This window comes from Rhamphochromis sp. 'chilingali' (genome assembly GCF_963969265.1).
Source record: "Rhamphochromis sp. 'chilingali' genome assembly, chromosome: 11".
NCBI lineage: Eukaryota > Metazoa > Chordata > Actinopteri > Cichliformes > Cichlidae > Rhamphochromis > Rhamphochromis sp. 'chilingali'.
Genome location: NC_137938.1, coordinates 38269342 through 38325087, shown reverse-complemented (window position 1 = coordinate 38325087; position 55746 = coordinate 38269342). Strand labels below are relative to the sequence as shown.

The following is a 55746-nucleotide window of genomic DNA, read 5'->3' as shown; positions in this document are numbered from 1 at the left end:
CAAAGAATTCCAGCAGTATCTTCCCTCTGAAGACAGATTAATGAGAGGATGATGTATCCATACACCAGATATTTGGCTGAAATGCTGCTCAGTAAATCACTGACTCCACGTTGAACTCGGTCATCTACTTTTACAGACCAGTTTCTGATCATCTCGGTCTTTGATGGCAAAGCTGTGTGAGCTTAGCAGCTGCAGGGCACCGACATGTTCATCGGCCTGGATCTCCCTGAGCTGTCCAGCACCATGACCAGCCAGCTTTATTACAAATAAATTACACAACAGTGAAACTAAAGATGTGAAAGTTAGCACCATCCAAACACCATGATGCACAAGCATCGTGGTGTTTACTACTCATGGTATGAGCATCAGTCGTTACCGTAACAGACGGCACAGCTCTTGACCCTCCTCAGGTCAGCAGCCGGCTCCTGTGGCCTCCTCAGCACCGTGAAGATGGAGTTTCCTGTGTGGTCAGCCTGAGAGGAGGCAGCAGCTACCGTTACCGACCGCTTCGCTCGTTCATGACAAACAGAATTCCTCTTCGGTCCATCTGTCTTGTATGTGCTTTATAACTGACAGCCATGAGAGAAGGCTTCAGGCACCGCAGCTGTTTCTTCCTGTTGTACACTAACTTCTGGCTACACACTGTAAACATAACTGGAGCCGCACAGGGAGACTAAGTGCACAATGAGCTGGAACGACTTTGTGCTTGCAGGCCAAACAGGCTGGGAAAAAGGCCCTCACATCATGTGCTGAGAAGAGTTTAAAAAGGGGATGATGACCTTTAATGAAAGATTGATAGAAAGGGTGTGATTAAGGGTGGGTCTAACTTTTGATTAAGAAGTTCCTAGCCAAGGTGTGTGTACCATCCCTCACTTTCTCACTCAGATCCACTCCACACTGATCATGTCAGAGACACTCCTCACTTTTTATCACTAAAACATGGTTTATGATGCTTCGTCTCTTCAGTGACACTTGTGCTTTCTTTTTCTAAATCTCAGATGAAACATTGGAGTTTATCAGCCGCTGTTAAGCCAAACTCTCCTCCATCGCCTGATTAATCGCAGGAACGTTCTAGTTACTGTGAGCTCAGTTCCTTGATCATCGATATGCAAATTGTCATGAACATTGATCAACAACGAATGATCAAAGGCCATGAGTACCATTCACATAGAGTTGGTGAATGGCTGCAATCTGAAGAAGTTGCCTGGATGAGTGATGAAACGTTTCTCCTAGTGTGGAATAAGGGAAATATTTTACTGCTACTCATACTCATCATTATTACCATTGCATTAATCAAATTAATCATTTCAGTAAGACATTTATTGAAGCTGTTGGCATTACATTAACCTTTTTATTACAGGTACAGCTAAGACCATTTTATACACATTGCATTTTGTGCTTATCAAAGAGTTGGAGCTCGGTCAATTAATTGGAGGTTGTGAGCCTCGTTCGGCGCGATGTCCGGACGATCTATTGCGTAAGTGACTTGGACCCTTACGCCATTTACCATTTACCGATGTAAATGGTAAATGGCCTGCATTTGTACAGCGCTTTTCTAGTCCTTAAGGACCCCAAAGCGCTTCACACTACATTCAGTCATTCACCCATTCACACACATCCACACACTGGTGATGGCAGCTACATTGTAGCCACAGCTGCCCTGGGGCGCACTGACAGAGGCGAGGCTGCCGGACACTGGCGCCACCGGGCCCTCTGACCACCACCAGTAGGCAAACATGGTTAGTATCTTGCCCAAGGATATTTGGCATGCAGCCAGGAGGCAGCCTGGGATCGAACCACCGACCTTCTGATTAGTGGCTGACCTGCTCTGCCACCTGAGCTACAGCCAACCTTGGGAGGAGGTTTTCTGGACTTTGAACAAGGCTACAGGCCTGAAACAGGCCTGATGTCATGTCATGTCTCAGTCTGGAAAAGATCCACCATATCTATTTATGAAAAACAGAGAACCGATCCAACTCTCCGGGAGGTTATTCACCAGTTGGAGTCAGGAGAAAAGGTTCCCCCAACAGCCATGGAAGAGCTTCCTGAAATTCTCCGTAGAGAACTGAATAAATTGGAGCTGATTGATGGTATTCTCTATAGGAAGAGCTCAGTGGCCAGTGGATCTAAGAGCAGACCACAGCAACCTCCAGGTCCAAACTACTTGAAGGACTGTTTTGAGTTGACTGATATTTGTTGGATAAATGTTTTGAAGTTGTACAATCTGTATATTGCAGTTGAACTGTTTGTTAAATCCTAATTGGTTAAATATGTTGTTTTTTTATTTATAAGTTGTGTACACAGGAACAAGAATAACTTGTATTTAGCTTACCTGGCATTAACATTTTAATATTATTTTTGTGATTTCTTGTTGACCCTGTTTATTTAATACAGGCCAGGTGACCCTTTTGGGTTTAAAAAGGATGGCGAGCCGGACTCGTTTTGATACAGATGTGTGTTATTTATGGGGAACATTTTTTGATTTGAGAACCTATATTGCTTAATATAAGCTACAGGATTATTTAGTTGTGTTTGTGCACCCCAACTGGCTTTTTCTTTGTTTTGTTGAAATACATGATACCTGCAAAAGCTTTTGTGTTGTATTTATTAATTATTGACAATCAACTCCAGTAGCCGTTCTTACATCTTCTGATTAATAATAGCCCGATATTTAGCTTAATACCTGATATGCATTCATTCATTAGCGCTTTGTTAGTGTTACATGAGCATACCGTCACGATAGGACTCACCTGTGGCCCAGCAGCACCTGGGAGGTTCTCGGGTTCCTCTCTCACCAGGTGAGTCAGATATCTGTGCACAGTAACAGACCTTCTCACCACCGGGAGCTCTTCTTCCATTACGACCCTGCACAAGAAAGAAAAACATGAATCAAATGTATTTATTAACAGCGTTGTAAACCAGAGCGACCCTGTGCGTCACAAAAAAGGTCTTATAAAATCTTTAAAGTTGTATCTGTGCGATTAAGGCAACAGATTAAAATGTGACTGAAGACTTTCAGCTTCGGTTTATCAAAGGTTTTATTAACTGTTCAGGGATGTCAGACATTTTCATGCACAGCCTCCAATTTTCAAAAGCTTTAAAAGCAATTGGAAAAAAAACACAATTCAATATAATTAAATAATATATTTATATTAATATAAATATAAGTTTTTAAACTTGGATGAAAATCCAATGACTGCCTGATGTACTGTAGAGACATCCAGGGACAAAACCCAAAAAACTTTAATTGTTAGTGCTTTTAATTGACAGGATTGTGTGCTGGGATTATGTGATCAATATGTTTTAGTCTGCACTTAAAATGAGCATTTGAATTAAAGTTGACAGCCTGTTCATTATTTACAGTCTTGCTGTTGTTGGGGGTGGGGAGGAGTGAGCAGGGTGAGTAGAGGAGGTGTCAGAGGTGGAGCAGCAGCAGTGGGGGTGGGTGAGGGTTGGAGACCGCCTCATGATGAATCAAACCTGTTGAAGTAATGATTCAGTTCGTTTGCCCACCTCGAGATGGCTCTGAGGCCCCTCCAGACCTCACCAACGTTGTTCTCTCGAAGCTGGTTGTCCATCTTCTGCCTGTAGCTGTCCTTCCCTTTCCTTATCAGTCCCCTCAGCTCTCTCTGCACCCTTTCCAGCTCCTCCTTGTCTCTAGATTTGAAGGCCCTCCTCTTCTGCTTGAGGACGGCTTTAATTTCTGGGGTAATCCAAGGTTTGTGAAATGTATTTATGTATTTATTCAAACTGGTATAATGTATACTGTGGTGGAAGGTTGGGATTTAAGAATTTACCTGAAAGTGGAATAATGGTTTAGTCTGTGACAGCTGAACATATTTAAGGCTGTCATTAGAGGGTTGATGTGCTGTGAAGAAGCTCGACAAGTGAATTGTTTGTAAGGAGCTGTAAGGCAAATAAATACTTATTGTTCCACTACACTTGCCTTGGTCCATCTTACTGTGTTTCCAGCCGCTAAGGGCCGCCCTGTTACAATGCTCAACTGAGAGGAACACCGGCGGCAGACCCAGAACCAATGAGAGAGATTATATAGATCCGCTTGCCCGGGAATGTCTTAAATGTTCACTCCCCCAGTGCACGAGCTGAATGTGGAGTAGCAAAAGGGTCCAGCAATCAGTGATTAATGACACAGGTTTGATGCTACACTGGTACAACGAGCTTTACAAATACTCTGTGAAAGCTGCCAAAAACACTGAGAACAAACAAAAAGGCCCATGAATAAAAACCCTGTCAGACCGCAATACTTCACATACTCAAGACCAGTTATGTAACTAAATGAAAAACATCAGGAAACTCTTAAACAAATCTGTTTATACAAGAGGCCAAGTGCTTTGTAACTGCAAATCAGCCTTCATGTAACAGCATGAACGAGATGTCGTAAGTCTGATGAGCTCACCAGAATCATCTCCAGCATCCATCACTGATCCAGATGGATGTAGAAAAATGAACCTTACAGTTCAGCCCCAACATTTAACACTATAAATAACTGAGACCCCCAAAAGCTGCAGTTCGTCTAATGTCCACCCGATGCTCCTAAAACGAGTCTCCTTACCAGCAGACACCTTCTCGTGCAGTTACCTCTGATCCCCTAAAACTCGACCATAAAGTCGTGGCTTCAAAGGACTACTCCACCAACCAGTGGGTGATGTCATGGTCACTACTTCCATGTTTTACATGCAGAGTATGGATGTGTCTTACCAGTGTCCCTGGGCTGCCGGGGTCTCCTTTGGGTGCTGGTCTGGTGCCGTCGACACCCGGGGTGCCCCGTCAGACAAACAAATCCAGAGTCGTGTTCGGTTCTTGAGCTTCCAGCTGTTTGTGGAGCTGCTGTCGGCCTTCTGACAGAAGAAAGAGCAGATTTTACATTTTTACTGACATTAAAGACATTTAAGTTTCCTTGTATCTAGTCTGGTCACGTGTATGTTATCTTTCCATTTAGTTATTTTACTTTCTGTGTTTCGTCCTTTTGTCTCCTCGTGAAATCAGTCGTGTTTGTTTAATATCGAGTTCCTGCTCATTACTCCTGATTTGTGCCAGCCGTGTGCACAGCTGTCTGCCTGATCACCCTCACTGTCCCCTTCAGCGGTTTCTAGTTTTAGTGTTTATTCCCAATTACATTTAAGTAAGAGTAAAGCTGCCCTTTCAGTTTCTTATTTTGTGATTTTTGTTTACTCTTTTCTTTGTTTGGTACTTTGGATATTAGACTCAAACTGCTCGCCTGCGTCATCTACCAGCAAAGTCCTGCAGTAGTCCAGAGCTCTCCTATACCCCTGGGAGACTCGTAGTGCAGCCTAGATCCCGGCTAAGAGGTGACCGTGCTTTTGTCCTGGCAGCCCCGAGCTTCTGGAACAATCTTCCTGCTGCTATTCGCGCCTCTAATTCCATCTATTCATTTAACACGCTGTTAAAAACTTGGCTGTTTGACCGAGTGTTTTCAGCTAGTTAGTGCACATCCCCTATATTTTATCCTATAGTATTTATCTTCTACTGATGCTCCACTGTATAAATACCCCCACCTTATATTTATACTCAGTAATTCTCTTTTAAATTATATTCTGAAGTTTTATTGCTTATTTTATCTGTACTTTTTAGGGTTTTTTGGACTCCTATATCTTATATTCTAACCTTGTTGTGAAGCACTTTGATGTTTAAATGTGCTATAAATAAAGTTGTATTGCCTGCGATGCTGTGGTAGATATATCAATATCATATCATATCAAACATCCTTGAAAGAGTAGCTGTCAAACAGCTAACAGATCATCTGCAGAGGTTTATTTGAAGAGTTTCAGTCAGGTTTCAGAGCTCATCACAGCACAGAAACAGCTTTAGTGAAGGTTACAAATGATCTTCTTATGGCCTCTGACAGTGGACTCATCTCTGTGCTTGTCCTGCTAGACCTCAGTGCAGCGTTCGATACTGTCGACCATAATATCCTATTAGAGCGATTAGAACATGCTGTAGGTATTACAGGTACTGCACTGCAGTGGTTTGTATCATATCTATCTAATAGACTCCAGTTTGTTCATGTAAATGGAGAGTCCTCTTCACACACTGAGGTTAATTATGGAGTTCCACAGGGTTCAGTGCTAGGACCAATTCTGTTTACATTATACATGCTTCCCTTAGGCAGCATCATTAGAAGACATAGCATACATTTACACTGCTATGCAGATGACACCCAGCTCTATCTGTCCATGAAGCCAGATAACACACACCAATGAGTTAAACTGCAGGAATGTCTTAAAGACATAAAGACCTGGATGGCCGCTAACTTTCTGCTTCTTAATTCAGATCAAACTGAGGTTATTGTACTCGGCCCTGAAAAGCTTAGAAATATGGTCTCTAACCAGATTCTTACTCTGGATGGCATTACCTTGGCCTCCAGTAACACTGTGAGGAACCTTGGAGTCATTTTTGACCAGGACATGTCCTTCAACGCACATATTAAACAAATATGTAAGACTGCGTTCTTCCATTTGTGCAACATCTCTAAAGTTAGAAATATCCTGTCTCAGAGTGACGCTGAAAAACTAGTTCATGCATTTATTACTTCCAGGCTGGACGACTGCAATTCATTATTATCAGGAAGTCCAAAAAACTCCCTGAAAAGCCTTCAGCTGATCCAAAATGCAAGAGTCCTGACAGGGACTAGAAAGAGAGCAGATTTCTCCTGTTTTGGCTTCCCTTCATTGGCTTCCTGTTAAGTCCAGAATTCAAAATCCTGCTCCTCACATACAAGGTCTTAAATAATCAGGCCCCATCTTATCTTAATGACCTTGTAGTACCATATCACCCTATTAGAGCACTTGGCTCTCGCTCTGCAGGCCTACTTGTTGTTCCTAGAGTATTTAAAAGTAGAATGGGAGGCAGAGCCTTCAGTTTTCAGGCCCCTCTTCTGTGGAACCAGCTTCCAGTTTGGATTCAGGAGACAGACACTATCTCTACTTTCAAGATTAGGCTTCAAACTTTCCTTTTTGCTAAAGCATATAGTTAGGGCTGGACCAGGTGACCCTGAATCCTCCCGTAGTGATGCTGCAATAGACGTAGGCTGCCGGGGATTCCCATGATGCATTGAGTTTTTCCTTTCCAGTCACCTTTCTCACTCACTATGTGTTAACAGACCTCTCTGCATTGAATCATATCTGTTATTAACCTCTGTCTCTCTTCCACAGCATGTCTTTATCCTGTCTTCCTTCTCTCACCCCAACCAATCACAGCAGATGGCCCCGCCCCTCCCTGAGCCTGGTTCTGCTGGAGGTTTCTTCCTGTTAAAAGGGAGTTTTTCCTTCCCACTGTCGCCAAAGTGCTGCTCACAGGGGGTCATATGATTGTTGGGTTTTTCTCTGTATCTATGAAGCGCCTTGAGGCGACTTTTGTTGTGATTTGGCGCCATATAAATAAAATTGAATTGTTCCAACTTAATACCTCAGGCAGCAGAAACCCAAGAAAGAGGAGGGAGACGAGGAACCATCATGGAAGTACAGGCCCCTGCACGGTATGTACCACCGGCAGGTAGAGGAGATGGCTAATATCCAGAAATCCTACCAGTGGCTGGACAAAGCTAGACTTAAAGGGAAGCTCTAATAATATCAAGAGCTGGAGAGGATGTGGAGGGTGAAGGTAACAGTGGTCACAGTGGTAATCAAAGCACTTGGTACGGTGACCCCCAAACTAGGCAAGTGGCTCCAGCAGATCCCAGGAACAACATCGGAGATCTCTGTGAAGAAGAGTGCAGTCCTAGGAACAGCTGAGATACTGTACAGGACTCACACAGACAGGACTGGAACTCAAAACGCTGCCTTAATGCTGAAAAACCCTCATAAAAATAACTCAAAAACAAAGTAGAAACACTGGAACACGACAAACACACGGCATGGAGAAAGTACGACACAAAAGAGAGCAAAGGCAAACAGAGGGCTTATATACACAGGGAGTAATCAGGGAATGGGAAACAGGAGGGAGACACAGCTGGGAGAGATTAGGACTAACGAGACAGGGGCAGGTAAAACTGAATACACTGACATAGGACTGGGACTATCAAAATAAAACAGGAAATAAGACACAAATCACAAACACTCAAACGTGACACTGAAGGATAGACAGAAGGAATATAACCCATGAAACAGAAGACAGTGACTTAAACTAGAGGCCAGAACAACAAATGACACAAAGAGAACAAAACCCTTAGTGCACTGTATTGTTAATTTGAAGAAAGAAAGACAAAATCTGAGATCTCACAGTACTATTTCAGGATTAAAGAGTAAACAGTATTTCAACTTTAACCCTGAAATATTATATAATTTTATAATAATTATTATTATATAATTTATTTCATTACTGAAATATTTTTATTTTCAAAATTAACAAAAATAAAAAAGATCTTTGATTAAAGCACAAAGATCTGAGATAACAGTTGAAACAGCATGAGGGGCATAAGGCAGTGTCAGTCCATGCAACATTCATCAGGCAGCACATTCTCAATGAATCCCAATCTGAAGAGGCGGCTGCACAGGCGTGCCAAGGTAAGAACCACGCTCGTCTTTTTGGGCTGAAGCGTTAATGCCCGTCTGCTCTGACACACCGTGAGCTGCTGCAGCTCAGTCTGTAGTTTGAGCTCCACTAAAAGTCTCAGCAGACAAGCAGCTGCTTTCACAACATCACAGCTGGAATCACACAAAACTGACCTGTGATCAGACATCATCAGGTGATATTTCAGGAGGAGACAGACGGTAAACTGCGCATGCAATCATTTCCTCTCTGACACAACAGGAAATTCCAAACTTCCCAAATTGACTCAGAAAAATCTGCATATTTTCTTTGACTGCAAGATCAAAGAGAAAAAGACGTGAACCCACTTACAGCTCTGCTGCAGCAGCATCAGCACCTCTGCAACCAAACAGCTGATCCAGAGCTGCAGCTCAGGGCTGCTTTTAGAGGAGGAGAGGGGCGATGGCGGGGGGGTGGAGGAGGAAAGGTGGCACCTCCTCCGGCTCCTCCCGTCATCTTCCTCATTAGAGGTGGATTTACATGTTTGACTTGTGAATCAAAAGGATTTTCTGGTCACACTGAAGCATCTGTTGTGAGTTTTGGAGAGAAAGCAACACATCGTCTGCACATAGACTGATTTTATGTTTACATTTTATGCCCTTAATCACTGTATTCTGTCTAATTGCTGCTGCTAGTGTTTCGACAAACACTGCAAACAGTGAAGGGGAGAGTGGGCATCCCTGCCTGGTGCCCCTCAGGAGACAGACGCTGGACGATGTTTGCTCATTTGTTCGGACACAGGCTGTTGAGGAGTTTTGTGTAAAGTTGCAAATAAAAATTTCCAGTTAACTCTTTAAAATGTGTGTAGAGACACGGGAGCAGAGAGCACGAGGCAGTTGGGAAGAAGACGTGGCACGAGAGCCAATGAACTGTTTACATCGCTGTAAATAAACGCACTCGTCATCATTAAGAGTCCTGCATCTGGGTCTTCACTCCCACATCCCCACGGTTGGCCAGCGCTAACCGTGACAAAGAAAGAATATTCCTTACTGTTGGGGTGAAGGGAGCGCCAAAGTCGCAAAGCCAGCATCGCTCATCTACAGTTTGATTATATTTGTGGACTGCGCTGACTTCCTGCTGTGTTGAGCCTTTCTCTCTATTTAGTCCGAAGATGAGGTCGAGTGAGTAATTTAGGTGTTCAGAGAGTGCAGTGGAAGAATGAGGCGTCGTCAACATTTGGGCCATATTCACTTACGATACACAGCTTGTTGTCAAGTATAGATCATTTAATAATTATGAATCTAATCTCTTGATCTATGACTGTGAGTACTTTCAAATCAATATTTTTATGTCTATTGCTAACCCCTTTGTAGCTCACTACATACATACAGGCTGAGAACACGTTAGGAAACCTGTGACAGGCCTGTGGGTCATGGTCTCGGTCATATCACCCAGTGTTTGGAGTTCCTTGTGTCCTTTGTCATGTTGTGTTACTATTTGTGTTTTAGGTCCAAGGTTTATTCAGTTTATTAGATTTCCCCTCGTGTCTTTGCCCTCTGTCTCATGTTCCTCTGTTTCCTGTTTTATTGTGAAGGTCTCGTGTTTCATTGTTTGTTCCTCGTTATCCGTCTCTCATGTCAGCGTCTCCCTCATGGTTGTGTGCGTTTCCCAGTGTTCCCAGTATCGTTTTGTATTCCCTTTTCCATTCTGAGCAGTAAAGCTGTATTTTGAGTTCATGTTTCAGTGCATGAGTCTGCGTTTGGGTCCGCTCTGTGCTGCCTGCACAGTTATGTGTCTGTTGTAAGACAACGTCTGCCTGGAGTTTTTCACGCTGGTTAAATATGACTGATGACTGTCAGATCTATGTCCCTCTAAAGAAAAAAGGCAGATACCTTACACAGCCATTACTTCAGTGTCTCGATGACATTAAGGCTTGGATGTCTGTTAACTTTTTAAAATTCAATGATAAAAAGACAGAGGTGATGGTTTTTGGCAGCCCCACTGAGACCCCCAATGTGTATGTAGATTCCCTGGCACAGTATGTTAAGCCAACTGTCACAAACCTGGGGGTCAAAGTGGACTGTGATCTAAAGTTTGATAATCAAATTAAGGCAGTGGTAAAATCGAGCTTCTTTCACCTCAGGCAGCTGGCAAAAATAAAGCCAATTCTTTCACGGCAGCACTTTGAGACAGTGATCCACGCCTTTGTTAGCACTCGGCTGGATTACTGTAATGCACTTTATATAGGGGTCAGTGCATTATATATTAGTCATCTACAGAGGGTGCAAAATGCCGCAGCTCGTCTTTTAACTGGCACTCGAAAGTTTGAGCACATTTCCCCTGTTTTAGCTTCACTTCACTGGCTGCCCATTTCTTTTAGGATTCATTTTAAAATTCTTTTATTTACTTTTAAAGCTCTCCATGGCCTAGCTCCATCTTATCTCTCTGAGCTGCTACAGCCTTATACACCCACCCGCTCTCTCAGGTCAGCTGATCAGCTGCTCCTGAAGATACCCAGGACTGGGCGTAAACTTAGAGGAGATCGTGCTTTTGCTGTAGCAGCTCCCAAACGGTGGAACGAGCTTCCTTTAGAGATTAGACAGGCCACTTCTTTATCTGTTTTTAAGTCACTCTTGAAAACCCACCTCTTTACCTTGGCCTTTGACACCACGTGAGATGTTGGTTTTTTATTTTTATTTTAGTTGTTTTTAGGTGATTCGATGCTGTTTTATCTTGTTTTTGCTTTAACATAGGGCTGTTTTAATTTTATGTCTTATGTGTTTTATTTATTTAATTTGCTGTTTTTTGTTATTCTATTGTTTTAACTTATTTTCTGTACAGCACTTTGTTCCTGTGCTGGGTATTTTTAAAGTGCTTTATAAATAAAATTGGATTGGATTGGATTAAATATCTTTCTGTGCATTTTTAATGGGGCAAAACTGGAATTCACAGACTAATGAATAACATCACATTTCATCTTTACAGTCTGTGCAAAGTGAGGGACATGCCTGCTTCCTGATGATGCTCCCTTTGGCTCGTAGCGCTGCTGGTGGACCGTCCTGGAGCGGTGACACCGCCGGCGCTGAAGGTCATGTGACAGCCTTCAAACCCAAAGACGCATGATTTTCTTTTACAAAGGCTGGAATCCAATAAAACAAAAAGACTTAACACAAATGAATAATCACACTAATCTTTCTTTATATTATAGAAATAAAATAAGGTGGAATAAAATCATTACTTTTGCTCTGTGGGCCCGAGTAGTGTAGTCAGTGTTTCAGGATTGCTGAAGAATCCCACGAGGCAGAGCAGCATCGTCCTGTGTTATGTATCATGGTATTAAACCTGCTTTTTACCAACAGAGGGGGGAAACTCCTTTCAGGTGAGTTACTGTTATTACTTCTGTGCTCACATTTGGAAGTGAAATGTAATGTTTAAAGACAGCAAAGACGATTAAAACCACAACTTGTCTAATAGACACCAGTTTACTGAGCTCGAAGTCTTAAAATGATCAAATAAATAAACCATGAGACTTCAGGCTGATGGTGATGTTTGTGTTTCCATCTTTCTTCACAATAAAAAATGACCTGTGATAAAGTCTTTGAGCGTGTGATCACAAAAACATCAGATACCAGTCTGGAGGATAACTCCAGCCTTCACGATGGTGCATCCCAGTAAACGACTCTATCATCCTGTCACTGTTATGTAACTCGTTGTACAGTAAACTATCCAAAGGAAAACCCGTTAAGTTCAAAAACTGTTGTATGAAAAGACTGTTTTTAACAGGAAGCGATGGAGCTCAGAGCAGCGCAGCTTCCACTGCCGCACGCTGCAACGATCACTCGATGCAGAGATGTGTGGCGTCCCTGTGCTGCAGAGTGGGCAGCGTCGCTGCTGAGCGCTTACCAATAACTCATTTTTACTGAGTGAGGGAGCCTGGGCCTGCTGACTGCTTCTTAGGCATTGCAGCGCCACCTTGAGGCAGGAACACAGCACAGCAGTACCGTCTTTGACCTGAACGCAGAGGTTGAACCTCGCGTGACAGGATCACTGAATATTTCATATGAGCTTTAACATATCAGGTGGATAATGTTTTAAACTTTGTTGTGCTGCGTTTATCTGTTTTAATGTCAGGTTTGGGTTGTTTTCACTGAAATCCTGAAGAGGCACACAGACACGGACACATGTCGGACTTTTATCTAAACACAAACTTTTATTCAGAAACAAACAGTACAAAATACATGCAGCTGTTTCAGAGGAGCTGCTTCAAGGCGCCTGCGAGCTTTGGAAATATTTGGATTTTAAAGGCAGGTTTTAATATTTTCAACAGCAGGGGGCAGCGTTTCTTGAGCTGGCGTTGTTTTAACTTTAGTTTTTGATGTTTCTAAATTTTCTCACAGATTTTGTTTGCCCGGCTGCAGCTGCAAAGGCACTGCACCAACGCCTGGTAGAAATTTGCATCACAGTCCTGCTTCCTTTGGCATCTGTTAAACATAATTCATAAAGGTTTTAGGCATAAAATCATTTTTCAACACATTCTCGTGATGTCTTTTCTTGGAAGCATTTAAAGTATTTAAAAATGAAAATACCTTTAAAAATAGCACCCTGTGACATAAAAAAGATTATTCCATTTCAGTAAAGTAGTTTCAGAGGAGTGAACTAAACTAATCATACATGGGTGGAGGACAAGGCGGCTCCTTGTGTGTGTTTAAGTCTTTACACTTTAACTGCCCAGAACAAAACCCACTGTGGACGAAGCTGCTCTGAGGTCGCTCTGCTGCTGTGTCAGCTCTCAGTGCAGATCGGTGGCCCGGCGCCTCATCTGTGCTTTGACAGACAAACTCTCTCGCATTCTGCCTGCGTCGCAAAGCGGTTTTCGTTGCCTCCGCAGCCGCTGTACCAGAAACGGGAGCAGACGCTGCGTTTGTGGTCGAAGAACCACCTGACCGTGTAATTCACACAGTCGCCAGCATCCTTGCCGAGGAAGCAGATGCCTGCAAGAGGTGACAGGAGCGAGGAGGCAAAATCAGCTCACAGAAAAACAAACTCAATAAAACAGAACAGAAGAATAGAAGAGCCCTTTATTGTCATTGTACATGTGCAAAATTATGGGCGCTCTGCAACGGAGGAAGAAAATATATCAATAGTAAAGGGCTTCAGGAATACATAGCAGACAGATCGGGGTCAGCAACCTTTAACACCCAAAGAGCAGTTTGGACCCAGCTTGTTGTTACCATAGTTCATGGAGGAGCTGCTCACTTACGTTTGTGGATCCAAAGATCCATGCTTGGCCTGCCTGGGGTTGAAAGCCTCGATAAATCCACGGCGCTTCGGCGGGTACGGTTATTTTGAGCGATGAAGAATACTAACATATAATTTTATTTTTGTATTTCAAGATCACGATAATCTTCCAATTGCGAACTACAAGTTAAAAAAGAACCAAGACAATTAAAATACACTTCAGTTACTTGTCATTTTTTTCCAAACCACGTGGAGCCGCAGTATAAGGACTAAAGAGCCGCAGGTTGCGACCCCTGCTCTAGAGGAATGTGAGTGTGTGAGCGTCCTGAGTGATGAGGGTCACTCAGACCATGCCTCAGATTGGTGGGCAGGGGTCGGGGGAGAAGCTGTTAGTGAGTCTGGAGGTGTGGCAGCTGACTGACCTGAGGCGCAGACCAGAGAGCAGTGGGTCAAACAGGTGGGGGGCGGGGTCACCTGTGATGGCCCTGGTTTACTTGAGACAGGAGGATCTGGCGATGGCCTCCAGGTGTGTCAGAGGGCAGCCAGTGATTTTTTGGGGGGTGCTAATGACCCTCAGGCAGCCTTCCTGCTCTCAGTCGTGGCCCCTGAGTACAAACACCTGGCAGTTTATGTATCGAGCTGCAAAGTGCAGCTGTGCTTCTTACTAATAACACTGTAACCTCCTGACACCCAGCACACTCGTTTATGTCCTCTGAAGGGGAATTTATTTTAGTCTGTATCTTTTGACCGGTTTGAGCTACCCCACTAAAAGACTTTCCCTCAGTTCTCGGCTGGTTAAACTGAAGTAGGCTGAATGTTTGTGGCTCATGTTTTGGTCAATGTCTCCCTATTTGATGATTGCAGACTGTAGGTGCGATGTCACTGAGATCATCTGCGTTCCTCAAACTCAGCGTTCTTCCCGTCATCGTAGCGAGGAAGAGAAAGGACAGTGTGACTGAGAGCAGGTGGATGCTCACCTGTGGACACAAAGCTGTCCAGCTGCTTCGTCGGCTCCACGTCCACATCTGTCAGAGACCAAACAGTCAGCAGGGAGTGCGAGCTAAAGCTGCAGAGCTTCAGTGAAGCAGGTTTCATTAGAGCACTTTACAACACCACAGGCTGAGTTACACCCACAGGGGAGAAATAAACAGCAACACAGACGGCCATAAACAGGCCAGTGATCCGAGTGTGTGCTTGTTAATGATGTGGACTCACTGACGACTGAATGTGAACCATTCGTGGTTAAAATCTGTTTGTTTTTAACTAATTAGAAACATGTCTGTAAAGGTTCTCAGTCATCCAGCTCATCGTAGTCTGAGGAGCTTGGAAAGAAAAGCGTCTGGACTTCTTTAAGTTGCTTGAAGACGTTTATGCTTCTTCAGTTCTTAGAGCAACTGGTTTAAGCCCCGGCCTAAGAGGGGACGACGGACCCCCTAATGATCCTGTACCTAATCACACGAGCCGAGGTATGAAAACAGGTGCAGGTCACAATCAGCCAAGGGTTTGGGTGAAACCTAACTCCACCCTATCATGTGATTTCATTCCCGACGCCTTAACACCCAATCACATCCTGGGCCTTCTGACCTCAGGGAATCAGCCTCTTTGCTGATTTGATGAAAGCCCAATTAGGATAACCGCATGTTTTAAGAGCTTTCTTTACACGTGTGGGTTCACCCAACATCTTGGTTGATTGTGACCCCCACCCATTTTCACACCCAGGCAGAGGATCAATAGGAGGTCCACGACCCTCGTAGGGACACTCCCACAGGGCTTAAAAATCTGGGACGCTCCACCAGTCGCTCTGAGAACTGAAGAAGCTTCTCGGGTGAAACGTCTTCAAGAAACTGAAAGTGCAGATGCTTTTCTTTCCAAAATGTTTTTGAATGTTACTGAGCACTAATTAGTGAGTGTGTGTGTGTGTTTATGTGTGTGTGTGAGTGCTCTACCTGTGAGGTCAGCTCCTGAAAACGACCTGTTTCTTTTGCTCAGAGTGTTGATGACGCTCAGGTTTCTTGCCAAGATTCCCGTCTGCTCCTGGAACCAGTTTCTCGGCTGATCGGAAATCTCCAGCTCCCAGTCTGCTGAGCCCTGACTGGACACAGAGCAGCGGCACTCGCTGAGCCATCACAATAGCTTTCTGAATAACACGTTTAATTATTGCTGCTCCGAAACTGCTGTTTACTAACATTTATGTGCTTTATATTTCAAGGCATAGAAATACTACAGAGAAACCCAACAATCAGACGACCTCATATGAACAAGAACTTGGCAACGGTGGGAAGGAAAAACTCCCTTTTAACAGGAAGAAACCTCCAGCAGAACCAGGCTCAGGGAGGGGCGGGGCCATAAAAAACAAACTGGAGTCTATTAGATAGATATGATACAAACCACTGCAGTGCAGTACCTGTAATACCTACAGCATGTTCTAATCGCTCTAATAGGATATTATGGTCGACAGTATCGAACGCTGCACTGAGGTCTAGCAGGACAAGCACAGAGATGAGTCCACTGTCAGAGGCCATAAGAAGATCATTTGTAACCTTCACTAAAGCTGTTTCTGTGCTGTGATGAGCTCTGAAACCTGACTGAAACTCTTCAAATAAACCTCTGCAGATGATCTGTTAGCTGTTTGACAACTACTCTTTCAAGGATGTTTGATATAAAGGAAGGTTGGAGATTGGCCTATAATTAGCTAAGACTGCTGGGTCTAGAGATGCTTTTTGAGTAAAGGTTTAACTACAGCCAGCTTGAAGGCCTGTGGTACATAGCTGATCATTAGAGATAGGTTGATCATATTTAAGATCGAAGAATTAATTAATGGCAGGACTTCTTTGAGCAGTTTTGTAGGAATGGGGTCTAAAAGACACGTTGATGGTTTGGAGGAAGTAATTATTGAAGTTAACTCAGAAAGATCAATTAGAGAAAAAGAGTCTAACTTAACATCAATGGTACTAAGAGTAGCTGTAGATAATATTACATCTGTGGGATGATTACTGGTAATTTTTTCTCTAATGATAAAAATGTTATTTGTGAAGAAGTTCATGAAGTCATTACTAGTTAAGGTTAAAGGGATGGTTGGCTCAACAGAGCTCTGACTGTTTGTCAGCCTGGCTACAGAGCTGAAGAGAAACCTGGGGTTGTTCTTATTTTCTTCAATTTATTTGTGAAGAAGTTCATGAAGCAATAAAGAGAAACTTATTCCAGTTAATTAGTGCCAAACAGTAAGAGATGACATTGTCTCCAGCTTATGGGTTATCTGCTTTAAGGTGTGTTTGTGTGAGCTACACAGATGTGTTGTTGATGACAAAGCTGTGTGAGTCTGTGTGAGTCTGTGTGAGTCTGTGTGAGTCTGTGGAAGCTGTGGCTCAGTGTGAGTCTGTGTGAGTCTGTGTGAGTCAGTGTGAGTCTGTGTGAGTCTGTGTGAGTCTGTGGCTCAGTGTGAGTCTGTGTGAGTCAGTGTGAGTCTGTGTGAGTCTGTGGAAGCTGTGAGTCTGTGTGAGTCTGTGTGAGTCTGTGTGAGTCTGTGGAAGCTGTGAGTCTGTGTGAGTCTGTGTGAGTCTGTGTGAGTCTGTGGCTCAGTGTGAGTCTGTGTGAGTCAGTGTGAGTCTGTGTGAGTCTGTGGAAGCTGTGAGTCTGTGTGAGTCTGTGTGAGTCTGTGGAAGCTGTGAGTCTGTGTGAGTCTGTGTGAGTCTGTGGAAGCTGTGAGTCAGTGTGAGTCTGTGTGAGTCAGTGTGAGTCTGTGTGAGTCTGTGTGAGTCTGTGGAAGCTGTGGCTCAGTGTGAGTCTGTGTGAGTCAGTGTGAGTCTGTGTGAGTCAGTGTGAGTCAGTGTGAGTCTGTGTGAGTCAGTGTGAGTCTGTGTGAGTCTGTGTGAGTCTGTGGAAGCTGTGGCTCAGTGTGAGTCTGTGTGAGTCTGTGTGAGTCTGTGTGAGTCTGTGGAAGCTGTGGCTCAGTGTGAGTCTGTGTGAGTCAGTGTGAGTCTGTGTGAGTCTGTGTGAGTCTGTGGAAGCTGTGGCTCAGTGTGAGTCTGTGTGAGTCAGTGTGAGTCTGTGTGAGTCAGTGTGAGTCAGTGTGAGTCTGTGTGAGTCTGTGGAAAGTGTTACCTGTTCGTGTCCAGAGTGTCGCCTGGCTCTGACAGCTGGCTGCAGGTCAGTTTAAATGGGAGTGGAGGATAAGTGTTGAGTCCCTCTGAAATAAACCCGAACAGCCCGTCAGTGTGTGTCTGGTTACAGACGACAGGGAGATCTGAGCGTGCTCTTACTGTTGAGGGCGGAGAGGAAGACCCTGATGAAGCGCTGGGCGTAGCCCTGCTCGTCGGCCTTCAGCCTGTCGAGTCTGATCAGGTGCTGCTGTATCGGCACGCTGGCCAGCTCCTCCACCTCCATCCGGTTGTAACGATCACCCACCGCCACCACAAACAGCGCCACCCCCTCACACTTGGCCTTCTGGGAGATGTAGCGCAGCTTGGCCTGGTCTCTGTAGGCCGTCTTGGTGCCCACCACAGTCAGGACGGCCCTCTTGCTGCGCGGCTGGCCGGCCTTCAGCAGCACCTCCCTCAGGGTGTAGTCCAGCATCTGTCCCAGCGCCAAAGAGCCGCCCTGCTGCTGCATGTTCTGCATCATGTACGTCTTCATGTCTCCAGCGTTCTGGTAGGTCTGCAGGCCGAACTCCACCTTGGTGCTCTGTTGGACCAGAGCTACTCGGGCCTGGCGGCCGGCTCGGCGGGGCTGTGGACTCACGGCCAGCTGCTCCACCACAGAGCTCAGCAGCTGCCGGGCACCGGCGTATTCATCGGCCTGGATCTCCCTGGAGCTGTCCAGCACCATGACCAGGTCCACATCCGCCTGCTGAGGCAGCACTGGTTCCTGGATGAAGGCGCACTCCTCTGCACGCCTGCAGGGGTCTGCAGAGACAGCAGCAGCCACTGAAAACACCTTTATTCATCCACATACGCTGCTCGTGTATTTAACGTTAACTTCATTGTAAAAAGTGATTTTTCTCATGTATTACCAAAACTGAAACAAAAAAGTCTGATATTGTGTAAGTGTTTTTCATCCAGGGAAGGATTAGACACCTAAAGGCATAAAGTTATGTATCAACCAAAGTCTCTGTCAGTGTACAGAAGTTAAATATTTAACTGTTTTTCTACACGATGAACAAAGAAAGAAATGTGTGAAATCACAGAAAAAGTTCTGGAAGTTTTGTTTTTAACTGCAGTCGTATAAAAACCTTTCATTTGTTATTGCTTAATGACTCAGGGAGGTTTTAATCAGCAGGGAAAGTCGTAAAACTGCAGCAGCTTGTTGGCGGTGAGCAGCAGATCCAACAAGTTAGAATCAAAAATGGCTTCAAGTGCACATTCAGGGCTGTGAGACTCGCAGGAGAGAACACGCATCACGTTTAAGGCCTGGACAAGTTGAATCGTTTTGTTCTCCATCGTGGAAAAATGGCTGAAAATAAAACCAGGCCAGCTTTAAAAACTCTGCACTCAGCTCTGCGGTCTCATCCCTGTGTTTCTGTCTGTGCACTCGGCCTGAAGCTACACTTGCTGCCTCGGAGTGTCGGCCCCCTTCCTTCTGTCACATATCGGTATGATCCCAATCTGTCTTTGCTTGCGATTGGCCGCATGCTGTGCCCACCAAAATAAAGTCCCACCCCTACCTACTATCACAGTCACCTGCTGCAGAGCCGATAATGGCATCAATAAAAGTAGCCGCACGTCCTGAGAGCAGTGAGATGTGGCGATTTACATTTTTAAGAGGACTGTAAAGTCAAGCTTCCTCATATTCACTTTGATCCCACACAGCTCATCTAACTCGAACTAAAAAGGTGTGCAGTGCAGATGAGGTATGAGCATCAGTCGTTACCGTAACAGACGGCACAGCTCTTGACCCTCCTCAGGTCAGCAGCCGGCTCCTGTGGCCTCCTCAGCACCGTGAAGATGGAGTTTCCTGTGTCGTCAGCCTGAGAGGAGACAGCAGCTACCGTTACCGACCGCTTCGCTCGTTCATGACAAACAGAATTCCTCAACGACTGAGGGAAGACGACAAGCAGCTTAAAGAAAATGATGTTTTATTAAACCTTCCCTCTTCGGTCCATCTGTCTTGTATGTGCTTTATAACTGACAGCCATGAGAGAAGGCTTCAGGCACCGCAGCTGTTTCTTCCTGTTGTACACTAACTTCTGGCTACACACTGTAAACATAACTGGAGCCGCACAGGGAGACTAAGTGCACAATGAGCTGGAACGACTTTGTGCTTGCAGGCCAAACAGGCTGGGAAAAAGGCCCTCACATCATGTGCTGAGAAGGTCCCAGATGTATTGGCTCAAGTGAGAGCAAAGAGTTTAAAAGGGAGATGATGAAACCGTGGAACCCTCCAGAAGTCATCACACTGTAAGGTCTAAAAAGGAAACGGGGACACCCTGACTGTAGCATCAAGAGCCAAATGTTTTTTAATCCAAGGCAAACACTCCGATAATCTCAGGGCGCCGTTGCTGTAACAGTGCTTACTGATTTATGAAGTCCCATCTTCATCCAAACCAGATATTACGATATCGACTCCACACTCCTGTATGTTCACACTGAGAGGCATGGTAGGTTTTGTGGACAGATAGGGTGGCACGCTCGCTGCATTATTGCATCACTTCCTGCTCCTGGTGCACCACATCAGTGGTGCTTGTTCAGTTGTCTAAAGAGCAGCAACATCAGCAGTAACTGTCTGAGAAGCTGGCTCTCTTCTGCTCACTTTGTCGGTTGTCCAATTATTCCTTTGCCTCCTTTAGCACCTGGTCGCCTGGTTGTAGCTCTGGAGGCCTGGCTCCCCACAGAGCCAGCCAGGCCCTGTGGTGCTTTGCAAAGGTACTGTTGGCCTGGTTGACTGTGTCCAAAGTGGGAAATCAGGCCAGTTTGGTGACTACGAGGAGGAAGTGTAGCCTCAAACAGAAACCTTCAGTACGTTTCCCTGTGTACAGACTCCCTGGACTGCTTCCTGTGTGGTGAGTGTCGGAGAGAGAGGCTGGTCGCGTGTGTGGATTGCCTGAAGAGGAATGAGCACTTTGCCCCTGGATTTCCCTGGAGCCCTGACCCCTCACCTTTTTGTATATACACCCGGTGTGCATCAGAGTCCTGCGTGTGAGTCCTCCACCTCAATCTAACAGCAGCTCCCATTTCATTTATTAACCTTTTCATCTACGCTAAAAAAAAAGAAAAAAAAAAGAGGCAGCACGGTGGCACGGTGGTTAGCACTGTTGCCGCACAGCAAGAAGGTCCTGAGTTCAATTCCAACATCAGGCCGGGGTCTTTCTGTGTGGAGTTTGCATGTTCTCCCCGTGTTTGCGTGGGTTCCCTCCGGGTACTCCGGCTTCCTCCCACCGTCCAAAGACATGCAGCTTGTGGGGATAGGTTGATTTGACAATCCAAATTGCCACTAGGTGTGAATGTGAATGTGAATGGTTGTTTGTCCCTGTGTGTTGGCCCTGCGACAGACTGGCGACCTGTCCAGGGTGTACCCCGCCTCTCGCCCTATGACAGCTGGGATAGGCTCCAGCGCCCCCCGCGACCCTGAAAAGGATAAGCGGAAGCGAATGGATGGATGGATGGATCTACGCTAGTCCATGCTGGTATCAACATACTGAGTTATCCTGACCCACTGAGTCACAGCCAGACTCCTCATCGCACAGGCCGAGGAGGAGGAGTGGCAGCACTTCAGCTTATTAACCAACCAAAGACACAGTTTGAATTCATTTAAAAAACTGTTAATAAGCAGTTCTCATTTGTTATAACAAACAAGACATAATATTTGGTTACAGATTATTACTTCAGTACTTCAGACTAAAGAAGAAACTGATAGTTGGGGTGACCCTGAATCCTTGTCGGTTGTATAAAATAATGTCCAGCTTATGAGTTTTCTGATCAAAGCTGTGTGTTTGAGCTACCCCAGGGAGTCACGCACTTCACATTCCAGGCTCTATTCTTTCTACAGAATCCAGAGTCAAGATAAAATGATTAGCAAGACACCAGAACACTTTTCTTAAAGGTAACGCAGTTTGCTACTTGATTGCTCCTGGGAAAAAGTAATTTGCTTCACTACCTGTTACATTAAAAAAAGCTGTCTCACAACCACAGTTTAGTAACATGAACCTCAGGCTGCACCAAAGCAAATCCCTAACGAGGACTCACATCTCTGAGATCTTTCTCTTAGCAGAACACGAAGCAAAGACTGATTCTACTTTAGAAACGTGAGCAGGTAGACAGGGAGGCTGCAGCCCGACTGCTGTTTGTTACCTGTGGAAGGTAAAGTCTGTCTGGGCAGCATCAGCAACATCACGCAGTTGTTTCTGTCGCGGACACACTTTTCCTCTTTTCCATTTGTCTTTTGTACAATAAAGATAAATGTCCATGCATTAGGCTGCATCGCTATTTTCCTCCTCTGACGCGTGAACTGTAACCAGCTGATCGTCGAGAGAGTGCAGCCACACGATTCCCAGGAATCGGAGCGCTGGGAACAGGTTTCCTACAAAAGCTGTTTTTGGTTCCCATCCCCAGATGGTCTCAGTCAGGTTTTAAGTCAGACTAAATGAAAGATGATTTTGTGCATGATGGTGCAGTTTAAAGTGTTCAGGTTAATTCATCAACATCGTTTTTTCCAACAACAGAAAAACTATGAAACATGTTTGAGAATTCATTTGTAATGTATCGTCTAATTTTAGCATGTTCACCATGGACCTGATGGAGGCTAAATCAAACTCACCTCCATCGCCTGATTAATCGCGGGAACGTTCCTCAGGGAGATGATTGCTGGGACGATGTTCAGAGCCCGGTACTCCATAATGGCAGCAAGAATGTCAGTGTTGTCCTGAGACGCTCCATTGGTGAAAAACACGGCCACCTTCCTCACCATGAACCCAGCTCGCACTCGTTTGAAGATGTTCTGACCCACAAAGCGCATGGCGGCGCCCAGCTGGCGTTTCTTGGACGTCTTCTCTAGGGCGATGTTCTTCACAGCTTCTATCAGCGCAGTCTTGCGATGGTAGTCCTGGAAGCGGATCAGGTACTTGGTGTAGGCGCTGTATCCAACCACAGCCACGCGAGCGCCTTGTGGACAGTTGCTCTCAGCGATGCTCAAGTCCTCCAGCAGGTGGAGGAGGGCGGAGCGCTGCCTCTCGAGGGCCGTCGGAGTCACGTCGTCAGACATGTCCAAGCCGAACACCAGCTCGGTGGGGTAGGCCGGACACTGTGACTCACCTGGAGGAGGTAACGTCAGGAAGAGCTGAAGTGAAACGACCGCGGTGTTGGAAACACGCTCAGGCCGATTAACAGATACTCAAAGACGACTAGTTACAAGTTACAAAGCACTTCTGCTACTCAGTAAAATCCACCAAGCAGTTGGAGACAGTTTCAGATAAAAAGGTGCAAATATGTCCCGATGATCTCAGTCAGTCGGCATCTGTGGACAAAGTCTTTGTGCTGTACTCACCATGTTTGTTCTCACTAAGAGGAGACGTACGTACCGTGTGAACAAGCTGTGTGAAGCAGAAACACATTCACTTATCACAGCGCTCGTACTCTGCAGTTTGCTTCCACAAACGTTCGTTTTAGTTTCCATCCTCTACATAAAAACTCATAAACAAACAGCTGATCATTGTTTTGCAAACGTGTTTAAAGCGATGACACTTACCACAGTTGTCCCTGATTTTGTTGATCAGTTCGCATTCCTGAGACGACAGAAAATGTTCTTTGTAACAACATATTTATTTTAAGCAGGTGAAGCGATTTAAAGGTGGACTTACAGACAGGCCTCTGCTCCCAGGAGGACCTTTCGGGCCCTGGATGGAGGAAAAACAGAGATTATTGTAAGTTTATTTGGGAGGATAATCAAATGTGACTTTTATCTGTGGCTTCCACAGGGTGATGACCCGCTTCCTTTACATGGTGCCGGTTTTACGTTGATGTGGTCCCTCCCTGACAACGGAACAGGATGCAGCGTTACTGCTGGAGTCTGCCAGTCATGGATGGATCTTGTGTGATGTCTGTTCCTATGGACAGTGATCCCAGCAATTTGTGATGCTGTGTCATTACCAGCTTTTTGAACTGAAATCGTCCATCAGTAACCAGGACGTGCTCACAGCCATCTGCCTCCAGCTCAGATACCATCCTGCTCTGTCACAGCAACCCTCTGCATGATCTCGCCAAATACATCCATGAAACCTCTATGAGGTCTTTCTCTTTTCATCCTGCCTGGCAGCTCCATCTTTTAATATGTCCTCTGTCTAATTTAATTTAAAAACTAAATGAGCTTTTTTTTATTGAAAGATTTGCTTAGAAGATAACATCATTCAAAGAATTATTAGACGTGCTAATGAGAGTGAAGGTAGGCAGGTGAAGATGCAGTTTAAACGTACTTTGTGTCCTGGATATCCGTCACCTCCAGGCTCACCTGGCTTTCCTGGCATGCCTGAGTTCCCCTGTATGGGTCACACATAAATCACAGAAGAAGCAAAAAGCCAACGTCTCAGTGACGCGACATCAAAGAAACCTTTCTTACCCCACGACCCCGGTTCCCCTTGGATCCTGGATACCCTTTCGGTCCCTTCGCACCGTCGTCGCCCTGAAGACAAAATGCCGTGTCTCAATCACCACAGAGTCCAACATACTTCTAGCTTACTTTGGCTGAACCACATGGTGGCATCAAAGTTTTAGTGTGTGGAAAATGGAAGGACTCACCGGTAAACCAGGGTAACCAGGAAAACCAGCATCTCCCTGTACAGAGAAAGGAAGAAGCAACGATTTCACGATTAAGACTTTCTAAAATGTTCGGCCACATGTGTAAATCTGTTTTACCCACATCATTGTCCAGCTGAACAGCACCAAAGACATCCCCATGCCTATGCAGATGATACTAAGCTGTATTTTTCCACTAAGCCCCCAAATCTCAACAGCCTCCCAGACCTCAATCACTTCACCACTGCCAGTGAAAAATGGACGAACGTTCCTTTTTCTGAATCCTGGTAAAACTGAGGTTCTTCAGGTTCTTATGAAAACTTGGGAGGGAACATTTTGGATTGTGCCAGCACAGAGCTTGGGTGCGGGTCACCAGTGACACAAACCACGGTGTATCCTGAGAGAACCAGAACATCTTCTCCTCCATCAAACGAATAGCTGAAACTAAAACCATGTGGCGTTCTTCTTACTGCTTTTCATTGTTGATGAAAACAGAATTCATTCAGTTTTTGTTGGTTGATGTCAAATTAAGGTTCAGCTCTACCTTTGAACCTTTCGGTCCTTCAGGTCCAAACCCGTCACGACCATCCAGACCCTGAACACAGAGAAAGTCTTGCATGAGATAACTGCATTGAATTACAGATATACACAAGCTCAGCTCATGTTCGGGATCCTACCGGCATTCCTCTGGGTCCTGGTGGTCCCAGAGCACCCTTCACACCTGGTTCTCCTGGTTGGCCCTTAAATAACAACCATGGACATTTCTCCATCAGAATTTACACCCCCATCCAACAAAACCCTGCCAAAATATCTTTCCATTTATAAATAAAGAGTACATTATTTACAGGCTGAATCCAGTTTTATTCACATTTTAAACGTTTAAACTGCTGCTGTGGTTTATGGCCACGATCCTGGGCCATTTGACCCAGCGTTTTGAGTTTTTATACATTTGGATGTTTATGGTTTATGTTTAAGTTCATCAGGTTATCTAAGTTCATTTCTGTTATACTGAGGTTGCTGTTGTTTATTACAGTCCCCTGGTGTCTTCACCCCGTGTGTTTAAGTCTCCCTCAGCCTTCACGTGTTTCATGTCTGCGTGTCATTATGTTTCCTGTTTTATTTTGAAGAGGTCTGGTGTCCCATGTTCATTGTGTTTAGTTTCACTTCCCCTGTGCCGTCATTGTGTTTCCGCTTCATCACCTCCTGTGTGTATTTAGTGTGTGTTTCCACTCATTCCTCGTCCAATCGTCTGCTTTGTTTCCATGCCTCTAGGTTTATGGATTCATGTCAGGTCTTCAGGTTTCTAGGTCCTTGTTCTAGTGTTTTTATATTTAGCTCACCCAGTTTAGGTTATTGTTAGTTTCTCCTTTGCCTTTTGTTTTTGTGCTGTTTACTAGTGATGTGACGTTCTGTATCGAGGCTTCGGAGCGTGTGTCGAGTAATGGAGGGGGCGTTTCCGCAATGCGCGTATCGAGGCTTGCTTCATTTATGGGAGGAGCTGAAAATGATGACGTCCGCAGCCTCGCTGCCCGGCTGTACCACGTGACTGGTTCATGAAGTGCTTTGCCGCGAGCTATGACAGCGATATAAACCCCTCAGACTTCATTCAAAATGTGGGTGTTTGATGGAGAGTTGCGGTTAGAGAGAGTTTGGAGACAGTTTGGAGGTTTATGAGCGTGAGGAGAGAAAGTCAGGAGAGAATGGAGCCAGCTAAGAAGAGGAGGATGTCCTCCCTTGTGTGGGAACATTTTGATCTTATTCCTCCCAACAAAGTATGTAAATTTCTACAGAAGATGTATTTTCATGATACTGATGGTGCAATAAAACTTATGTTAAGCTGTCGTTACTTTTGTACAAGGTGAAGTGTTTGCTATGTGCCAGGGAGCTGGGATATAACAACAACACCTCATCCATGCTTAGGCACTACAGAGCTTTGCATGAGAATAAGGGGAACACCGATTGTGGAGCAAGACCAGGTGAGCCATCAAATGCCATGATAATATAGCATGCAGTAATGTTACTAAATGATATAACAATATTATACAGCTGTAATAAGTTACGTGTGTGATATTTATATTTGTGCTTTGTCTTTATTGTCTTTCCTCAGGAGAACAATCTCAAATAGATGAAGACCTGGTCAGCATGGTGATTGAGGACTCCCAGCCATTTAGCATTGTGGAGGACAAAGGATTCAAAAGATCTGTTAAATCATTAAATCCCAGCTATGTTCTCCCCACTAAAAAGGACGTAAAAGCAGTGAAAATTTAGTTTTTACAGAATAAAATGTGAACAGGCAGGACTGAGGCTCAAAGCCTCAGTGTGTAGCTGTCCATACCTCAACGTTACAAAAGCACAACTACTGTCCACACCCCAACCACACCTCACCTCACAGTAAATGATCATTTCCATTTCAAGCATTTCCAAATAATCATTTCCCATACTGCCAGTATAAATATACACAGTATACTGCATCACTACAATATACATGTTTTACACACTCCTTTTGTTGTTGACATTTACAGGCTGTGTGCAAAATGCCACACTCTTCAAATTCATGCCAGCTATTATTTTTACGTCCAGTAGGTGTCCTGCTAGAGCAAATGAAGCTTCAAGAAGCTTTGCACTGGGGTGAACCAATTGGATGAAAAGCTTCAGTGCTTCATGAAGCTTCATCTGCCCATCACTACTGTTTACCAGCCTACAATAAACAGCTCGCTTTCAGCTAATATTAAGTCTGTTTCCACTATTATCTACTCACATTCACACAGTTTGCTTCAACCAGACTGTGACACAAAATCTCATTGGGGCCATTAAAGCTTGTAGTTGGATAGGGGTTGGGTTTTGACTTCTACCCGCTGGCTACATGGGTATTCTGGTTAAAAGCTTTCCTGAATGCAAAGAAAGGAAGCGATGTCACCCACCTTCTGCCCATTAGGGCCAGGACGTCCAGGTAGCCCTGGTTCTCCAACAGATCCATGTTCACCCTGTGGAGGAGCAGAGCTGCCACTGTTCACTCTATTCACATCATGCAAACACTGAACACTCTTTATGTTGCAGCCACTGGAAATACTTCTAAAGTCTTTAAATGTCTAAATGTTTAAATGACCTTTAAAGCAATAATAATAATAAAAAAAGCAATGTTGGTATTTTTCCTCATGCAAAACTCCCTTTAATCAGACACATGCTTCATTAGAAAAACACAATCAGTACATCATAATTGAACTCATTGGTCAGTGCATGCATACAGCCTAGTTGATGAACGCACCTGATTTCCTGGAAAACCAGGTGTTCCTTTGGGTCCAGGTTCCCCATTGTCCCCAGCAGGGCCCTGCAGGGTCATCACAGTTTGATAACTGGTGATTATTTACACCTCTGCTCTTCCAATCAATGATGACTGATGGATAGTCTGCATAGCTGTACACTAGTAGTCATCTGTAGTGTACGCTGATAATAATATATATGTCACTACACTTTATTTGTATTGCTTCTAAAACAAAGAAGTGTTGAAAAATAATAATAAAATTAGGAAATTAAAAGAACAAGAAAAAACAAGGGCGCTAGGATGTCAATCCTGGAAAACATTCCATCAAACAATAATTACAGAGCTATGACAAACACAGCAAATCAGTGCAATCTGATCAGACAGCGTGTGGTTGTCTGCATGCGCCTGCCAGAATCCTTTCTACGGCCAAACTTCATGACGTCATGCATGAAGTACATCCTAGTACAGATGCCGGGAGTCTATGTATATATAACAGGATACTGGAGTCAATTCTCTATCATCTCACACGTCGATTTAATCAGTTTCTGTTTGATGGTTATTCAGCTGTGTGACAACCCGAAGGATGCGGCCTCCGAAGGATGCGGCCTCCGAAGGATGCGGCCTAGGTTTTGGGACACAGCTTATGGAAAGACCAGATGTTTTTCAGTCACCAGGGCCTGAGGCTAAGTAATTCACCTGGAATAATTTTGTGTGTCCCTGACCAAATGGCGTGGAACACCTGCCTTAAGAATTTGGTTGGTGTCATTTAAGCACTGTGTGCCAGGAAGAGGGAGGAGCCAACGCAGGACTCAAAACTCAAAAGAATTAACTAAGGCAGGCAAAACACCAAATACAAAAAAACGTAACTCAGACGTGAAACTAGACAACTGAGAAAGTGAGGAACAAGCAACTAAGAGCAAGGAAAAGGGGGGACACTCGCAGCAATATGGGACGATGCAACAATGGGCAAAGGCAAACGGTGGAAACACACGGGGAATGGGGGAGAGATCAAACATAATGAGGTGGGAGGAAGGAAAACAGATGAATGAAACCCAGAGACAGAACTTATACGAGAGACGTGACAGACTAACCAGGGAGGGAACAAACTAAACCAACAGGAAGTACAAATGATTACACTTGGAAGAACGAGGAAACTAAACAATAGCAAAGAGAACATAAGAAACAGAAACACTGTGTTAGCGTGACAGCAGGACGGCGTCATTCACACATCGTCACAGCCGCTCTCGTCTTAAAGAGCGCAGGATTTCATATGTTGCTTTGAGAAAACAGTCATGGTGTGGATCAGTGCAGTCATGTTTTGGGGAAGTACGATCTGACGTTGGTCACATTTCAGATCAACAGTGAGCTTATTTGTGTCTGTGTGATACCTCCTAATGCTTTAGCTCATCACATGAACGTACGGCGGCCTGAATGTGCAGACGGAGAATATCACTTTCTGTCGACGTGAACACTGCCCATGAGACTGTTATACAACATGTGTTCACAAATATACTCCACTAAATGAGAAACAGCTTTTCTTAAGTTGCTAACTTATACCAAGCAGAGCTGCAACTGCATCCTATCTGGCTTTGTGGTTTGACAGAGAAAAAAGAAATTCATGAATAGTTCCACTGAATTTCTCTGGAAGTCTGTCCATGGGCCAAATCCAGCACAAATCTGCCAAATCCAGCTGAGCGAAAGCCAAAGTGTAACCGGAGTGATGCAAAAACACAGACTAAACTGGTACCTCTCGAGTCCTGTGGGGATTTCTGCCTATTCAACTAAAACAAAACTTCTAAGGAATAATGTGTACAGTTACTGTCAATGATCCTTCAGGAATTTAATGCTAAATTCAACCAGATGCAGCCTGCGGGAGAACATTTACAGCTTACTGCCTCAGCTGTAAACTCTGTTAGCCTGGCTCTGAATCACGGCTCTTGAACAGTTGAGACTTCAATATTTGAAACAGCTTATTAGTTCCAACATATCGAGGGGTCTTACAACGCAGTGGAGATCCCTTTACAGGCCCAGCGACTTGAACATGATGCGTAGTGATTACATACAGTTGTGGTCAGATGTTCATCACGGGCATGAATTTCAGGTCATTTTGGATTTTTAATGATTTCTTTAAACCTTTTCCAGTGTGCAACGATCGTAGAGAGTGTGCATTAGAGCAGGGCGATATGACCAAAAATATTTATCACCATATGCATTTGAAAATTTGCAATAACGATATAACTGACGATATAATTGACACGAGACAAATTGAGATGAGAGATGAGATGAGATAGCCTTTATGTGTCAGTTGCAGGTCTTTTGCCCACAACCGAGATGACAGACCTTGCCGACCGTACCTACAATACACAAACCTCTCCTATCATTTCAATCCCAGCAGGCAGCCTTGTGGGGGTTTGAACAGCCGGTTCCGCTTTCTTTATTCTTTGATAAGTCAGGGCCAAGCCAGCTCCGATCAGCCAGAACCCTGTTATCATGGTTCCGAATAGGTAGATATCTTCAGCACTCAGGCTCACCCAAGCCCAGACTTCTCGTTGAGGAAGGGGTGTCAGTTGCATTTAGGGACCAGTTGATCAAATTCATAATTCCTTTTTGTTCCCTCTCTGTTCCAGGGAAAAGGAATACAGAAAAAAAAGAGACTAGACAAGGACATAAGCAGGGAAGATAAGGGAGAGGAGAAAAAGTGCGTCCGCCTCCTCTGAGAGCCAAAGAAGAACTCCTCAACTTTATTAGTGCAAAAAAACAAAACAAAAAAACAACATCAATGTATTTTCACTTAAACAAGCAGCTGTTTTTTATCTGCATTAAAGCTATATAAACATTTAACAGTGCAAACTGACAGTTTAACCAAAAGGCGTTTCCAGTGGAAACTGGCCGACATATCCTCAGCATAACCATGTATAACATCCACAACACTTAAAAAGAGGTTATACACACGCAATACGGTAACATTATGTTGAAGCACAGCACGTATCACTCCGCGAGGCTCCGCCTACGATAGCCGTAACGCTCCGACAATCCATCGAGCGGTGCGGCTTCGTAGCTCAGCAAAGTCGTACTGAAACATTTGACAGATTTTCGAGCGCCGTGCACATAAAATCGTTTCGAGGTCAGTAAACACAACCAGAGTTCATACATAAGGCACACGGGATTATAAGGGGCTCTGTCGACTTTCAGACAAATCAAAGGATGATTTTAAGTGCGCCGTATTTTCCAAACAACGCGGTAATAACGACGGCCCGCTAGCATGCGCTACCAAAAATAGTGCTTTGTTGTGTATCTGACGGACGAAAGCTAAACCAGTTCCACACCAGTGAAGCTGCAGCATTTTTACAAACCAGTTCTGGTTCATCGTTTCATTCAACGATCCGCTTTCGCTCTTCTCATTCTGCGTCGCCGCCATGTGCGCATGTAAACAAAGGCACTGTGCATGTGCGTTTTACCCATATTCTATCGCCATGTTTCATTTTCTTATCGTTGCCCAACATTACACCGGTATCACCGTGAACGGTATGATATGGCCCAGCACTAGCGTGCACCAAATGGATTTTCTCTAATCCACACTGTCACGGACCCGGCTCTGGAGGACTCGGGGGTCCGTGACCAGTTTTGACTGTTGTTATTGTTGTTAGTATTATTAGTATTTGGTGATGTGTGCTTTCTCCACAATGCTGTGTTAGTCTGTGTCCCACTCGTATGTATAGGCAGGGTGTGGGTGTATACGTGTGTATGTCTGCGGGTGTGGCTGGAGGATGGAGCACAGCCACCTGCAGGCCTGATAGGTGTGGCCCTGCGAAGGACTGGCCACACCTGAAGTTCCTGCCACACCTGTTGGTGATCAGGGCTCGTCGGGGGAGCTACTTAGGAGAGTGTTGGAGCTCCCACCGGCGCGGGATCATTGAGTTATCGTACCAAGTTAGTGTGTCAGCATATGTCTGTGTTGTTCGTATATGCCCGCCGAGGGTTAGTGTTGACGGCTGCCTCTATGGTTTCCCTGCAGGAGGAAGAGTGGTCCAGAAAGGCAGCACGCACGGGGTGTGCGGAAACACAACAGCGGGGAGCACGAGCACGAGCACAGACGTCGGAGGGAAGCACGCACACGGGGTTCAAGGGAGCAACGGGGAGTTATTGTGTTTACAGTTTTTCACTGTGAATAAAGAGCACTGTTTGCATCGCAGAGTCTGCGTTTTGGGTCCTCCTTTCCCCACATCCCCACGGTCTGCCAGCCAGACCGTGACACACACAGGCTCAAATATAAATAAACATACTAATATTTGGCTAAATGTCTCAAAGTTCTTCACAGACGCTCTTGGTAGCTGTCGATAAGCTTCTGGCATAATTCTGGCTGCATGTTTGATCACTCTTTTTATCAGAACTGAGGACTTGACCAGAGGGTGTTCCCACTCTGAATGACCGTCAGCGTTCCCACAACATTCATAGTAAGAGCAGCGATGTGAGAGGAAGGCTGAGTGCGGGGAGGAGGGGTTAAACTACAGCAGAGGCAGTCGCGTCTTTTCTGAGTTAAATATGTTCGGTCTCACAATTAAGGTCAACCTGCCGTGCGTCCAATCACAAAGCAGACCGTCACGACAGAACCGGACTCTCACCTGTGGCCCAGCAGCACCTGGGATACCGGGAGGGCCTCGATTTCCTTTCTCACCAGGTGACCCCTGCAAACAGAGTCAGACGTCTGTGTACAGTCACAGATATACGGTATAATCCTGATGCTGCTTCATATCGTCTTCTACCTTCTCACCACTGGGACCTCTTCTTCCATTACGACCCTGCACAAGAAAAAAATGTCACCATCATCATGCTGAAGTCTTTCTGCAGCACAGAGCAGCACCTTCCTACCCGAGTCTCTGTGTGAGGATCACTGCTCTTCATGAAAACAGCTTCTCTTAGAGAGAAACAGAAGAACGATTTTTCTGAGAAATCTCACCGGGTTTCCATCTAGTCCACTGTCACCCCCGTACCCGTCTGGACCAGGATCACCCTGTGGATTAAAAAACATTCTGATAACTGCATCCAGCCATCTGTCCTTCTGCCCGTCCAGCCACAGAATTATATACTTTGGTCAAAATATTATAATTATATATTGTGACCATTTGGCCTGGCTTTCCTCAGACCGTACACCAGAGAAGGTCAGGGCTGCATGGTGTCAGTCACTGGTTGGTAATTTCAACATTTTGGTCGTTGCCATCCTGAGTGAGCTACTCAGGACCAGCTCATATAGTCTTCACTCATTTGTGATGTACATCAGGTGGGCTTATTGATTTAAAAGTAAAATTAATCACATTTTATTCAGAAACACTTTAAATTAGCAACTGGAACCATAAATCCACCAAAGAGTGTTCAGCGCTCCTTTTATCATAGACTTCTATCCAATCAGACCAGAGGACTCGCCCCCTGCCGACCAGGTTAGGATGCTTCTGTATTGGCTTCACATTCATGTTCAATCACTGGCCACATATCTGATCAGCCAATCACGTGGCACCAAATGAATGCATATAGGTGTATATGTGGCTGGTTGTTGGTACAGGACGGGTTGGTCTGACTATTCTGCTGATCTGTTGGGACTTTGCACACAATCATTTACAGAGGAAGCTCTGAAAAGACAACATGCAGCGTCAACAGCAGATCTCTGAGAGAAACGACCTCACTGATGTCAGAGGTCAGAGGAAACGTCTCTAAATCCACAACACATTAAACTTGAAGCAGATGTGTACTGCAGCAGAAGACCACACCACGCACTCCTGTCAGCTAAGAACAGAACTGACTGTCTGATCCAATGGCATCCTCTCTTCTGAAAAGAAAGTGACAGGGTGTCACATGCTCGCCCCGCGTCCTCCAGCTCCCTTCCACAGTCCGAAGGCATGCTCGTTAGGTTAACTTGTGATTCTGAAGGTGTGAGTATGAGTGTGAATGACTGTGTGTCTCTCTGGGACAGACTGGAAACCTATCCTCGGTGAACAACAGGCTCTGCATCCCCTGAAACCCAACAAATACTTTAGTATCAAAAACGCACAGTTCCTCTGATGCCCAGAAGAGGCAGCAGTGAGTCAGTCTCCATAGACACTCGTGTTGGCTGTAGATCAGGAGGTAGATCAGGTCATCTACTAACTGGAGGTTTGGGCAACATACTAACCCGAGCTGCTCCCTGATGCATCGTCAGAGGGTGAATGTTAGAGAGTGAAAAAGTGCTTGTGTGAATGAGGCATGTTGTACGAAGTGCTCTGAGCATTCAAGTGCTAATTTAGAGGCAGTCCATATTAAAAACGTTTACAGCCTGATAAGAAAATCAGCTTTAGTCTCTGTAGATAATTTACGGTAAACTAGTGGCATCATGGCGGCTAACGTTCAGCTTTTACATAAAGATGTGGACGTGTCTTACTGGTCTCCCTGGGCTGCCGGGGTCTCCTTTGGGTCCTGGTCTGTTGTTGTCGACACCCGGGGTGCCCTGTCAGACAAAAACAGTGTTCGGTTCTTGAAGTGGAGCTTCCAGCTGTTTCCCAGCTGCGATCAGCTGTCGGGTTTTCCGACAGAAGAAAGAGCCGATATTACAGTTTTAACTAGGGCTGTGCGATATGACCACAATCTCATATCCCGATATCTGACGTTTATCGTCCGATAACGATATAAATCACAAAAATGTAACATTTTCTGTAAAGTCTGTGAATCTCGGGCAGCTCGACTTGTGTGAAGTGTTTCCAGCTGTGCGTCGAGTGTTTTAACCGATGCATGAAACGACACGTTTTAGACATAAGCTGTAACGGCGCCGTTTTCTTTGTGAGTATTTATTACACGGCGTGCTGCGGGGAAAAGCCTGTTCTAACGTTGGAGTCTAAGCTTTATTTTTTAGCACCTGGCGTCTCTTTTTTGCTTCTCATCTGTAAATAATCTGCATCTTTCACGCGATTCAGTTTATTTTGAAAGGTCTCAACAGGATCTTGAGCTTTATTGTGAAAGGTTTATGTGGAACATAAACAAGCGGATACGCGATGCTGTTACCGTCGTTGTTGCTAACGACAACGCATAAAAACAGGCGCTTGTGCGTCCGTAGTGTGGTTATATTACATATAAGAGTAAGACAGAACTTTAAGAAATGAATATAGCCACTGCAGTGATCAAAACCATGAAAAAATGTTGCCGTAAACACTTTATTTTGCGACACCACGAAACAAACGATAGCGTAAAATGAAAGAACGTTTTTATATTGTCATCGATATATATGGTTATATCGAACAGCCCTAGTTTTAACTGACATTAGTGACATTTAAACGTTTAAACACACAAAAACATCCTGAGAAAACATCGACATGCAGAGTTCTGTGATGGGTTTTTATGGCAGCACGACGTTTGTGGATGATTGTTGTAAATAAAGTGTTTTATGAGTGAATGTAGTGTGTGATCACACCAGGCTGGAAAAGCTCTCGATAAATCCCAGCTTATTTGTATTTGTTAGACAGATCAGACGGGCACAGACAAACTACACGATCAAATATCTTCACCATAATCTTTGTATCATAAAAATATGTGCAGAAACTAAAGAGTCATTATTTCAGGACATTGTTCATATTCAGGCTGTTGAAACAGGTTTTCTTTGTAAAAACAAAAAACCTGAAATATGAAAGGTTTATTTTGCTTTAGCAGTCTGATCGACCTGAACTTGACCTGCCTCCTCCTCTTCCTCGTCCCCCTCCTGCTCCCACATATTAAATAATTAGGAAAAAAAGTCCATGTGACTGCCGACCTTTCTGAAATGAAAGCACCGAAACTCACCGGGTCTCCTCTCAGTCCCTTCTGTCCTTTCAGCCCCTTCTCGCCTCCTGTCCCCGGGATGCCCTAAAGATGATATTTCAGCCTGTCAATCAACCTACCCAGAGGTCAGAGGTCAACAGCTCACAGCTTCATTTTTACGAGCTGAAGTCAAAACACATTTAAAAAAACGAAAACAGAAACAATAACAGTAAAATGGATCAATCGTTTCATTAGGTAACAACGATCAGAGCTGATGCAGCACGAAGCAAAGAAACTTTGAGTGGTTTTTGTTTACTGGGTTTCCCGGAGGTCCTCGTTCTGCTTTCAGTCCACCGAGTCCCGTCTCTCCCTGCAAACAAAACCAGAAGAACGCGTCATCTCTTCTTCTTCCACAGTCACGTGACATAAACCATCATACTCTCCTACCATGATTTGTAAATCACTAGGATAATACAGCATGTGTAAATGTTAATATAAAGAATAATTTTCATATGTAATAATTCATTTATCTAATTTAAACTTATATGTATAATTTAATCCACAGTTGCATTCAAATGATTATATTGAACAGCAGGAGCCAGGTGATGATAAATTCACTGCTCATCAGCAGGTGTCAGCATGTCTGTCACAGCTGTGTTCAGGTGTGTGTTAACACAGCACAAGGAACAAAGGCCTCAGCCCAGATGTTTGTCAGGCTACATTCTGTTTCACAAAGAGGAGAAAAATCATTACAATATTAGCCTCAGCTAATGTTAGCGGCTAACATTAGCTGATGTTAGCCATTAGCTACATTAGCTAACATTAGCTAATGTTAGCTGATGTTAGTCATTAGCTACATTAGCTAACATTAGCTGAGGCTAATGTTAGCCACTCCAGGGCCTCCTTGACTCAAACCAGTGTGTCCACTGGCCTGCAGGTGCCCGACACAGAGTAACGGAGTGCGCACTGTGCCAGGATTTATACATCAGGGAAACCAAACCCCCCTCTGGCTTCAACACAGAAGAGCCACCTCATCAGCCCCCCCCCCCCCCCCGCAGCTCCCGGGAAGCTGAAGACAGCTTCAACCGTTTGTGTGTTGAAAAATAGTAATTTTCTTGTTTTAACAATAGAAATAATTATTAGTTAGATTACTAGTTAGTGAAAAAGTAACAGTGTTAGCAACGCGTCAGTGATCAGAAGGCCTCAGTCACAGATGTTCATACCTGCTCGCCATCGATGCCGTTCAGTCCATCCTCCCCGTCGTCCCCCTGCAGCGTTGGAGCAGAATCAGCTGTTACGTCTCACTGCTCAATCTATGATAAACTGTCACTTCTCCAATAAATGCAGCAGTGTCAGCAGACCTCGGTCACTCACCTTGTTGCCTGAGAGGCCTCGGTAGCCCTGCAGATACAAACAGCAGATTTAATGGTTAAAGCGCTCATGTTTGACTTTTTCAGCCCGGCTTCACAGGAATCTTTCAGTTATTTGGATTCGATTAAACGTCTGATATATTTAATATTTGTGTGATATATTTATAACAAACTATAAACAAACTTGTCAGGCTGAAGGACATCACGTCTGACACTGTGGTCAGCAGCACAGGAGCACCACAGGGAACTGTGCTGTCCCCTCTTCTCTTCACCCTGTACACCTCTGACTTCTGCTACAACTCTGAATTATGCCACATTCAGAAGTTTGCATATGACACAGCCATCATGGGGTGTATCTGGGATGATCAGGAAGAGGAGTACAGAAGTCTGGTGAGGAACTTTGTCGCATGGAGTCACACAAACCACCTGCAACTCAACACCTCAAAGACTAAGGAACTGGTTGTGGACTTCGGGAGGTCCAGAGAAGGTCCACTGCCAGTTCAGATAGAGGGGGAGGAGGTGGAGGTGGTCAACAAGTACAAGTACCTCGGGCTGTGGGTGGACAATAAACTGGACTGGTCATGCAACACAGAGCACCTGTATAAAAAAGCCCAAAGCCGACTGTACTTCCTCAGGAGGCTGAGGTCTTTTAACATCTGCAGGAAGCTCCTGAGGATGTTTTACCAGTCGGTGGTTGCTGGAGTACTTTTCTATGCTGTGGTGTGCTGGGGGAGCAGCACAGCAAAGAAGGACTCATGCAGGCTGGAGAAACTGATCAGGAAGGCTAGCTCTGTGGTCGGCATGAAGCTGGACACTCTGGTGACAGTGGCAGAGAAAAGGACACTAAAGAAACTGCTGGACATTATGGACAATGCTGGGCATCCTCTGCACACGGCCATAAACAACCAGAAGAGTCTGTTCAGTGACAGGTTGCTTCTCCCCAAGACAAGAACTAACAGACTTAAAAACTCCTTTGTCCCACACGCCATCAGACTGTTTAACTCCTCTCTGGAGGGGAGAGGGAGGGGAGACAGGGGGACAAAGGAGGGGGGAACAACTAAGCTGTAGTGCCTCTTCACCTCACTGTACAATACCTTTGTTAATAGTCAACGGTGCAATAGACTCCATACTTGAAATGTGCAATTCACTTGTATTTTTATTTTTATTTTATTCCTATTTATTCTATTTATCCCCTTTGTATATTTTATCTATACATGTCATTGTATTTACTTCTGTCGGTGCTGTGCTTTTTTGGAAACCGAATTTCCCAGAGGAACCCACCCGAGGGATTAAGAAAGTTTTATCTTATCTCTTGTTTTTCATGATAAGAACAAAAGTTAATGCTAAAAATCAGTCGTCACACAGTCTGACATGAAAAACATCTCCATGAACTCGTCTGTTCGACTGCAGCGTCATTTTCTCCACGTGATGGAGTAATGATCAGACTTCAGCAGTGCTCCTCTCAGAAGTATGACACATCGCGTACCTTCTGTCCTCTGCTTCCAGGACAGCCCCGGATCCCCTGAAGTCCAGGAAGTCCAGGAGGACCGCGCTCGCCCTGCAACACAAAAGCAAAGTCAGCGCACCTGGTTCGAGCTCTCAGTCTGCTTCGTCCTGTAGGTCCATCTTTCAGTTATCAGGTTATATGAATATTATCTCAATAATACATCTGCATTTAAGTAAAATGTAATTGCCAACTGCTTTTAGGTAGCCCCCATAAACAGGAGCAAGCAGCTGGCAATTGTAGGAAAAAAGAACTTTAACAAGAATTTTAAACTTTAACAAGAAGAACACAAACTACAAACTAGAAAATTCAAAATAAATAATTAAAAGCAAATTTTTTAATGGAAATGAATTCAGGTTTGAAGTTTTTTAATCAGGTTCAAGATCCTTTATTTGTCACATGCATAGTTACACGCAGTGAAACGTGTGCTGACGCGCTGCTCGACTGTGCAAAAGCAGAGAACATTATGTACAAATAACTGAATAAAATAAAACAATCTGGAAATTTTTACATTGAAAATCTGAAAATGTAGATTGTGCGAGTGTCTCATTTACAGCGGAAAGAGCTCGTGGTGGGATGAAGAAGAAGCACTTACACTGACTCCTTCTTCTCCCGGGAAACCCGGATGACCCCGCTCTCCCTCCTCACCCTGTTTATAAAGCAAACAGAACCATCAGAAAGAAAGCAAAGGGCTGGAAAAGCCTTCAGGACACATTTCACAACTAATTAGATTAAGTGGCAGCTGGTCAGTAACGTGATATATTAAAATGATATTTTAGTTATTAGAGTTTATGATATTTGGACAATCGTGTCATGGACACCAGAGCAGCTCCGGCTGCCGTCCACATGAACAGGTTAAAGCTCCATCGTGCAGAGAGGAGCTCGTTTAAAATGGACTGAGGCACAGTGGAAACTGATCTCAGGTCAGACCCATCCATGTGTGGATGGGTCTGTGGGAGAGGGAGCATCCGCCCTGTGGAGCTGGCAGCTGGCACATCTGGACAGGCTCCGTCAGTGCTGAAAGCTATACACAGGTATCAGAGCAGCAGCTGCTCCGTGCAGACGTGTTTTTCATGTTTGAGTGGGATGATGCTAAAGCGCAGAATGCATCTGTTGCATCAGCACGCCTGCAGTCCAGACCTCTGGCCTGCTGCTCAGTTTCATGCAATGATGAATTTTTGCAGTTGAAACGTGAGATATGTTCTCTGTGTTCTATAGTGAAACATTCCTGGTGTAAAGTTGGGGTTTCACACTCACCTTTGCCCCTCGTGGGCCTGGAAGACCACGGGGGCCTTTGTCTCCCCAACATTTGCACATCACTCCGCAGCATTCCCGGGCTGTCACGGTGCTCTGCAGTCAGACGAGGGGGCGAAGGACATACATGAACAATGCACGATCTTTGTGAAGATCTTTAAGAGGCAAACGTCGGTTACTGAACTTTTTGTCTTCAGAGAATCAGGACTCATCAAAATATTACTCGCTATAAACTTTAAGAGGAACGATTATGTCAGCAGGAAAAATGGAAACAGGGAACTGGTCCAATCACAATCCTCCCGTCAGCCGCCTCCTGAATGGCTGATGGGATTATTGTCCCTTTGATTTCTTTGTTGCTTACGTGACTTTTCTTTCAACCTACCCGCATGTTTTGCACTTGGGTCCTCTTATCTCACCTCATGACTCCTTTACTGGTTATTCTGAATAAAATTCACTCACATTTTTTACATTATATGAATAACATGAACGTGGCTCCTTTTTACTCAGACTAAAGATTAAAACTTGCTTTATTTGTCATTTAGAAAAGGTAGAAACGCACTCATGAGCAATGGGACTGACTTACAATCTGTTGGAATATGGTGCTGCCGATGCTCGGCATGCTGATTATGAGCTGATCGGTGTACCCGAATCCGCGGCCAAACTCCACCTTCTGTAGCTGAGTGTGGTTAGTGCCCCTGAGAGCCACGGCCAGCAGGGCGCTGACTCCTGCAGACAGGACAACAGACTGGAACGGCGTGGCTTCACAAACACAGTGCACGTACATTTCCACTGGATCTGAATCAAGCAAACTGATTAGGTCTAGAAATATTTAGTAACTTCTCCTCGTAGATTAGATGGATCCAGTCTGATGGTGATCCAAGTGCTTCTTACCCCTCAGCTGTAAAAGGCATTGATGTGAACGCTACAGCTCGAGCTTCAAATTGATATCATAGCTGCTTCTATTAAAATCTTTGCTTAGTTTGAATCTCAGTGACCTCAGAGCCACAGCAAGTCTGATGAAGATCTTGCGGATGTAATAACTTGAGAACAAGACGACGTAGGAAATTGATATCTTAGGTGTGTCTCCTCAGAGGCCGAGGGGTTGCACTAGTATTATATTCAGTTCTTTCAGCTCTCTGTCATTCTACACAAACCACTTTTTCCTGGTTGTTTAGGAAAGTTCTTGTGCTTCCGCTTGTTCTGCTCCACGGGACTTCCTCGTAGCCCAGAATTAAAATTAAAGCATGCGTTTTTATGTTTTAGGACACACATGGGACACTAGCCCATACATCTAATGTAATAACTGAAGAATTTGTGTGCTAACATCAGATCAAAGTGCATGGGGATGTCAATTAAGATGAGCAATGAAAAGTAAAGATGACACAATGAGAAAACCAGAAGCAAAGTTGGGAATGAAGTGATCTTAGTAAATGCATGTTTTTACCAGACTCTCGCAGCAGCTTTGATTCCCGCTGTAGGCTCATGACGTTTTCATTGAGTCCATCAGAGAAGATCATCAAGACCTAAACGACAGAGTAAACCACGTCCGACAGTTTAATGTGGATGATGCCTCATGAAGTGGTAATGTTCAGGGCTGAACGATGAAGTCATAGCAGAAGCGCTAAACACTGCAGCTCCTCTAATGTCCACTAGAGGCTCCAGCAGTGAGTCAGTCCCCATATACTCCCGTGTTATAAACAAAGCTCTTTACCATTAGCAGTCTTCATGCTGGGTAACAGTAATTAATGTAATTGAATGTAGTGTGCAGTATTTGGCTACCCAACAGCCACGGCTGCAGTTTATGTGCTAAATTTTAACAAGATGAAAAATAGCACCGTTGCATGTTAGCAACACAGGATATCAATTCAGTTACTCGGATAATTTCATGGTGAAAATGAGAACTGAAGGATTCTGAAAGGTCTAAACTAGGGCTGCCAGCGTTAATCTCCTTAAAATGACTTTAACGCCATAACCACATTAAAGCGGCAAATCTCCCTTAGCAAGTTACCGCAGATCACCCCACGGCATCAACGTGTTAGTGCGGTTAGCTCATTAACGTGTTAGCACCGTGCAGCTCACTAGCGCTAGCTCACTAACAGAGATTTGCTGCAGTCATGGTGTTAACATCACTTTAACGAGATTAACGCTGACAGCACTCATCTAAACATGTCTCACCTTGACAGTAGCCTTGGATTTGGTTTTGAACTTCTCCTTGTAGAAATTCAGCAGCTCAGAGTTAAAGTAGGTCGGCTGGGACAACTTCCAGCTCAAGACTTTCTTCAACTCGTCTTCACTGAAGTCTGCAAAATTTGTATCATACAAGGCCCTGCCATCACTGTCTACCAAATGGAAGGCGATTTGGGTCTTGACCGGGGACTGGGGGACGCCAGTGCAGCACAAGTTTTCTTCTGTTGAAATATGTGAAATATGATGGACAATCTCTTCCAGGTGTTGGATGTGGTCACTGATCAGCATGTTGTTGGATCCACTTGTGTCAGTAATGTCGAATCCTATTGCAACGTCGATGGTACAATCTGAACATGGGAAGAAAAGCAGGGAAAGGATATTTGTCTTTGACCATCTGCTGGTTTCATCTTCATGTTTCCCTCTCACCACATAACCAAACCGACATCATGACCAGCAGCTTTACAGCTGTGGCTCCAGCAAACATCAGCTGATACTAGAAACTAATATTAAATAAATTCTAACAACAGCTGATCAAGCTTAAACGTGCTGCTGTTGTTTAGCGCGACATCCACTGGTTTCCTCTTTCTGGTGCAAAGTGGGCGATAAACAAAGGAGAGAGAAAAGCCGATCAGCTGATCATTGATCAGTTTCATGATTGAAGTAGAAACAGGAGAGAGAGGGGAGAGAATGAGAGAAGAAGAGGCAGCTGTGCAGCAAAGACAGAATAACTCCAGCTTTGTGTCTTTTTCATTGTAGCTGAAGTTCGGGACAAATCGCTTCCTTTTCACCTCAGTACCATTTTCTTCTCTTTGTCTACGATAAGATTGCTTTCAGAGTCGTTGCCCAAGAAAGGGGGAGGGTGCATCAATCTTCTTGGCTATAATTGGTCCAGCCCAGAGTCAATCATGACCAATAGGCTACCACCTTTCACTCTATACACCGTTACAAACAAAAATGCCCCATAAAAACGAAAAATCACCATCGGGCAGTTGCCCGGTATGCCCGATGGCCAGTCCAGCTGTGGATACTTGTCCCCTGAACTATGTGGTGTGAAAGCAGTTGCTGTTATAAATGGTGCCCCACATTACGTCACCATTTAAAATATGGAAATTGGATCTTCTGACTGTCTTGGTTTAGTCTCTCTTTTAAAGGATTCACTCAAAGATTTTCTGTTCGCCTAATTATGAAATTACTAGTCATGTACATCTCTTTTTTCCAACTTACCAATTTTGGGCTCGTCGTCAGGCACAGTGTCACAGATTTCATCAATGATCTTTGTCTTGATATTTGCCAAGCTGTCGAAGTTCTCGACATCAAAGACCTTCTCTGGTGTGCCAGTGATCTGCAGGAGCTGTAGGTAAAAGACATCTCCAACAGCAATGGCGAATACTGTAACCCCCATTTTCCTGAGCGCTTCTGCGGCATCCTCCACGTCATCATGAGAGTTACCATCTGTGATCAACACCAGGTTCTTGGGAACACCTGTGCGGCCTCCATTTGATTCATGAAAGTAGTCCCTAATGTGATCCAAGGCTTTTCCAAGATTAGTGTTTCCACCGTTATAGTTCATGTTAAGGATATGCTCAATCAGCTTCGTCTTGTCGTTGTACGTGTTAAGGTAAAACTCATGTTTAGGATTATCACTGAACTGTGCAAGTCCGACATGTGCAAACTCTTTTCTGACATTAAAGTTGTCCACCACACTTGCTGTGAAGTCTAACATAATTGTGTGCTGGCTTTCGTTGATGCTGCTCGAGTAATCGAGTAGGAAGACCAAGTCTGTCTGGTTGCAAACTGCCAAAGAAAAAGCAAGAAAGAGACATTTGATGCCATTAAAACACAACTGTGCTGTGAATTTAACACTGTGGCATCGTCAGGCTTCCATCAATCAGCCAACCAACAACCTGATGCCATCTTTGGTTAGACTTTTGTATCTATTGTGACACCGGAAGAAGGGTTGACCAAAAAATTAGACATTAATGAAAAACTTGGGAAACATTAAACATACATATATTATATAATTATTATAATATATTAATCAGAATCAGAATACTTTGATTCCTAGGGGAAATTATTTTATATCATATAATATAACAAATGTCCCACGTGTGGGACTAATAAAGGTTATCTTATCTTAATATAATATAATATAATATAATATAATATAATATTATAATTGTCACAGTTTGCCAAGGCAAACTGCGTGGAGTGGATCCAGGTGCAGACATTCTCAAACTCAAACTTAACTGATGATGAACCATTTATTAAAGCAGACAGAACAGTACAAAATAAAAGGGCGAAAACAACACAAACTAAGCAATAACCTAAACTGGGTAAACTCAAAAGGAAACACGAACTATGAAAAACCCTGGCAAATAGAAAACCAAACTCTAAACATTGCAATGATGATGATGAGGATGATGATGAGGATGTATGAAAACCTGAACGCAGGACTTGGCATGGGAACAACACAGACGATCCGACAAAGAATGAGAAGGCACAGACTAAATACACACAGGAGGCTAAGAAGAAGTGGGAACACACGGGGAACAGCTGACACACATGAACACAACGACATAACGACATGGAAGAGTAAAACTGAACACGATGAACACAGGAACACAAGACCTCTTCAAAATAAAACAGGAAACATAAGACGCAGACATGACAACCTGAACTTGACAAAGTAAGACAGACATGAAACACATGAAGGGCAAGGGAGACTTAGCAGGGGAGTAAGACACAAGGGGAATCTAATAACAAAGAAGTATAACAACCTAGGCATGAAAAAAAATGAACGTAGAAAACCTGAAGGGCTTAAACTAAAACTCAAAACGCTGGGTCAAAAGACCCTGTGGAGGACCACAAGAGCCACGCGCGTCGAAATAAAGATTTCTGTGCTTCAATAATGAATTGTAGAATAAATTCTGCATTTGTAAATTCATTTTGGAATTCCAATTTAATAAACTGCATTTCAAAATCCATTTCCCTTTCCTGTTCGCTCCGGGATTAGCTGCTGGATTAACAACTTCATTTTAAAAATCGTGCGGCTATTCAAATTAGCCACACCGTGGGATGTAAGGAGCTCTCTGATTGGTTGGACAGACCTCTCTGTATGCTCTGTGATTATAAAGGCCTTAAATTCTGTGATATATACTGTCAATGATTTTCACAGAGGTCCTAAAGTACTTAAATCTCTGCTGATAGTCTGGTTGTTTATATTTTCACATGTTTTTGTGTCTGTAGTGCTCTCCGCTCCCATGTCTCAGCACCCCTCGTGCTGGCTGCTGTCTGGCGCTCCACACTTCTCCTGGGGACACAATAGACGCAGCTGTCAGGACACATATAACCGCGGGCATACACACTAACTCAGTTCAACTGGATGACTAACATGGAGTCTCATGGAATGATCCCGCGTCGGTGGGAGCTCCAAGACTCTCCTAAGTAGCTCCCCCGACGAGCCCTGATCAGCAGCAGGTGTGTAGCTTCGGGTGTGGCCAGTCCCCTAGCCGGGCAACACCCACCAGGCCTGAAGGCGCCTGTAAACCAGTGTACATACACACCTGCACCCATATACACACACACACTCACATCTACAAGCATGGAGAAGAGCAGCAGCAACACCAAAAATACATGGTGGTGGTCAGAGGGCCCGGTGGCGCCTGTGTCCGGCAGCCTCGCCTCTGTCAGTGCGCCCCAGGGCAGCTGTGGCTACAATGTAGCTGCCATCACCAGTGTGTGAATGTGTGTGTGCATGGGTGAATGACTGAATGTAGTGTAAAGCGCTTTGGGGTCCTATGGACTAGAAAAGCGCTGTACAAATGCAGGCCATTTACCATTTACCAAAAATACATATAATATCACCAGTCCATGACTGCCCAGGGATCCTGGGTCGCTCAGACCCAGGGCCCTGACAGTAGGGCTGTTTGATGACGTTTCGGACTCCACAAATACAAAATTTATTCTACAATTCATTATTTAAGCACAGAAATCTTTATTTCGATGCTCGTGGCTCTTGTGGTCCTCCATAAGACCCAGGATCGTGACAATAATATAATATAATATATAAAGCAGCTTGAGGTAATTGCTATATAAATAAAACTGAACTGACTCAAAGACAACTAAAGGGAGCATAATAATTCCCTTTGGGACACTCTTACCTCGCTTAGTGGAATTGCAGATGACAGAAGAAATGTTCTGGTACAGAGTTTCCAAATCCTTAAAATTATCGACAAAGAAAACTTTGGATGTGTCACCACCAGCCATGGTCTCCAGCTCGTCCCTCTTTGCGTCCTGCACTCCGATACTGATGACTGTGATCCCATTTTGTCGCAGAGCATCAGATTCTGCTTTCAGTCTGTCAGAGTCTCGAGCTTCTCCATCTGTGATCACCATGAGAATCTGAGGCATTTCTTTCCGACCACCATGTTCAGCGTTGAAGTACGGCAGCGAGTATGCCAAAGCAGCACCTGTGTATGTGCCTCCTTGTGGTTGTACCAGCTGCTGCAGAGCTTCAAGGACTTTTCCTTTGGAGTAAATTTCATTTAGAGTAAAGCTGGATTTGGGTGTGTCAGAGTAGAGAATGACTCCAAAACGAGTCAGATCTTTACCAACTGTGGTCTGGTTCACAACTGAAGCCATAAAGGTGTGCATACTTTTGAACTGTTCCTTCTTTATGCTTTCAGAACCATCAACCAGAAAAATAATATCAGCCTTTACTGTCTTTTTACAATCTGGATGAAGGAAAAAGAGAGGAGGTTAGCAAAAACAGAACTTTTTGTTGTCACAATAAAAACTAAAATAGCAAAACAAACATTTTAAAAGTCATTTTTATTTTACCAAATCAATCATTAACCATTTGTGCTGAGGTATTAATGGGTTTAATATATTAAAAACTTTTTGAGTTAATTGACTGAATGATTTAGCACCTCCACAGACTCCACCTTTGGTTGTACCTTTTAGACAGTCACACATCACAGATGGTTTTAAACAGCCTCTCTTACCTTTCTCACAGAACTTCAAGGCCAGCTTGGTCTCTAGTTCCTTCAATGCATCAAAGGTATTCTCAATGAAGACCCTCTGCGATGAGCCACTGATATCCGACAGTTCCTGCTTGTTAGCCTTATCCACTCCAATGGCATAGATCACCACTCCTTTGGCCCTCAGAGCATGAGCTGGTTCTCTGACGCTATCATGGGATTTACCGTCTGTTAGAACGACCAACCACTGCTTCATCCAAGGCCGCCCTCCTCTGGCTGCATCAAAATACTGTGAGACTTCTGTGATGGCCCTGCCAGTGAGAGTGCCTTCGTTCATCTGCTCCATAACATCGATGGTGTTTAGCATTCCTTCCAGGTTGTAGTGTGTGGTGAGGTCGAACTCCAGGCGTCTGTTGGTGCTGTACTGCATTAAACCAACATGCACCTTATCCTGTCCAATGTTGGACTTGCTAATGACAGATTTCATGAAATTTTTCATCTTTTGGAAGTCTTCCGCAGAGATAGTCTCAGAACTGTCAGTTAAGAAAAATATGTCGCTTGGTATGTCTTTACAAGCTGTGGATGAAAAACAAATAGAGGTTAGTGTGGTTTTCTCTTTTTACAGTTATTTCCCTACCTAAATCTAGAATTGGCAATTTTGAACATGTGAAAGTCCCATAAAAGAAAGAGGAAATCATGTATACATCTAATCAAGTTTTTGAAATAGTTTATGGTCCTGTTCTCTATCCTCTCCTCTTATTATCTCAATGATGTGTGCTACAAAGCAAAGCCCAACTTAATTTAACTCACTTTCCGAACAGATCTCTCTGATGACGTCATTTTTGATGGTTTTCAGGGCATCAAAATTACTGACAAAAAACTTTCTCTTTGGATCTCCAGCAATCTCATTCAGCTCATTATCATTTGAGGCATTCACCCCGATGGCGTAGATGATGACCCCCTGCGCCCTCAGTTCTTCTGCAGCATCTTTAACTTTATCTTGGGATTCTCCATCAGTGATGGCGATCAGGTACTCGGAGACTTTGTAGCCACGGCTCGTCTTTGCGTTCTGAAAATGTCCTTTCATGGATGACAGTGCTTTTCCTGTGTTTGTTCCACCTCCTTTGTGAAAGATTTCCTTCACAGCCTTTTCCATTGTCTTAGCATCTGAGTGCTGTGTTAGGTCGAACTGTAGAGAGGGGGAATCTGAATATTTAACAAGACCCATGCGAACATGGTCTGGCCCAATACGGAAGGTATGAAGAAACTCAATGATAAACTTCTGCATGTCTGAGAAATCTGCATTTTCAATGCTCCCTGAGTCATCCATCAGGAAGAAAATGTCAGCCAGGTCCTTTTTATCACATGCTGAAGAGAATAACAAAGAGTTAGATCTTCTCACACAGTCAAAGAAAGCGAGTTTGAACTGAACATTCAGAGTCTGAAATGTTTGAGAAACCATGTTTACACCCAGCATGTTTTACAGGCTGCTTATGAACAACTATAACTTAATAATGGATGAGCGGTTTCTTACTCTTTTTTCTTATCTGGGAAATTTATCAGGTAAGATCCAGTCACCCACCTTGACATACCTCTAACACTAACACAGAGCATTGCATCAATAATGCTACTACAAAAGTTAACATTTCTCAGGGAAAACTAACGGCAACTTATCAGGAAAGCTTAGTTCAAACCTTCTTTAGTCTCTGCATCACTTTCCTTGTCCTGGACCCCGATCTGGAAGATGGTGTTGCACAGGGTTGCCTGCAGAGTTTCTTTCAGGGGTTTCAGCTTGATGAAACTGTCCACAGTAAAAACGAACTTGGGGTAAGATGCCATCTTGAGCAGTTCGGCTTTATTGGCGTCTTTGATTCCGACAGCAAAAACTGTGACACCAGCTCGACGGAGAGCGATCGCAGGTTCCTCCACATTATCCTGGGATTTACCGTTTGTGATTACCACCGCTACCTTCGGGAAATCCTCCCTGCTGCCCTTTTTTTCAGTGAAGATGTTTTTCAGGGTGAAGTGTAGGGCAGCTCCAGTGTGTCTATCACCTTGACGGTAAGGCAGGAAGCTGATGAACTGCAGAATGTCTGCCTTGTCTCTGAATGAGTTGAGGGAGATGTGTGCAGTCGACACGTTGTTGTATGTAACAATGCCTACTCGGATTTTAAATGGACCAGTTTCCAGGCTGCTGATGACCGAGCGCAGGAAATTACGTATCAGCCTGAAGTTTTCCTCTCCAATGCTTCCAGACTCATCAACAATGAACACAATGTCTGCCTGGTTAGCTGTTTTGCAATCTGTGAAAGGAGCAGACTCAGTTTAGTCAACCCAACTGAAACTGTATGTGATATGAATCTGAAGCCTAGACTGTCACATGTACCCCAATCAGAAAACATGGGTGAATAAGGAAGTGCAGCTTCTACTAAAGGCACGTACCAATACCGTCAGATCAGGGGATGCTCAGACCTACAGTACGTCCAGGGATGACCTGAAGAGGGGCACCAAGAAGGCGAAGCACAGCTACAATCTGAAGAACACTTTGTCAGCTCTGACTCACAACATATGTGGATGGGCATTCAGGCCATGTCTGACTACAAGCCCAGCAATTCCACACAGACAGCCATGGATCTGTCCTTCCTCAATGAGCTAAATGACTTCTATGCTCGTTTTGTTAATGACAACAAAGAAAAAGAAACCCTACCCCCTGATGACAGCATTTCAGGACGTGTGCTTTGAGCATGTGCAGAGCAGCTTGCAGGGCTCTTCACAGACATCTTTAACCTGTCGCTTGCCCAGGCAGACATGCCAGCGTGCTTCAAGACCATCTTCATCGTGTCAGTGCTAAAACACTCATCACCAACTAGCCTGAACCACTATCGCCCTGTTGCTCTCACGCCCATAGTTATGAAGTGCTTTGAGCAACTGGTCCTGGCACACCTCAAGGCATGCTTGCTCCCCACACTGGATCCTCACCAATTTGCCAATCGAAGCAACAGGAGTACAGAGGATGCTGTACCCACAGCGCTGTGTACTCTCACACCTGGACAACAAAAATACTTATCCAAGAATGCTGTTTATTGACTTCAGCTCAGCATTCAGTACAGTTATTCCCTCCAAGCTGATCACCAAACTTGTGGATCTTGGAATCAGCAGCTCCACCTGTACCTGGATCATGGACTTTCTGACCAACAGACCCCAGCATGTTAGGTCAGGGTATAACTGCTCTGCTGTGTGCCGAGCCCGTTCCTCTGACTGCAGACCTAGGTGAGTCTGCTACAGTGAAGAACTAAAGCTGTGTGGCGCTGACAATAACCTGTTCCTGAGTACCAGCAAAACCAAAGAGCTCATTGTGGACTTCAGGAGACAGGAGACAGACACCCATGTCCCCATCTACATAAATGGCACAGCTGTTGACCGGGTGTCCAGCTTCAAGTTCTTGGGGACCCACATCTCTGAGAATCTGTCCTGTTCAACTACAACCTCCAGCCTGGTCAAGAAGGCCCATCAGTGCCTCTTTTTCTTGAGGACACTGAAGAAAAAACACCTGTCTGCTGTCATACTGAGTAACTTCCACCACTGAGTGATAGAGAGCATCCTGACCAACTGTGTCACAGTGTGCTGTGGGAATTGCTCTGTTGCTGACAACAAGGCACTGCAGCAGGTGGTGAAAGCTGCGCAATGCATCACAGGGACTCCACTTCCTGCCACTGAGGATGTCCACAAGACGAGGTATCTATGCCGAGCACGCATCATTCTCAGGGACTCCTCTCATCCTGCCAATCAACTCTTCCAGCTCCTGTCCTCCACAAGGCGCTACAGGAGCCTTCAGACTAAAACCAGCAGGTGAAGGCTTGATGCTGGTTTTAGTCTGGAAAGACTAAAAGAATAATTTGTCCTCTCAGCCGCAAAAGAATCCGGGTCACAGGCACCAATTATTAAATTCTGTTCTTTTGAATTCTTTTGGCGACAAAGAAAGACTTACGACTCAGAGTGGTCAAGTTCGAAAAATGATCTCTATTGTATATTTCTGGAAATGGAGACCTGTCACACGAACACACACGCTTAGGTCTGAAAGCATTACAAGCCAGCATGGTTATGTAGTTCTGCTGCACGTCACACACACACTCAGTTTACTTAGTTCCACTTTTTCTATACTTCCTGTTTTCTGCACAAGACGTGCAGTCTACCCTGTGACTTTTGGCCTACAGTCTAACTCACAGGGGCGTTTTCCTGCACTGGACTCTATAAAACAATATAAACAGAAAATAAGCATTTAGAATATATATTTATATCGTAAAATTAGGAAGAGCTTCTTCCCCACAGCTGTCACCCTACTGAACTCAGTCCGCCGCTGAGCCTTTCCATCCACACTCACTTAAACCTCTACACTCCACCTTCCTCCTATCCTTCCCACTGATAATTTCATTCTCAACATTCACCATATGCTTACATTGGTTACTGCTACAGTTTGGGACACTGACATAGAATAGTCTCTGGTATAGTGAGTACACTGTTCACTATTATAGTCTTCTCCCACTGCTGTAGATATACTCATACCACTCTGTAGATCAGTTTACCTCACATCGACACATCTGTATATACTGTATGTAGCACATCTGTATATCTGCTCGTCTGTAGAGCAATATAAATATCTGTATACTTAACTTATATGTACATAATCTGTCATAACTATTTCCATCTTTTATCCTACACATATCTGTATATAATCTGCTCCTATTGCACTTACTGCTTTTGCATTTCTGATTAGATGCAAACTGTATTTTGTTTTCCTGTATTCATTCATGTGTAATGACAATAAAGTTGAATCCTGATAATGCTGCAGGCAGATTTCAGGCATGATTGAGTTTCACTCACCAAACAAAGCATAAAACCTAAGCAAAATATTAAAATGTTAGCCTCCATGAATAAAAGAACAGAAATGGTGGATTTCCTTCCTTCATTGAGTCTTTTTATGGTCTACTGTGACATGCGAGTGAAAAGGCTAGGCTGACATGTTCCAGATCCAGGTTTTTGCACACCTGGATCACAGTTGATAGTAACGGGTCTTAAACTACAGTGAACGGCTATTTCGTTTTAAAAGAGCAAAGGTACGTTGAAAAAAAAAACCCTCAGATGATTTTGTGGAGACTTTCTGCATCGTTAGTTGGGATGATCTGACTGCTTCCTCTGGAAAACTCTGGCTTACTTATAATAAACCATCGTTGCATTTATAGCTGCTTCAGAAACACTGCTGTGTAGTTACTGATGATGATGATGATGAACTGATGGCGGCTTTCTCACCTTTAGTGACAGTCTCCACTCTCCGGGCCGTGAGCAGGTCAATCAGCAGAGTTACTCTTGAAGAATCAAAGATATAGCCAGGGCTGGCAAAGCGGTCCAGAGCAGCCTTTGTCGCACCTGCGTCCATCCCCACAATAATTACCCCCTCGTCTTTCAGATTTTCAGCAGACCAAAACACAGGATCATCCGAGTCTTTTCCAGCCACTACAACCAAATACTGTGGGGTTCCCTGTTGTGCGCGGCCTCCTGCCTCAGCAGTGAAGAAGTTCTCTTTAGCGTAGGACAGAGCTTGTCCAAGATTTTGTGGTTGGCCTGTTTGTGAACGCAGTCGGAAACGTCGAGCAGCGGTCACGATCTGCTGCTTGGTTTGATAAGTGTTGAGACGAAAGTCAACTTTGACGTCCTGACCGTACTGGGCCAAGCCGACACGGTAACCAGACGCTCCAACTTCCAGTCGATTCAACAGTCTGGAAAGCTCATTTCTAAACAGGGTAAACTGATTAGAAGCTATTCCACTGTCCACCAGGAAGAAAACATCTGCAAACCTGTCGACCAAAGCTGAGGAAGACAGAAGCAAAAGTGTTTTAGTACAAGTTCATGTTCAGTATACAACAAGCCTAGCGCTCATGTGATCTACTACCTGTCATGAACTGGCTGTGCGCAGGCTGGAGAGGACCCAAATGCGAACTCTCGGAAGAGAGGACGTGAACTCAAAATATAACTTTATTTTCTGAACGGAAAAAGGCAATACAAAACTAAACTGGGAAATTCTACTAATACTAGACCCAGGAAAACAGGGAGAGGCACACAACCATGAGGGAGGATGTGACATGGAACTGAGGGAGACGCTGACATAATTACACAGAAGACAGCGAGGGACGTGGGAGCACACGGGGAACACAGCTGAGACCAATATTCATAACAAGACAGGGGAAGAGCGAACAGAGCATGACGTACAGCGACAGGAGACCATCAATGTAAAACGGGAAGCACACAGAGACGCAGACTGGAGGGGCGAGAGAGCACAGAGGAGCACGAGAGAGAGAGGACAAGACGAGCTGGGGAACATAGGAAAACATGACAAAATCAAACAAGGAGAAACACGGCGCAAGCACTCATACAACTAAATGAATATACACAGAAGGAGACACAGGAGTCAAGACACGAGGGGAATCTAAAAGGTTAAACAGAACAACCTAGGTTCTATAGAATAAACACAAGGAACCTAAAACATAAATAATAACACCAAATGACGAAAAACGCAAGTGAACACAAAACACTGGGTCAACAGACCCAGGACCATGACACCACCTCACAGTGCTCAGAGGCACAGCTGAGGATGGACCAAGCAAAATGTGCATTTTCAGCTTTCTGTTGATTCTTGTGTCAAAACTGTATTCAGGTGCTTCTTAGATATAATTAATCGTGCAATAAAGAGATCACTGTATCAACCAATCAGCTTTCTTTACCTAGCGTCTGATCCTCCAGACTGAGACAGACCGTTTTCAGCAGGTTGTTGGTCTGGTCCTGGAGCTTCTGGTAGCTGACAGTGGTGAGGACGAAGCGCTCCGAGGGCCAGTTAGCGATGGTTATAAGCTGTGTCCTGCTGAATTCTCCGACCCCGATGGCGAACACGATGACGCCGTGCTGCCTCAGTCTCCTGGCAGGTTCCAATACGTCATCTGTTGATTTGCCATCTGTGATGACCACAGCAATCTGAGGCACACGGCGCTCGGCTCGGCTGCCGGCCTCTTTGGTGAAGTACTCCGTCCGGAGGAAGTCTATGGCTTTGCCGGTTTTTGTGCCGCCTCCTCGGTGGGCAAGGTTTTGCACTGCAGCCAGCAGGGAATTCTTGTCCCTGTGATCCGTCAGCTGGAACTCTGGATAAGGATCATCGCTGTACTGCACCAAACCGATCTGAACCTTGTCGGGGTCGATTTCAAAGCCCTGGATGGTTTTGCGGAGAAATGTGCGGATCTCCTGAAAGCTTTTATCATTGATGCTGGACGAGCCATCAACTAGGAAGACGATGTCACCGACGGTGACCTTTTCACACTCTGGATAGCAGCAAAAGAAAATCAGTGTTCATACACAAGTATTACAGGGAGATGACACACAGTCCCAGAATAACATTATCAACTAAGCTCCATTAATTGTGATGAACTCATGAAACAAATGTTCTGTCTCCTGTTCTCTACTATTAATCCCACTAACCCTCTACGGCACACGCTATGAGCTCACCGAGGAATCAAATAGTCATGATTTGTTTTTGGTTTTTTGCTGCTTACTATTGGATGCTATACCATTGTGAAAAACGGAAAAATATCACACTTTAATGGAGTAAACAGAAATATATCAGCAGAAAAATGAATTAAATTGGTGTCTCAATTCCTTTAGAAAGGATAAAATAGACTTTTTAGTCTGGAAGCAACACCGTGCCCCTGATAGTTAACAGTTTGTCTTTGAAAGCAATCACATGAAATGTACAAAAGCACATGAGCACCTGGATTATCCTGTATCTAAACTCAGGTTTCAAAGACACAGCCCGGCATGCTGCGTTCAAGTACCGACCTCTGACTGTCTGAGCAGCGACGCCACAGAAGAGTGCCGCTGTGATGAGGCTGAAGAGAAGACCTGCCCTCCCCGTCATGTTGGGACCGCTCACGTAGTTCTCTCCTCCTACACCAGCAACAAGACGGAAAGAGTGCCAACAACATTGTAGACATTATAAATTACGTGAACTTGCTTTCACGCATAATGACGTGACTTTATTTTTTAATCAGTTCATTTCACAAAGTCTAGTCGTTTGTCCAGATGAAGCTTTGCAAACCTAAGCCGTGCTGCCGTGCACGTTTTTGGAGCGAACGTTCTCCTGTGACTCTGCCCACGGGCGGATCTACAGGGCTAGCATGGGCTGGCATCTGCCTCCCTAAAATAATAATAAGCTAGCATTAACACTTTGAGCCTAGCTACAATTAACAGTTAATGTGAACTCTAAAACAGAACATATTACATAGTGAGCCCCTCCCCCCCACCCCTCCACCAATGAAATGGTTCCTCCTGTAGCTCGGGACCAACTTTACATCTTTATGTGAGTAACAGCCGATGCTTGTGGTTGTCCCAGAGCGCATTTGAATCAACACCGTGGGCATTTCCAGATTTCACACACGAGGTTTATTGTTCCAGTCTGGAAATGGAATGAAGGTTATTGCTGTTAATGCCGGCGCCTCCAAATCACATGACCGATGTATAGGCTTTGGAGCGTGATGTCACGGGAGGGGGTGTGACCAGGATTTTTGGTTGAGGCGCCATATTTCTGGGCCAAACAAAGCGCTAGCGAAAGAGGAGAGAAAGCACACAGTTAACACATACTTGCTGTGTGGTCGTAACGTCAGACGCACAACCGGCAGGAGAATAAGCTTGAAAATAGTTTATCTTTTCATTGTTTCCCCACCTGGAAGCATCATGAGGGTAGTTTTATTTGCGATGTGATCTGGGGTCATAACAAATTAGAACAAACATCCTAATGAGTGATTTTGCAGAACTATGTTCTATTTATAGAGTTGCTATTTGGCATTATTGCAGAAAAACTTGCCAATGAAATGGATGAAACACATCGTGACTGGTTTCCAGCGCTACACACGGGCACTCTGAAATCCCTGCT

General features: G+C 44.5%; 1 protein-coding gene across 1 annotated transcript; it reads right to left on the bottom strand.

Annotated features, from left to right (window-relative positions):
• Nucleotides 1–12700: 12700 nt before the first annotated feature.
• On the bottom strand, nucleotides 12701–55039 carry LOC308405270 (collagen alpha-6(VI) chain-like). The gene is made up of 40 exons (XM_080895776.1): nucleotides 54913–55039; nucleotides 54654–54761; nucleotides 53552–54139; nucleotides 52083–52640; nucleotides 48470–49078; nucleotides 47586–48143; nucleotides 46800–47351; nucleotides 45957–46529; nucleotides 43021–43590; nucleotides 41785–42143; nucleotides 41054–41132; nucleotides 40193–40335; nucleotides 39613–39705; nucleotides 38951–39004; nucleotides 38338–38409; nucleotides 36856–36882; nucleotides 36705–36749; nucleotides 35798–35851; nucleotides 35524–35586; nucleotides 34136–34201; nucleotides 32684–32737; nucleotides 32490–32525; nucleotides 32349–32411; nucleotides 27730–27792; nucleotides 27386–27448; nucleotides 25142–25204; nucleotides 25009–25059; nucleotides 24468–24503; nucleotides 24289–24351; nucleotides 24146–24208; nucleotides 23534–23569; nucleotides 23422–23458; nucleotides 23255–23266; nucleotides 22495–22988; nucleotides 19612–19708; nucleotides 18006–18647; nucleotides 17848–17932; nucleotides 15693–15838; nucleotides 14724–14771; nucleotides 12701–13499 (listed from the first exon to the last, which is right to left on the bottom strand). Exons 1-40 carry the CDS (start codon nucleotides 55001–55003, stop codon nucleotides 13324–13326), a joined length of 7590 nt encoding a protein of 2529 aa, XP_080751902.1. The 5' UTR covers nucleotides 55004–55039; the 3' UTR covers nucleotides 12701–13323.
• Between the last annotated feature and the right edge of the window lie 707 nt (nucleotides 55040–55746).

What these genes read in the sequence shown, in the direction of transcription:
- LOC308405270 (XM_080895776.1), bottom strand. Translation starts at nt 55,003, where the DNA reads ATGCCAGCCCATGCTAGCCCTGTAGATCCGCCCGTGGGCAGAGTCACA. An exon ending in CGCTGCTCAGACAGTCAGAG is followed by an intron (nt 54,140 to 54,653) that starts GTCGGTACTTGA and finishes GCTGCTATCCAG; the next exon opens with AGTGTGAAAAGGTCACCGTC. An exon ending in AAGGACCGAAAGGTTCAAAG is followed by an intron (nt 24,504 to 25,008) that starts GTAGAGCTGAAC and finishes TTCTCTGTACAG; the next exon opens with GGAGATGCTGGTTTTCCTGG.